At 39.1% G+C, this 72,089-nt stretch overlaps 1 long non-coding RNA gene and 1 pseudogene across 2 annotated transcripts; one reads left to right on the top strand and one right to left on the bottom strand.

The window, feature by feature from the left end:
* Nucleotides 1–11,283: 11,283 nt before the first annotated feature.
* LOC143635293 ((-)-beta-pinene synthase, chloroplastic-like) lies at nucleotides 11,284–44,066 on the bottom strand (annotated as a pseudogene). Its single transcript, XR_013154031.1, has 8 exons — nucleotides 43,836–44,066; nucleotides 34,447–34,728; nucleotides 34,244–34,310; nucleotides 14,647–14,955; nucleotides 12,250–12,462; nucleotides 12,025–12,163; nucleotides 11,703–11,951; nucleotides 11,284–11,627 (listed from the first exon to the last, which is right to left on the bottom strand). The product of XR_013154031.1 is annotated as a (-)-beta-pinene synthase, chloroplastic-like (transcript).
* LOC143635292 (uncharacterized) lies at nucleotides 39,312–42,422 on the top strand. The gene is made up of 5 exons (XR_013154030.1): nucleotides 39,312–39,617; nucleotides 40,557–40,625; nucleotides 40,778–41,056; nucleotides 41,125–41,284; nucleotides 42,244–42,422. It is a non-coding gene; the product is annotated as an uncharacterized LOC143635292 (long non-coding RNA).
* Nucleotides 44,067–72,089: the final 28,023 nt, after the last annotated feature.

Raw genomic sequence — 72,089 nt, forward strand, 5'->3', positions numbered from 1 at the left:
TGTGTTCTTTAGATTTAGGGTTTATGTTTAATCATTACTAGGTGTTTTGATTATTATGGTTGAATAGGCCTATTAGATCATAGAAGCTTATTAATTGTTGGTTAGGGTGTTAAATGCTTTGCTAAATTCCAATAGATGTAAGGTGAGTAGTTGTTCATGTGTCTTGGTCAATTGCATGCAAGGATAGTTAGTGACAATATTCTTTCTTATTGTGTTGATCCATGTTCATGATGTCATCTTAGCTTATCAAGTTATCTAGGGTTTAATGTTTCGTAAGATTGCTTGCTTTAGATACTATTAATTAACCCTAATTGATGACTTTGCAGAAATCAATAATACTGATTGCTTAATAATCTAATAATTGTTCTTTTGGGATTTCATTTGATTCAGTCAAAGGTCCTTAGGGTTTGTTAGATGAATACGTTTAGAAATCAGTTTCCATAATCATGTTATTTGTCCATTGCTTGATGATTGTTGATGCATGGGATTTTTATCTAGGTAGATTTCTTCTCTTATTGGTTTCGATCTTGTGTTTGTTTGCTCGTTTCTCGTTTACTTGCTTATTAGTTTAATATTAGTTTAAAAACCCCCTTATAACATTAATAATAAATAGTCGTGTCGTAAGTCGAGTCTAATTAGTTAATTAACGTAATTTATAGAGTCCTGTGGGTTCGATATTCCGGACTTACTTAGCTTTAATACAATCGATCGTTTCACTTGCCGGTTTTTTGTGTAGTTGAGTCATAGGTCTAGTTTTTATTACTTGTTTAATATAGTTGATATTTAATTGACTGTTATTAGCACATCAGAATGCTAAGGTGTTCTAATGCCGACTCTCCTCTCGGTCTCACCGACACACGACCCTAATGGAAACGAATACTATGCAACCAAGGATAGAGGAACAATTTGGTTTAACTTAAACTAGATCAATTAATCGCTCACAAACCCAAACCCGACAAGAACCGAACCCGCTCTCGCGCGATCCTAAATACTAACAAGTAAAAGCTATGAGACGAGTTTACTTCCTATCACCTCTAGGTCTCTAATAAGGTGCTTAACCGATGAATTATATCAATCAATATTCTCAACAAAACCCTACGGTTGTACCTATCGCAAACAAACTCAAAACACAAAGTAAAGAATTGAACATGCAACTATCAATCAAAACCAATTCAATTAATCAAAGCACGAGGTTATGAGATAAAATCAATAAAATCACAGCCACTAAACACAGCCTAATTCATCATTAAGCCAAACTTTCAATAGCAATTCAAGTCATATTGATCAAACAATCCAATAAACTCATCAAAACCTAACAATAATCATCAAACCTAGGTAGAACAAAGAGGTTTAGCCAATCATAATTAATGAACAGTAGATAAAATAAATATAAATGATAAGCATGTTCATTAGAATCTGATTACAAAAGGTTTGAATGTCTAAAACCCAAAAACGAACTCACAAACGTTAAAACAAGCAAAACCGACAACCGGGTGATAAATAGCGAACCAGTTGCTTCTCCTCTTCGTAAACTCCTATGGAACTGATGTGTGATGGCTGGAATGAAGGTTAATTCGTTCATAGGGTATTAGCCCTTTATATATATGTTAAAACACCTCCTTCCTAATATAAAATAGGTTAAAACAAGCCCACAAGGCCCACTAGAAGACAAAATAGATGGGTTAGCTGATTCTTGAACATTATTGGCAGCCTTTGGGACATGTGGGACGTCGCATAGCGCGGGAATGGATGCCTTACTTGGTCGCGTAGCGCGGCCAGGTCCTGAGTGCTCGTTTCTTTGTTTTTTGGCTCGTTTATCTTCAAACGCGCATACCGACTTCATCTGAATCCCGTTTGAGCTGATTCTTTCTTCATTAAACTCGTTTTTTCACTCTCTTCAACATGGGACCCATCATATACATAAACATTTAATTTCATGCCAGAACAAGTTATATTCGTTAACCGTTTACGAACAAAACAACACCAAAACGGGATAAAACGCTATGTGTTTGGCAACACATCAAATATCCCCACACTTGAACATTTTTCGTCCCTGAAAAAGAAATCTACACAGGATCATAACCAAGTGAAAAACAACAAACACCCAGATTCTTTAACATTACTAAAGCATAAGAAACAGCTCGACATATTGACCGCGATTGTCGGTATTGTTGTCCACTTAAACCCAGCCACTAACATATCAAGCTCCAATTGCATTAAGCTTTTTAAGTCCGAAAATCAAGGCTAAACCTACCCCATCTCATACAAAGAGAGCTAGAAAAACTAGAGTCGAAGCAAACTGGTTCAACAAATCACCATAAGCCAAAGACTCGTTGATAGTACTAATTAGATGCACTCAGTGAAATTTTGATGGATGAATGGTCAAGTGGAGGTCGTACGAGCTATTCCTAACTATTATTGGACTTTGTCCTATAAATTCCTAATTTGATATTTATTGACTAAGAACCTTCGAGCCCCAATAGCGATAACCTCAGAGTCACTATCCCCTTAGCAACGCGTAAAATCTAAGTCCCGTCTAGTATGTGCATCTTTGGCCTCTTTTACTAACTTTAAAGAATGCTTCTTTAGCATTTTACAATACATAACTTTCTTCACAAGCATTTGCTTTTCTTGAACAACTTTTCATAATACACTTTCAAAACATACTTCTCTTTTTTTTCTTTTTTTTCTTTTTTTTTTTTTTTGTTTTTTTTATATCACCCTAAAGTATATAACTATTTCTAAGCTCGTAAAAAGATGGACATGTGGTGGTGTGCTGGTGAGTGCATCTAAGTCTTAACATCTCAAAGTTTTTAGATTATGGTAATCCTCCCTAAGCATCGAAATTTGGTTTCACCGTTTTTCAAATTATATATATATATATATATATATATATATATATATATATATATATATATATATATATATATATATATATGCTAAAGAGGACTATCAAAGCTAGTTGGGCCTACCGACACATCCCAAATCAGATATGCAAACCATCTCTTCTTTTATTATTATTATTATTATTATTATTATTATTTATTTCAAAAGTTCTGAGAGTTCGTTAACAAAATGGTAATAATATCATTTCCTTCTTAACGTAGAAGAAAAACAATTTTCAAGGGACATGTTTCTTTAAATTTTTTTATTTTTTAAATATTAACTCCCAAGATTTTCAATATTCTTTTATTTTTCTTAAAAATGAAAACGTCAGTTCCCCATCCCCACACTTAAATTTCACATTGTTTTCAATGTGAGACAAGAAAAAGACAAAACTAAACATAAAGAAAAATAAAGTGGAACAGACTCCCCTGGTATATGTGATCATGAAAGTGTGCGGTGAATCATGTTCCTCGCCCTCCTATTCGAACGCAAGCTTAAAACTCCAGTGCTCTCTATCAAGCTATCACACACGAACGAAAGCGGCAATCCTTAAGCAAATTGCATCTCCACACCTGTTTAAAACTCTAGCTCATCAACCGTCATCAACCAACCAAGGAATAACCTGCAAGTAAGAGAAGAAACAACCCGGCAAAACTCGGAAATAAAAATAAAATGAAGATAAAATAATAAGGAAAGTTATTACCGGGTTGCCTCCCGGGAAGTGCTAAGTTTATTGAATAGTCTTCAGGCGGACTCGCTCCCGAAACCTCAATCAGGAGGCTTCTCCTTTATCCTCTTCCCATCGATGCTCCTCAACACTCTCCTTTTACAATTGGTCGGGAAGAAACCAATTGCACAAATCTCATGGGCCCGACCATAAGAACTAACTCGGCCCACCAACTCTTGAATTCCCCCAAAATGGTTCAATGAAGTGAAACGGGGAAGTCAATCTCTTCATCACACTACAATTTCTTCGCCCAGAAATCCTCCTAATTCTTTTAGCCAAATTTTTAAACCTTAACACGTCCCGAATGGATATTGAGTACGGTTCGTGTTTTGGTTTTTCACAATCGAGGTGAAGTGTCGGAAGGAACGAATCACTAACTACCTCATGGCTCTCCTTACAAAGCTCTTTCTCGATCCCTACACTTGGCTCGTTATATATTAAATCTTCAAGCAGCTTTAGATCACCAAGTGGGTCAAACTCGCCTTCATCCGTAATGGCAAAGTCCATCAACTCTTCACCAAACTCATCCTTAAATTCTTCCCCCAAGAGGGAACATACTCCTCTACTCTCTGCTCCTCAATTCCGGTATCTTCAATATCACTCAGGGTTTCAAACAAAGGTGGATTCAAAGGTGGAATATATGCCAAATCATTTCTAATAGCAAACAATACATCATCCATTATTTCCTCCAATTCTGGGGTGGGCTCTAATATATTCTCTGACAAATCTTTATACCCTAAGAAGTTCCCCATTTGATCATATGCAAATCGGTATGGAGGAGGCTTTTCCAAAAGTGATTCCCATGGAGCTTTCTGTGCCTCGACTTCTATATTTCTCCTCTCATAAGCATCATGCACCCAGTGATTTCCGCCACAAACTTTGCACCATGGTTCTCCAACTTGTAATCTAAACATTTTTCCTGTAAAGAACACTCAAAAGAAACGGATCACGGGCACCAGATAAAAATAGATAAACTAGTTAAGAATAACAATAATAATAATAATAAAAATAAAACTAAACTTGAACTACACTAAACTAAAATAAACTAAACAAATTAAAATAACTAATCTTATCTAAATATAAATACGAAATACTATAGGCAAGTCCCTAACTCGAGTTGTTCTCAATACGCCTCAACCGTGTCCCCGGCAACGGCGCCAAAAACTTGATGTGTGTCTAATGAATGTTTTTTCTATGGAACTCACAGGTAAGCTTTAAATTTATAAATGGAAACTCTTAATTGCACCACACACAACCGACAAGTGTACCGATCGTATGTAATATAGAACTAACAAGTCCGAGTATTGAACACAAGGACACGTGAGAACGCCTATGATCACTAAACCCTTGACAAGACCTTCCTAAATAATATATTTATTTATCTTAATTATTTAAACTAACTAAATTTAACTAATTTAACTTAACTAATAGTGAAACTTAACGGAACTAACGATAATAAGAAAACTTAACGACACTAACGGAGCTCTTAACGAATATGGAGAAACGTCTACCTAGGTAAGAATCAAATTGACGGTCTAACAAGCTAATGGATTGAATGATCTCACGACACCGGTATCTAAAGATGACACAACTAAGGTTCGCTCAAGAAAGCTAGATCACCTCTCGGTCTCACTAACAAACCCTAACTTACACTTAATTGATTTTAAGAACAAACCGGGAAACGAATGCTAAGGTGTTCTAATGCCGACTCTCCTCTCGGTCTCACCGACACACGACCCTAATGGAAACGAATACTACGCAACCAAGGATAGAGGAACAATTTGGTTTAACTTAAACTAGATCAACTAATCGCTCACAAACCCAAACCCGACAAGAACCGAACCCGCTCTCGCGCGATCCTAAATCCTAACAAGTAAAAGCTATGAGACGAGTTCACTTCCTATCACTTCTCGGTCTCTAAGAAGGTTCTTAACCGCTGAATTATATCAATCAATATTCTCAACAAAACCCTACGGTTGTACCTACCGCAAACAAACTCAAAACACAAAGTAAAGAATTGAACATGCAACTATCAATCAAAACCAATTCAATTAATCAAAGCACAAGGTTATGAGATAAAATCAATAAAATCACAGCCACTAAACACAAACTAATTCATCATTAAACCAAACTTTCAATAGAAATTCAAGTCATATTGATCAAACAATCCAATAAACTCATCAAAACCTAACAATAATCATCAAACCTAGGTAGAACAAAGAGGTTTAGCCAATCATAATCAATGAACAGTAGATAAAATAAATATAAATGATAAGCATGTTCATTAGAATCTGATTACAAAAGGTTTGAATGTCTAAAACCCGAAAACGAACTCATAAACGTTAAAACAAGCAAAACCGACAACCGGGTGATGAAATAGCGAACCAGTTGCTTCTCCTCTCCGTAAACTCCTATGGAACTGATGTGGGATGGATGGAATGAAGGTTAATTCGTTCATAGGGCATTAGCCCTTTATATATATGTTAAAACACCTCCTTCCTAATATAAAATAGGTTAAAACAAGCCCACAAGGCCCACTAGAAGACAAAATAGATGGGTTAGCTTATTCTTGAACATTCTTGGCAGCCTTTGGGACATGTGGGACATCGCATAGTGCGGGAATTGATGCCTCACTTGGTCACGTAGTGCGTCCAGGTCCTGAGTGCTCGTTTCTTCGTTTTCTGACTCGTTTATCTTCAAACGCGCATACCGGCTTCATCTGAATCCCGTTTGAGTTGATTCTTTCTTCATTAAACTCATTTTTTCGCTCTCTTCAACATGGGACCTATCATATACATAAAAATTTAATTTCACGCAAGAACAAGTTATATTCGTTAACCGTTTACAAACAAAACAACGCCAAAACGGGATAAAATGCTATGTGTTTTGCAACACATCATTACCCATTTTAAAACTCAAGCAATCATCAATAAAATGAAATCCTTTCACAGTTACCGCATCAACGAGTTGATTATGAACTAAGTAGTTCATCTTTCTGACATGAATGTGACCCATTCTCGTATGCCATAATATAGACTCCTTCTCTGATACTTTGGAAACAAAACATTGAACAGTCTTGGTATCGTGTACCCCAACTTCAAAATGATACATTCTCTATCAGTGAAGTGCGTGGAGAATCCCTTGTCACAAATTTGTGAGATGCTCAACAAATTGTTCTCCAATTTTGTGATGTAATTGACTTTATCAAACATTACTGTGCCATTTGATAGTATTCCTTCACCCACTATTTAACCTCCTTGATTACCAACAAATCCGATATAGCCTCCTCTAATTGATTTGACATATTTCAATAATTGAAGAGTACCAGTCATGTGTCTAGAAGCTCCACTATCCATTATCCAACGTGAATAATTGGATCTTGGAAGCCCCTACACACCAAGTTACTATTTAGTGAAACAAGGAAACCCAAGTCTACTTGGTCTTGGGTTGTTTGAATTTCTCATACAAAATTTCTTCACACAAATCATCACATGCACTATCCATTGATGAATTATATGAACAAACACTAGACGTATAATCAGAAATCTTACAAACAACATTAGAATTCTTAACAATATCATAATCCTTAACATCAGAATTCTTAATAGCATCATAATCCTTACACACTTTAGGCATCAAAGTAGGTTTCAAATAATCAATTTTAACCTTCGCATCCCAATTTTGACCCTTAGTGTGATTCTTGATATAGAATTTGTCTTTTTTTCACAAAACTTTCACCAATTTCAAACACCCTCTTGACCACATTTTCTTCTCTTTTAAGAATTTTGGTTGGTATACAATTACGTGTAGGTGATTTACTTACATTTGTTTTATAAACTTTGACCTCTTTCTTGTGAACATGATTGTGTTGAAATCGACTAGGACAAGCATAAAACAAGTATCCTATAACGATTCACAACTCGATCACGATGTTGTTTTAGTTTGAAAAACTCTTCAATACTTTTTTTTTCCAAAAACAACATCCTTTCCTGAATCAATCGTTCCCACCTTAACAAACACGATCGTTTTAAAAGGTTTGACTTGTGTCTTGTTATAGAAACTTGTATTAGCAAATCTTTTATTTTTAATCTCATAAGTTTTATCTTTATCAGATTTATTATATTTAAAATAGGTTATGTTGCACACTCACTTAATGAGTAATTAACCGATTTTAGTGGATGAACATCAACAATCCGTTTTACAACATTATTTATAATTCCCAATTTAAAATGGTTAATCACTACAATATTCCATTTGATCCATGCTAATATTAGGATTCACGTTTTTTCCCTAACCAAGCCCTTACAAGAATGGGATATTTCTCGACTTATCATCAAGCTCGGAATCTTGGCGGCTGTTAAAAATTTTCTTAAGTTATTCCTTAAAACCTCACAAGAGTGGCAATTCTCGGCTTATCGTCAAGTTCGGTATTTGGGGGTTGATTTTAAGGATTCTTAATTTATCAACCAAGTCCTCACAAGTATAGAGATTTCTTGACTTATCATCAAGTTCGGGATCTTGGTGTCTATTTTAAGGTTCGCCAAGACTTCGCAAGACTAGCAATTTCTCGGCTTATCGACATGCTTAACACTTGGGGTATCTTTTAAGAGTATTTTAACATTCCTTATCAAGTGATCATTGAAACATTACGAATTAATTATTAAAACCAATCACATGTTTTACCATCATTATTATACTTCAAATAAGATTCATTATAAACCAAGATGATACTTTGGAAGTTGAACTACTAATAACCGATGCTAAACATCCCGAGAAATTTCATAATGTCCCGTAATCCATAAGAGAAAAATATGTTAGTATATGTAGTGATACTTAAACTATAATTTGCTTTTATGAGCTTCATCTTATGCAAAACGTCAAGTGCCCGCAATGTTCACAAACACTCGGTTTTATATATGGACATACGCGTGATGTTGCATGTATAAACACTCTTTGCCAAGATATGACTTACAGAAAATATGCTTGTAGAGAGATATATTCTCCACCCACTTTGTGAAGCGCTGCATATGTCAAAAGATATTATATTTCCAAAGGTTTTGGTAGGCGGGTGATAGGTTTTGTTGGGTATTTTGACAAAGGCATTTGAAAGGGTACAATTAATCGATCTTCTTCTTTAATATTTTCTTCTTTTTATTTCCCTCGCTCCATTCTTCCTCCAAAGTGTGATGAATTAGCAGTTTGTTTTTTACAATCCTAATGACTCTTTGAAGGTCAGATCGTTAAGACTGATTTTATCCAGTATTTGGATCAACTCTTCCTCAATCCTATGTTGAACATAACTTCTAATTCTAATGGATCGTTCAGCTTTGAGCCTAATAGCCCTCACCCTCATTAGTTCAGTATATTTGTATTGGGATTGGTTTGACTTACTCTACATCTTCCTTCGTGGAACCAATTTCCGCAACTTAAACATCGTTCATATCTTTTTTATTGTCTTTTCATTGCGCTTTTGGAAATCCCACAAAATGGTGGCCTTTGTTCCTCTTGGCACCACTTTTTCCTCACCTCATTTCTAAAGAGAAAAATTATCTCCCTAAGTTCTGGTGGCAACCTAGGTTTTGCGAATTGTAGGCAGTAAAGTAAATTGAAATAAAAAGAATGCATTCCCGTTCTTTAGGGTCTGCCGGTAAATGACCAATGTTGAATTCTATCGGTGAAAGGGTAATTTGGTAGGATAGGTTTTTGGGTAGTTTTGGTGAAAGGTAAAGGTTTATGTGGTTGTTTGTGTTTTTGGAAATATATTACCTTTCTTTTTATGCGGCATTTCGTCTGATCTCGAATAGAATTCTTAAGACAAGTTCTAATATGCAAAAAGTACCTGACTCACTCAAAAGTATCCAATATATGAATATATTTTGAATACCTACATGAAGGCTTAATTCTCATAAACGGAAGGATTTGATGAAAACACCGTATTTTGCATAAAGTTAATCTCAATATTACAAACCATATTTTTAGTCTATCATTTTTAAAAATTTTTATCTTGCCCAATTGTTTCTCGTTATTTCTTAGTTTCTAGGGTTGTTTGAATTATTTAAAGAGCTACTGGTTTTATTGCTGTAAAAAGAGTAATTTTGAAAAAGAAAAATGTTCAAAAATTTCGCTCTTTAGACTTGGTTTGGCCAAGTGTAAACCTCTTCCCTACACTTAAATCTCACATTGTCCTCAATTTGAAAATATTTAAAATATATGGAAAACGAGGCTTAAGAGGAATTTAACTTCCCTACGAGTCGAGAAGAAATTTTTGTTGCTTGTCGTCTCCTTGCACGTATATATCCTACTCGCACAATATCTGCAAATACAACCACAAACATAAAACATAAAACAAAAAGGTGGCACATGTATAAAACCCGACCATAAGTGGACATAGTACATAAATGATGATAATAATGTCTAGCAACATTCATACAAAGAAAATAAGATAAACTATTCCGACATCACACCCAAACAACGCAACCAAGTATAAACACAATTTTGTCATAAATCAACAAAATACTTGAAGGAACTTGGATCTAGGGTTTGGATCATACCCGGATTTGTCACGAAATGGGTCGAACCGAGCCCTAGAGTCGGATTAGGTCACGAAAATTGACATACCTTTGTGATTAGGTCATGAAATTTCTGTTAGTGTGTGCATATCTTATCCCTTAAACTCAATTAAATTTCATTTCATAGAAGTCCTAGATTACAATAAATCCTAAAAACACATAAAATAAAAACACACAAAAATAAAAACAAATAGAAAAAAAACTGAGTTAAGCCCAGTTAGTCCTAAATACTCTGAAAGTTAGATACTTATTTCTTTTATGCTCTGAAAATTAGGACCAGTAGTTGGAAATTCTCACGTGACCAATCAACCCGCTTAAACAGTTAACCCGTTATCATCCTATAAATTCCAAGTGAGCTTTTTTATAACATCTTTTTATTTACTTTCAAAGGTTTGAGGTGTATCACGCTGTGTTACTTTTGTTGATCTTTTATTGATGCATATGTCAAACCAATTCATGCATTGTTATAATTGTTTTCATATTTACATACATGTTTATGAATTATCTGAACTTGCTTGCAAAGTGTTTTATCGCCTTTGGTGGAAGAGACTCATACACATACGCATACGCATACGCATACACATCCTCACAGTGGGAGGGTTCGACGGAACGTACACGTGCCGCCTAATTCTTCAACATATGTTGGAACGCATGGTGGTTCTCATTCCCATATTAATTCGGCTCCAGTTGGAAGAACGAGATGATTTTATTTATTTGTTTTCATTTACACTATTTTTTAATGTTATAGTCTAACAAGTGAATCGTGACCTAATTTATATTGTAAATACATAATCAAACTATGAAAGCTCACCATCATTTTTTATAACAAATATTATTATTTTAAATGTTGTACGGTTTAATACAATGATGTGCAAGGATAAAGACAACTAGATTGCCTGTGTGTTTATTTGAAATTAATAATGTTTGTTTTCTTGAATGTAATAATCTTTATAGATGGTCCAAGAAGCGTAGTGGTATTCTGATCTTGTTTTGGATAAGTGGTTGCAGAAGAATAAAAGCAAGTAAACGAATTTAGTCCCCTTATAAGGTTCAAGATACGAAGCATACTACAGCAAGACAATAGATTGACCATCTATATAACCATATAGATTTATTAGATTACAACTCAAATTAGAAACTTAAGCTTATGGCAACTCTTGGATTGGATTGACGAATAATGATAGTGCATAGGGCTTGAACGAGTCAGGGTTACCATGCTTGTCATCACCTGTATACATGAAATGCCCCATTCTGGCAAGGTTTATTACGCATTCAATGAACTCGTGTGGCAATTTCGAACCAATTGCCTGTCGCTCCTTATTTAGCTTCTTCCATGTCTCCAAAGTTAATCGTTTTATGTATTCTCTTGCCTCGGCTTCAGTGGCACCACTCTCGTGCGTATAACATTGGATCGACTTTGGAACATCGCCTCTTTCAAGTTCGTCCTAAAACCAACAAGATGTAAGTTTTATATGAGTATGAATAGGCATATTGATAATAAGCTAGGTTAAGAAGTTTACAGATGATGTGCCCATATCATTAGTAAGTCGCACAATAATGCATGCATGTCGAATCAAATTTTCAGCTAATCCTATTTGGTCCAATGTATCTTCGGACACAGTGGTTAAAGTTAGTAGATATGCATGCTTGATGATCGGGACAATCCCTATTGACATGTATCCGTTGTCGAGGAACTCGTTTAAGGTTGGTGTGTATCCACTATCAAACCATCTAGCTTCTATGATGTAAGAGTTGCATAAATCCTGCCACTGCAATGCAGGATTAAGAAAGTATATATTACACATTATAACAAGGAAAATGCATATTAGTTTGGATAATTACCGCTCTTTTTAAGTAAGGAACGACAAAGAATCCTTCACATGTCAGTGCGTTATATGCCATCTCATTTATCGCGTTATAAAGTGCAAGGAAGCAAATTTTCATATAATCAGGAAGTTCTTTGATCGCGTTGAGATCCCAACTAAAGAAAGGAAGTGTTTGATTTGCTCAAAACAGATGACCTACGAGAAACTACTAATATTGAAACAAATTATTTTTAGCACCAACCTGTTGACAACGTCAGTGAAATGTTCGAGTTCTTTCAAGGTACCATAGACATCATAGACGTCGTTAATAGTAGTGATCATCGCGTTAACCTTTGTGAGATCTGTCCTTCCTTTAAAGTGAGGCAAGTAATTTTCAGTAACACTCCACATAAAGTTCTCCACCACACGATCACGAGCAAAGCCGAATTTATCCCAACCAATTTCATTCCACCATCTGTAAGTGAAAATATAGAGATAAAGTTAATGATTACATTTCAGCGGAAGAAAGTTACACCATGAGTTATAAATTGTGAAATAGGTATGATAGCTATATGGTATTAGAGAAAATGTTCGAATGATACAATTGTACAAGTGATCACATTGTATTTGTACATATTTAGTGGATATACTTACAAGGAAAGAAATAACGAATCATGTGCGCAACCGATAAAAAAAAGAAGGGACACCTTAATTGTATTTTATTTTAGTATTATAGATACGTGAAATCCCAATTCCCAAGCGTCCCCATATAAAATGTTGTAACCTCACCTAATCAAATAATTCCTTATAAAATTTAGAAACCGACCCCAAAAAAAAATAAATTAATATAAACACTAATCTATCTATCTATATATGTAAATGTTTAATAAAAAAATCTTATGTTACTCTTGGTTGCTCTCCGCCCCTCTCAAGCCACCAGATTGTCTGATTTTTGGTTTGAGACTTCTCATGCGTTTGACTCAAATTTGTGGGTTTGAGTCTCACTGAACCCGGATAGTCTAAATAGGTTATAACATCTAATTTATTTGTGAAATAACATCTTAATCATTAAATAATAATTTCCTTGGGTCATGGGTCTCACCAAACCCGGATGACCCTTAAACATCTCATTTATTTGTGAAACTCTTTCATCATCAAAACCTAAATTAATTTCTCTCCTCTACATATGCTCATTCGTCGGTGTATCCTCTCTATCACCAGTTAACTTTCGATTACCACTCACCATCGTCAAGCTTCCCTTTCCTGCATCAAGCACCATCATCACCTACATCTTCCACCCTCTTTTCCATAAGACAAATATCGTGTTCATGTTTTTTCGTTTTAAAAAATCAACATGTTCACGTTCATTTATATTTGTTCGTTAATAATATGAAAAACCTACTCATGTCAACTGAAAGAGCCCAAATATTAAAAATTAAAATGAACGCAACAAACTAATATATACGTAATAAATCAAATCAAACTACGTTAAAAAAATAAACAAATCGTTACAAGATATAAAATAGCAAAACGATTCAAAAAATTTAAATAAACCCATAACACAGGGAGGGGCTCAAGCTAGGTTTCAATATAATTACCAATATCCAAATATTAAAACTGTTCTAACTTAGAGCATCCACAACGAGATACTCATCCCAATGTCCGAATGATGTGGCCCGGCAGCGGACAAGGCAAGCAAAAACTTCACCGTTGTAGCCATCAAGTCCGTTTAAGTAGTCCGTGACTGCAAACGGCTCTGCGGACGAGAAGATATGGGGCCATGCTAATATAAAATAGAAAAAGAAACAAGAAGTATGGATCGAAAAAGGCAATGGCTTGAGCTGAGGATCGTTAAAGGTCACCCCTTCAACCCAATTAAGATTTACGAGCCCTAATATTTTAACCAGAAAGAGCAAAATCTTCAAGGCAAAATTGGAGAATGAAACTCAAAGATCAAGATCAAACCTGATTCGATTAAGGAAGGATATGTTGACGGAAGAATTGCAAAGTGGAAGAGAAGATATGGTTGATGGGTGATGAACAGCTGTGAATATTTGTGGAAAAAATGTTAAAGAGGCTTCTAGATCTGTTTTTTGTATGCATCCAAATAGATATCTAGTTTCTTTTTTCTATTTCTTTAATTTAATTTTATATTATATTCTATTATTTAAATATTATATAACAAATAAAAACTATAAATAATATCATATATTATGAAAGATAATTTGTTTTATATAATTTAATTGAAGAATTAGCGGATGATGTTGCGGTTTGTAGATGTTTGTTGTTGTAGAATAAATAAGAGTTTTTGAGAAAAGTTTGGAATGTGACGTGACGCTGATATGACGGTTTGTAGAGTTTTATTGTTGTGGATGCTCTTATACCTCAAATTAGTTTAAGCTTAGTAGCCCAATAACCATAAGCTCTACTATTACCTTTTTTATTATTATCTTTAACAAAAAAACCTAGCAAGTACAATAATATTATACTATTCACAAATATAGCTTTTCATTTCGTTTGAATTCTTTCAAGCTATATAATTATATATATTATCATTTATGTATTTGAGACCCTTTTGGTATTGCAGTCATTTTCCTGGTGTCATGAATACTATCTACTCTTGCTGACATTAGGCCATTAGGGGAAAAAGATGACATACCTTGATGCGTATTTCATATCCTCTTGGTAAACTGCTTGGACCATGTTGAAGTCCAATTTGGCAAGCTCAAGCACCGTGGGATTCATGTCATGTCTTTTCTCATATACTTCAATAAACCATTTTGTTTCCACCCGTGGAAGCATCCAGTGAAGCGGAAATTCTAAGGCACGACTTACTACAGATGCGATATTTTTATCTGTGATATTCTCCACGTTTGCTTTAAGGTATTCTTCTGTGAAAATTCTAGCACTATCCAATATACTCTCATCTTCTACTGAATGATAAGTAGCCTCATACAAGTTTAACATACTGGTGTGTAAGGCCCCGAACCCGGTAGCCCTACTTTAGCGTCGGATTTTCTCATAAACACAGTTCGTACAAATCAGAGTTCAATAAAACTTTCGCGGAATATAAAAACTTTCATAAAACATTTCATAACAAAACACGTCTTGTCTTAAAACATCATTTTGTCTTTCAAAATAATCGAAACATTTAACTTAAATGTCTTGAGTCTTCCGATGCCAGCCTCTTATTCAGTGCCACGTGTCTCCTCAAGCGAGCTGCCTCATCCTACTCACCTGCGTGCATACTAAAAGTCAGCTACGTTGAGTGAGTTCTAGTTAATCGTACGCCATACAATACAACACATACATACATATCCGAAGATACATATCCATACTTCACTAGTTACCCTTCTGTTCTACATACATACTTGCTACCATACATACATACATACATATCTACAATCACTAACCTCAGTCTACCGAGAGTACGTTCATAGTCCGCCGTCTATACCTGTACTCACGATCGTGAACACGTAAAATATCCGCAGTCCTTACCTATGTTCACCATTCATGGTACGTACAAGGTCCGCGGTCCTTCCCTATACCATCATACATCCACAACACGTACAAGGTCCACAGTCCTTTCCTATGTTGCAACCTAATTCATAGCACGTACGAGGTCCGCAGTCCTCCCCTATGCTAAAGCACGTATAAGGTCCACAGTCCTTTCCTGTGCTGACGCCTATCTATATTACGTATAAGGTCCGCAGTCCTTATCTACGTTACGTATATGGTCCGCAGTCCTTATCTACGTTGGCGTCTATCTCCTATAACACGTATAAGGCCCACCGTCCCTATCTACGTTTACATCTATCATCTACATCACGTATAAGGCTCGCAGTCCTTAACTACGCCATCACCTGCCAAGTCTATGTCCAACAGAAGTTAGAGGGATTTGCCATCCTAACTTACTATGTCGAACGTAGAACTCACATACCATTCGTGTACCTGTATACACATACTTCACATATACAATAATTACATTATAGCATAAAAACACTCTAGGCGTTCTTTACATCATTCATTAACAACCATACCCCTTGTCGATACGTGCAATATCCGAAGATCGTTCACGCCCCGACAAGTATTCATTTGTAATGTTCATACATCTTCGATATATAGTATTCGTACTTTTATTTTTAACCTGACAGTACGCGCAAAATCCGAAGATCGTTCGCGTACCGACAAGCAATCATTCATATCCATCACATATATCACATATGGCATACACTTATCACTTAGGATAAATGTATTAACAACACATCGAGTATGCACACAGCCCCGAAAACATAACAAGGAATGGGGCTAGAAACTCACCTGAACTCTGCTTCTTCCTCTGATAGTTGTAAATCCCTTCTTTAACTGTGCTCGGCTGACTGTATAAGTTACACGTATCAATACTCGCCTGATCTAATCTGGTGGCCTAGTATTAGCTTACTTTTACTTATCGTTTTAATCTATTCTCTAATCGAACTTGACTTTAGGCGAAGTTAAACCTTAGGCGAACTTAGCTTTAGGCGAAGTTGTCATCAGGCGAACTTGGCTTTAGGCGAAGTTGTCATCAGGCGAACTTGGCTTGAGGCGAAGTTGTCATCAGGTGAACTTGGCTTTAGGCGAAGTTGTCATCAGGCGAACTTGGCTTTAGGCGAAGTTGTCATCAGGCGAACTTGGCTTTAGGCGAAGTTGTCATCAGGCGAACTTAGCTTGCAGGCGAAGTTCATCAGGCGAACTTAGCTTGCAGGCGAAGTTCATCAGGCGAACTTAGCTTGCAGGCGAAGTTGTCGTCTGCAGCTACTGTTCGTTCTTAAATCCCTTAATCACCTTCGTTTCTTAACCAAATAACTCGATTTAGGTACCCACGGGATCGTCTGACCAGCGCCTACAAACCCCAACCATCAAATCGACCTAACATCGATGTTTAAAGGGTGTGATTTAGGCATATAGGTTATGGGTTCTTTTTATCAATCGATTAACCCATCAAATCATAACCATTTTCAGTAAGATTAGCTTTGTTGGATTCGTTTTTACCATACAAACTCAGATCTATCATTTCTCAAATCAACCCGGACCTACACGAACGATTTCTAACTATAAACGTACCTTGAACGAGTCGAACTACGAACAAGCTCGGCTTTTAGCCTTCGGATCTTGGTTCGGGTCGTGTGTGTTTTGGGTGTGTGTGTATGGAATATGTGAGAATGAGGATTAAATGGTGGTTAATGGTATTTATATTTAGGGATCATGGGCTTAAGCCCATGGACTCTCCTTCCTTCTTTCATAACCCAAGTCCATAACCCATATCCATTACCCAACACTAGCCCGACCCATACCAACTCCTACTCTATTTATTTATTTCCCGATAACCCGAGTAATCTTTCCCTCTATTATTAAGTAATATAATTAATATCATTTTGGAAATTTCGGGATGTTACAAGTCTTCCCCCCTTAAAGAGGTTTCGTCCCCGAAACCTGTAGGTTCCCAGCCGGATCTACACGAGATATCGCGTTCTACGTAGGTGCGGAATCCCTACGTAAGGCGTTACGAGTATAGAAAACGATACGAGCTAACACACGATACGATAATCAAACACACGTTGTATTTCAACCGTAAACACGTGATACTATGATCACTGAATACAAACTCTCTGACTCGAATACACGAATGAACTGGAATTTATCAATAAGCCGTAAACAAAACAGCTTATATAGACACGACAACTTCGCCTGGCATGTTCAGGCGAAGTTGTCCCTAACTTCGCTTGTCTAACAAGTTCGCCCATATCAGCGAACTTGTTAGTAACTTCGCTTACATACAAACACAAATCTAACTAACACGATTACAGACACTCGACACTGAACTACTGTTATCATGCACCAACAGACTTCCCCTTGGCAGTAGCTTCATCTCTTTAGCTTCAAACACGTGTCTAGTAATATTCAATCTTCTATCTTCAAGCATGCACTCCTTCTCGAACACAAACCGAGACAACTCTTTGATATTTCCTCGCTTCGTCTTTCCAAGCAGGAATATAAAATATCTTCTTATCATTCAACACCTGCAAATCAGCTTGCGATAAGTTTACCAAGTGCATCGGATCATAAACTCTTAGCACCTCTTGTTCATCCTCGTCTTCCATCACTGCCTCAGCTGTCTCACAATCTACATACCACCACTTCAGGTCTTTAAGCACATCCTTGGGCATTAATTTCATCGGTACTTCTTTCAAACACCGGATCAGTTTATACTTCAATCATCCAAGGTTTTCCATCAGCTCTTAAACCTCTATCCTTGTCTTCAACAAGTTTTCCTTTTTGTGGTTTCAACAGCTCAAATTTCTTCTCTTTTATACTCTTTTTCCACACAATTTTCCCAATAACTCTAGCCATATTATCATCACTTCGGTTAATCAACCCCAATCTGGCTAAGTCTTTCACTTCACATTCTGGCAGTGTATTCAACGATCTTAACAGTTTTTTGAAATACTGAACACCGTCATATCTCTTAATCACGAAGAGCCTCAACTGCTCATCATATATCCAGCAAATAATCCATTTCTTTGCTTCAGCATAACCTTTAATGTTGTAACTCTTCTTAAACATTGTAGGAACCGCTGGTTTCTTCGTTTTGACGAACCACTGAGCATAGCCTTTTTTCCATCTAGGCTGCTCTTCCCATTCAGTCTCATCATTCCCAATCTCTTGACTCATATCTACGTTCTCGACTTGCGGTATCTCATGCTCCACATTCTCCTCTACTATCTCTCCCTCTTCAATATCATTATCAATAACTATCTGTTTACCAATCTTCTCTATCACATCACTCGGTAGTACATCATCATCACCAACCAAACCATCATCCATCTCCTCTACGTCCACTACCACCACATCATCACCACCAGCTGCAGTTGTCGACTCCCCCTGAGTTGTGGAAGTTCCAAGAGCTTGATCAGTTCTTGGAAACTCACCACCTGCACCTTTCGATGCATTGGGATCATCGTCTCTATCATTTCGTCTCTTGGTCCTCAACTCATCGCCTTTACAGCTCGTCTCCCCCTGAGATGCCAAGAACTCCTTGAAAGCATCTATGATTTTTCCATGTTCTACCAGCAGGGACGACTGCATCTGATTCTCTGCAACTAGGCGTTGAATAGCCTGGGTCTGGATAAGATTAATCCTTAACTGCTCTGCCACGACCCGTTCAAGTGCTGCTATTCGTTCAGAGTCTGATAGGGTTGCATCGAAATCGAACCTCATATGTGATATATCTTGAGTGTACTGAGGAGGGATTTCCGATGTCACCGGGACCTCAGAAGTAGAAATAGACGTAACCGCAGGTGGTATCGTCACAGATAACCATGTAGTGGCCACAACAGTCGACTCGATAAATTGTGCCACGACCTCCGATGGAGTAACAGTCGGAGGCGGCAATGAAACGATCTCAGGAGTCGAAAGTTGGAAAGTAGTGGGTGGGAGGCCAAATGTAGATGAGGTAGCCACCACGGGAACAACCGTAGCGCTTGGCCTTGTAACCTGTAGTGATGAGGGAACCATTGTCATACCGGATAGTGCTGGTGGAGTGAAACGTACCACTCTAGAGCTCTCACCGGCTCCCGATCCTGCACCTATCCGTTCCCTTCTTGATCTGCGTATTAACTGTTGTACCTCTTCCTCATAGTCTGACTCGCTGTCATCATCTGTTCTCTTTCTTTTCCCATGTAGTCTTTCTCGAGTTACCATAATCCTTCTTGCCTCTGCCACTTCATCATCAAAATCAGAACCAGCCACCGTAGCAGCTGTCCTAGTAACATTCACAGTCGACACTTGGGCTACCGAGACCTGTACGTTTTCCTCTGGATCCACCCGATCCATGTCAAAAAATCCTTGACCGCCAAACGCTGCGTCAAGGTCAACGGTCTCCTCCGGTGACACAACAGGAGCAGCAGGTATAGCTTGAGGTGCTCCTGCCTGTTGTGGTGCCGGGTCCCTAAACTCGTCCCCACGAGCAGGCACATACCCCGGGTTGATCAAGTACCCAAAAAGTGGAGTATGCCGAGGACGGAGCTCAGGTTTGCTCCTCGCACTCGAAGATCTGCATTGGGCGAAGATTCTTTTGTTCACACTCTCTACATATCTGATTGGATGGCGCTGAGGTAGCGTAGGAGCAACATGATTCAAGATCATTTGTAGGAATCTTGGATACATGATGAATCTCTCACGCGCCATCGCCCTTCTCTGACGATCAATCTCATAGAAGACCATCTGACTAAAGCTGTATCGCTTGTTGTAAGTCAGAGCAGTCATCGCCGACTGGATGGTCGCACCCATGCCATCAGTGCCCGCCTTTCTCCCTGACATGCATACAATCATGACATGCATGAGAAAGCGCCACTGGTCAAGCAAAAATCCCTTCCTTCTCTGCGTATCCCCCAAGGGACCAGAGTATCCCATCCTCAAAAACGCTCCATCACGGAAAGGAGCTACAAACTCTGTCGGGTCATCCCTTGTCTCATTTCCAAACCGTAAAGCCGCCCGGATTTGTTCAGAAGAGAACTGAACAATCTGATTGTTTACTGTTGCGCGCATCACCGGGGGTTCGACTCTACAGTCATATTCCACGGTCTGCTAAAAATCCTCAATGTTGGGCAAGGATATCGGCAGAGTTGTTGTAATCGCGTGGAATATCCGCGAGCGTAAAAGAAATGTGATGATTTCGCGGAAATCATCAACTCCGCTCGCCTCCGGGTCTAATGTTATATACATGTTGTGACCCGGGAAGAACTGTCTCTGGTTATCACCTCCGTCATCACCGCCTGCACCACCTGCTCCAGCAACAGCAGCCATATCTGCAACAAACAGGTTAAGTTAGATAAACGTCAAAGCAAGTCACAAGTCGCCTGTTACCATGAGCGAAGTTGTGATCTATTCTGTAAAGGCGAAGTTAAAGGTGGGGTGAAGTTGGGAAATAACTTCGCTTCAACTTGAACTTCGTCTGATAACTGTTAAGTAAAATGGTCCAGGCGAAGTTAATGATAACTTCGCCTAACCACAACATCGCCTCATAAACTGTTTCAAAAACTATTATCAGGTGAAGTTAAACCTCAGGCGAAGTTACGGATAACTTCGCCTAACCTGTAACTTCGCCGAATTCGAATCGGCAACAGATAGGTTTATCGAACGACGTGTAGATGATGAAATTGGAGATCGAGGACTCCGTAACACATGATTTTATGAAGATTTAGACGTTCAAGTAAATTACTATCACGTAATAACAAGTTTGAAATCGGGTGTTTAAGGTTCGAAAGAACGAGGTCGTGAATCGAGTCGAAACGACCAATGATTAACCTCAATAGACAATGATAATATGATAATCGAACCCTACACACCTTGAATTTGATTAGAATCGAAGTAAGAAAAACACAGATGATCGATGAGTTATGCTCGATAAGTTCGCCTAGGTCTCGGAGAGGATAAGTTCGCTGGTTTTGAAATAATGAAACTGTTTGACCTAAAAACTTCTTTATATAGGGTCAAAGTTAGTACAGGAAAAGTTATCGATAACTTCGCCTATTCCAGGCGAAGTTATGAACAAGTTCGCCGGTATTTACAAAACAAACCCCTATACTTTGAACAATTTTCAATAAAGTTTTAAAAACTTCCTTTAAAGCGTTAAATGATACGATCAAGACCAAGTAACCACGTATAAAATCATACAACTACATAAGTAACGAAAATTTGAAAAAATAAAGTACACGGGATCAAATTTCAGTCTCGACAGGGACTACCATGTTTTAGAAAAGATCCGAACAGGAATCATACTTATTACGTGACTGTCACACAGATCCGTGTTTAGCTGTATTATGACATAAAGAAACAGGTTGTAAGCAGGTAAATGACTTAGAATGGTTTTCATTGTTTCTGTGATACGGGTTAGGTTCAATTAAGCTCAAAACTTAAGTGGGCAACAACTCAGAGATTATGATGCCTCCTATCTATTCTCAAAGCGTATTTGGCTTTCCCCAAGTCACCCCGAGTTGACTTCGACCCGTAGTGTCTGATTAAGTAGTAATTACTCTTTGATCTTAGACTCTGCTTCCCGTTCACCTTCTTGCGTCTTGATTGATAATCATTAACATTATGAACTCTAGAATTTTTTTTTTTTTTTCGATCAAACATTTATATACACAACTTCAAGTAGAAAACAACTGCAAGTCCCGAATCTGGATCACTGTAGTGTCTTGACACGTTATCTTCACGGGAATCAGAACACTCACGGGCTCGTGTATGACTGGGTAATCGCTTTTCTGCCTATCATTCGGAAAGATATGTATGAAGACATGCACAACTCTTAAGGAGTTTCCACATAAAATCGAGTAGATTTAGTTAGTATCACTTCTACTTTTACGCACCATAAAAAGCTACCATGACATACAATGACTGTTCTAAAGTCTTTTAGGCCTAATAACTTCACTAGTTAAGCACACAGAATCAGTATATGTATCACTTTCCAAGGTTGGATCAATTTTCTGTTAACATAGTAAAGAAACTTCTTACGAAGTAGTAGACTTGAAAAATAATTTCATCTCCCTTAAAGAAGAAGAAAAAGAAAAAAAAATTTAACTTCAATCGCCCCGACCAAATCAAAGTCTTCAGGGAAACGGCTATCCCGAAGATCCAATGGATCAGCTGGACCGACCACATACTAGTATGTGTCCTTCTAACTAAGTATGATCGACTAATTTTCAGCGAAAGAATGAAAACACATCATAAACCGCCCCGGTCACTTTCAGTCATCTGGTTAATGGCTATCCTCATATTCTACAAGTAGAAATGAGGACCAAACATATCCGAAGACATGTCCTTCAAACTGAGGAAACCGACATAATTCTAAGCGATAGTGACGTTTTTTTTTTAACAAACACAAACACACGACATGGTTACTCGGGATTGATCATCCCATTCAGCTCAACAAGGTTTTGAAATCTAGTTTTGTCAAACGCTTTCATGAACAAGTCAGCGAAATTATCTAACGTGTCAACCTTTTCGAGCACAATCAGTTTCTTCTCAGCACAATCCCGTATAAAATGATGACGAATGTCAATATGTTTAGTTTTACTGTGCTTTACGGGATTGTTAGTTACTGAGATAGCAGCAGTGTTATCAATGCAAATAGGAGTAAGTGAGAAATTCAGACCATAATCGCGCAACTGTTGTTGAATCCAAAGAACCTGGGAGCAGCAGTTGGATGCTGCCATGTATTCTGCTTCACAGGTTGAAATTGCGACTGAGGTATGCTTCTTGCATTGCCATGACACTAATCTGCCACCAAGAAACTGACATCCACCTGTCGTTGACTTCCGACTCTGATTGCACCCTCCATAATCAGAATCTGTGTACGCGACTAGCTCCAAGTCTCCTCCTCTCGAGTACCACAACCCCAGCTTCGGCTTGCCTTTGAGATACCGCAGTATCCTCTTCGCACCCTTCAAATGAGATTCTTTTGGGTTTGCCTGAAAGCGTGCACAAAGACAAACAGCAAACATTATATCAGGCCTAGAAGCAGTTGAGTACATTAAAGAACCTATTATAGCCCGATATTGGGTTGGGTCCACGTCTGCATCGTTGTCTGACTCAGCACCCAATTTGTGATTGACGTAGACTGGAGTATCATATGGAGTGCTGTCCTCCATCTTGAAGCGTTTGAGAACATCATGGACATACTTCATCTGATGAATGAACATCCCATCTTTCTTCTGATCAACCTGCAATCCTAAAAAGAAGGTTAGTTCACCCATAGCACTCATTTCAAATCTCTTCTTCATGACGGCCTCAAACTCCTGACACATGGCGACCTTTGATGCAGCAAAGATAATGTCGTCCACGTAGACTTGCACCAGTAGAAAGTCGCTCCCTTTTCTCTTGAAGAACAATGTGCTATCAATCTTACCTCTTTCAAACTCATTCTCAAGCAAGTAATCGGATAACGTTGAGTACCAGGCACGAGGTGCCTGATGTAGTCCATACAGCGCTTTACTTAGCTTGTACACGTGATCGGGAAAGTCAGGGTCAGGAAAACCCGGAGGTTGCTCAACATACACAACCTCGTCGACTTTACCGTTTAGGAACGCACTCTTCACATCCAACTAAAAGACCTTCATCTCCTTATGAGCAGCAAATGCCAAAAACAGCCGAATGGCTTCCAATCTTGCCACAGGAGCAAACACCTTATTGTAATCAATCCCCTCTTGCTGATTAAAGCCTTTAACAACCAGCCTCGCCTTGTTCCTGATAACAATCCCTTTCTCATCTCTCTTGCATTTGAAGACCCATTTTGTGCCAATCGCATGCACATTCCTTGGTTTTTCAACCAAATTCCATACTTCCATTTTCTTAAACTGAGCTAACTCTTCTTGCATGGCTTCGACCCACGAGCTGTCCTTAAGAGCCATTAGATAGTTCTTTGGTTCAATCTGGCTGATGAAGCAGGTGTACAAGCATTCGTTGATAATGCCCGTGTCTTTAATGCATGTGAAAACACAGGTGTGCTCATTCAAGCTTTTTCTTGTTTGTACACCGGCGGACAGATCACCTATCACGTTCTCCAAAGGATGATCTTTGTGAATTCTCGTAGTCGGAACCGAACTGACAATCAGATTATCTTCCAAGTTCGAAGATAGCTCATCAATGGGTGATTGATGTTGAGAGTGAAACGGATTGATGAATTCCTCTTCAGTAGAGGCAGCAGGGGTATTGACAGCATTTGACGAGGAAGGCTGACATTCATCATACTGTGGTCGTTGCACCAAAGTGTCTTCCTCATCGCATATCATCTTCGTAGCAATTCTTTCCTCAACTTCTGCAAAATCCAAATAAGGCATGTTAAAAGATTTAAAAAGTCTATCATAGTCGAAAACCCCAGCGGGTCCCGTGCTTGGTTTTGGTGATTTGTAACTTGTGATATCAGTGTTACACACCACCTCAACCTTGCTGGTCGATGTATTAAAGACCCGTCTGTTGGGAGTCCCAACAACGTATCCGACTAAGATTCCTTCGTCGGCTACTTCACCAAATTTAGAATTGGTCTTTAATATCGAACACGGGGACCCGAATGGTTCAAGACCACTCAAGTTGGGCTTTCTCCCATGCATAAGTTCATAACAGGTTTTATTTAATCTTTTAATAGTTAACACTCTATTAAGGATATAACAGGCTGTTGCAACAGCTTCAGCCCAGAACACCACGGGAAGTTTCGAATCAGCCAGCATGGTTCTGGCTCCTTCAATTAAGGTTCTGTTCTTCCTCTCAGCCACTCCATTTTGTTGCGGTGTATACGGTGCGCTGTATTGGTGTTCTATCCCCTTCTGTAAGTAGAAGATCTCCATCTCATAGTTCTTGAACTCAGTTCCATTCTCACTCCTGATGAATTTAACCCGTTTCCCCATGATATTCTCAACCTTGGTAATCAAATTCTTTACCATCTGCACTGTTTCATCCTTTGACTTCAGGAAATATACCCAGGAATATCGAGAGAAATCATCAGTGATCACCAAGCAGTTAGATGTTCCTCCTAGACTTTTTACATTCACGGGACCGAAGAGATCCATGTGAAGTAATTCTAGGGTACTGACAATTGAATTGACCTTCTTGGTGAGATAGGATTTCTTGTGTTGCTTTCCCTTTTTGCATGATAAGCATTTGTCTTCAAAGTTGAAATTCTTCAAGGGAACACCCAGCACAAGCCCATTTTTGACAAGGTAGTTCATTTTCCGAAGATGAATATGCCCCATTCTCCTATGCCACAACTCGGACTCCGATTCAGTCGCTTTCGACAAAAGACACGATTCTTCTGTGGCCATCTCAGTCGACCTCATATCCATGATATACGTATTCTTCACTCTTGGAGCCTTCATAACAATCCAATTCTCTGGTATCTTGAAACCAGGATACAACACAATCGCCTCATTCTTTGTAAAATGTACGGTGTACTCTTTGTCACAGATCTGCGAAACACTCAGCAGATTGTGCCTCAGTTCTTCAACAAAATTTACTTTCTCCAAAGTCATCTTTCCATTCGACACCGTCCCTATTCCTGTAATCCTTCCACCGCTCTCTCCTGCGAAACTCACTCTTCCTCCTTGAACAGGTTTCCAGTCGTGTAACAATTTCTTGTTACCTGTCATGTGCCGGGAACAGCCGCTATCCACAACCCATTGATTGTTGGCAGCCCTGTTCAACTGTTCCTGCACGATTAAAGCAGATGATTAAAATCTGGTGACCCAAGACCGATTGGTCTTGGGTCGATACATCCCGTACCTTGGCTGTCCAAAGTTAGTATCATAATAATTTCTGTGAGTCCTAACAGGATACCTTTTTGTGGATTGTCTATGAGGCCATTCAAACCTTCGTGAATTAAAAGAATTATTACTTATGGTTTGGTTGTTAGCAGTGAAAAACTGAGATCCTTTTCTCTGAAAACCTGAATTAGACCAATTTCTGAATTTTGATGGGTTTTCAGTTTTAACATTTCCATTAGTTCTATTCTCAGTTCTCGAAGGCCTCACATCTCTGAATCTCTGCTTCAGAGGGCAATCAGCAACTAGGTGTCCCAATTGATTACATCTGAAACAACTCCTGTGTTCAACTTTCTTATCAAAAGTTGTCTTAGATGTTGAGGCTGTATTACCTCCCGTTTGTCTCACATATGGTGGGACATACGGGTTTAGTGGAGACTTCTTTTCAGGTGTTTTATTTTTCTCTCCACTTTTTGGTAACACTTCCTCTTGTTTTGTCTCACTCGACTCAGATGACTTGTCCGAGTTTGATGAGACAGGATTCGGAGCAGAAATCTTAACACTAGTAACAGGCTTACTTGTTTCGCCTTTACTAACTTCTGGTTCTTTAATCGTTACTTTAACCGGAACTGTCTGACCATAGTCAACATCGACAGATTTCTGATTACTAGGGTCATAAGTGTAATTATGATTGAAAGGTGGTGGAACTTCATGATAACCAATTCCTCCCCTTTTTGGGGAACCTTGATCACTAACGAGGTGATCAAGTATAGCGGAGGAATTTCTGAATTGCTCAAGTTTCCTGTTAAGTTCCACCACTTTCACCTGATGATCAGCTATCTGTTTATCCCTTTCAGCTATTAGTTTGGTTTTCTCTTCTAGAACTTCATAGCTAAGATCAATCACTTGAATTTTTTCAGCAAGCTTTGCTTTAAGACTTTTAATATCTTTCTCACTAGCTTTAATTTTTACCTTGTAACTATTTTCTCTAGCTTTAGTGAAATGATGATCTTCTTTTAAAGTTTTAAATTGCGCATCCAAACTAACAAACTAATCAGTTATAGTTGTCAGTTGTTCAGACAGATGTTCACACTTAGTACAAGGGAGTTCGGTACTTACCTCGGAGAGCTGGTCTGCCACATCTGCCATGTAAGCTTCATTTTCGCCAGTTCCCTTCTCACTATCTGCAGTTTGCCAAATTGGCATGTTCAAATACTTCTTCAACATGCAGATTCCAGTTGTACTCCTCATTCTGTCTGGAAATCATGGCTCTATAGTCATTACCACTACCACTCTGCTGTGTAGATCTGTTTTGACTGCGTTCTACACGTTCATTTTTGCACTCTTTTGCAAAGTGGCCATTCTGCTGACAGTTGTAACAGCGAACCTTCGACTTATCAAACCCTGGCCTCTCACCGACAAACTTCCTGCCAGTCTTCTTCATGAACCTCTTAACCCTTCTCACAATCATAGCCATCTGCCACTGCAGATCCATCTCCTCCAGATCATCAGCATCGATCTGATCATAGTCTTCATCCAAAATTGCAGGATCAACAATCTTACCCTGAATGTAATTCTCATACGAAGCAATAAAAGATGCATAGAGAGCAAACTGCTGTTCAGCAGATTTAACACTCATGGGCATCTTCGAGTAGTTGTTGTTTGAAACACTTGGGGTAAAACTACTCTTGGTCGCTTGAGGTTGAGAAGCATTTGATCCTCCAGCTACAAAGCACACATCACCGTTCATGTTGAGAGATACATGTCCTTCATGTGTTGAGCTAGCGCCTGACTCTCCCTTAGAGTAATAAGCAGATGATTCAGTTTTCGAACTTGATCCTGAGTTAACCTTTGCACCATACATACCCGGATCTTGAACCTGATCGGTAGGTATCTCCTTTCGTACCATGTTCAGTTCAAACGTTCTTAGCTTGTTAACTGCTGTCTCCAGGTCATAGTCAGCAAAGTCTTTGTCTTCTCTCATCAACACAGTATACATCTCCCATTTCGGTGGGAGAGCATCAAGAAGCTTTTCAACAATCTCATCTTCTTTGTAAACAATTGAATAGTTGCTGAGTTCAGTCATCAGATGATAATATCTAGTGATGATATCATCAAGTGATTCATTCTTCAGATACTTGAAGACCGAGAATTGGGTTTTTAGAAGTTTAATCTTCGATGCACGAATTCCCACATTGCCCTCAAACCGGTTTTCAAGCGCTCCCCAAAGCTCTCTGGCAGTTTTATACTTTCTGAAAGTGTGCAGAATCTCTTGTGGAAGAGCCATTGTAATTGCTGCATGAGCTTTGCTTTCGGCCTCATACATTTTCTTCTCTTCTTCTTCCATCTCTTTGTATTTCTTGATCTGATCACGACCCTCATACTCAGCAGTAGGTGGAATGTAACCATCTTGTATGCACACCCACATCTTAGCATCTTGGTACTTGACATATTGTTCAAAACGATCTTTCCACGCTACATAATCGGTTTTCTTAAGCATCTTCGGTGCCTTTGTAGCCGAACCCGCTTCCACTTCCATCTTAACTAGTTCCGTAATGTTTATTGAAGACATCTTTCACGAAACCCAAAGAAACTCGAAAAATAAAAAATTTTATTTTAAACAGTATTGTAGGCGAAGTTGTGGATAACTTCGCTTAAGTCTGAACTTCGCTGATTATGAACTTCGCTTCCTTTTTAAATTCGCCTGATTCGGCGAAGTTGTGGATAACTTCGCTTAAGGTAAGCGAACTTGTGAAGTAGGCGAAGTTGTGGTAACTTCGCTTGAGATAAGCGAACTTGAGAAGGTAGGCGAAGTTGTGGATAACTTCGCTTAACCTTATATCTTCGCTGAAACCCTACGAACAGTGACGGCAACTTCGCCTGATGAACACGATGAATATGCAGGTTTGATTTCTGGATTTTACGAGGTTTGTGAAGGTGTTATGGGTTGTTTATGATTGTAGGAGATGAGTATGACACAAAAACTCAGAAAACTCGTCCCGCGAATAGTCGAACGGAACGATTTCTACACCCGCGTGATAATCCCGAACCACACAATCGAGCAAATGCTCTGATACCAATTGTAGGTTCCCAGCCGGATCTACACGAGATATCGCGTTCTACGTAGGTGCGGAATCCCTACGTAAGACGTTACGAGTATAGAAAACGATACGAGCTAACACACGATACGATAATCAAACACACGTTGTATTTCAACTGTAAACACGTGATACTATGATCACTGAATACAAACTCTCTGACTCGAATACACGAATGAACTGGAATTTATCAATAAGCCGTAAACAAAACAGCTTATATAGACACGACAACTTCGCCTGGCATGTTCAGGCGAAGTTGTCCCTAACTTCGCTTGTCTAACAAGTTCGCCCATATCAGCGAACTTGTTAGTAACTTCGCTTACATACAAACACAAATCTAACTAACACGATTACAGACACTCGACACTGAACTACTGACATCATGCACCAACAAAACCAAACTTATTCCCTATAAAAGGAAAACTTCTTATATTTACACACTTTATCGAATCGCCTTTGCCTTCTGGGTTATCCTTCTTACTCCCGACTTTGCAGCCATCGAATGGTGGTCATGTGTTTTAGCTATTTAAGGTAGCTCGTCCATGAGACCCTCGATGTACCAAGACTCATCTCATCCTTCCAAGGCTTCGATTAGTACTTTTAACACTATTGTCTAAAACAACCTTTCATCATAGCATAATAATTATTCATAACCAAACTCAATATATTACACGTCACTGATAAACATAAGTTTTAAACCTTAACACAAAACAAGTCCTTAAGCAAAAGTAACTTAATAAAACCATTGCATGAGCAATTATTCCTTCATCAAGTGTTCCTCTCTGCAGTTTCCCCAAGTCTTTATCCTTTCGCACCTCCCGCCCCTGATTCCTTGCAATCCCTAGCCATGTGGTCAGCTTTTCCGCATTTGAAGCACTTTGGACGATCAGGGCATTCTCGAGAATAATGCCCACTCTTTCCACACCGATAGCACCTGTCTGTCCCAGTCTTGCATTCTCCCCGGTGCACTCGCCCACACGTCTTACATGCATCCTTGTTCCCAACCTTGGCCTTCCTCTCATCAGTTGTTGTCACCATCTCGCCAGACCGCTTAGCAGAGGTAGCCCATTTCTTCTCCTTCTTTTCCTCCACCACCACATCGTCCTCAGCCAGGTTAGCGTAAACCACTTTTGCAAGTTCAACAGCAGAGTCAAAAGTAGCAGGTTTATTTGCCCTGACTAACATGCGGACTTTTTGTGGCAATCCCCTCACATAACATTTGATTCTCTGGACCTCGGTGTCAACCATATCAGGCACCAACCTAGATAGTCGGTTGAATTCAGTAGTATACTCACGATGCGTCATCATACCGGCCTTTAAATTCAGGAACTTCATATCCGTCCTTTCAACCTCGGCATCTGCACAAAACTTCTTCATCACCAACTCTTTCAGATCGTCCCATCTCAACGCCTTGATCTCATCCCTAGTCTTTCTCTGCTCCACACTTTCCCACCAATACATAGCTTCTTCCTCAAATGACTGAGTAGCATAACCCACAGCTTGGTCGGGACGGCATTCGCTAATGCGGATAATCTTGTCCATAGTGGTTATCCATTGGAGAGTAGCGATTGCGTCTCCCAACCCAGTCAGCTTTGGCGGGTCGCATCCTTTGAAGGACTTATAGTTGCACCCATCTTGGCCTTTTTTCCTGTCATCGACCTTCACAGACTTATCTTCACTCGAGGCCTCTCTTTCTCCTCCCCCATCCTTCCCACCATCACCACCTGCCCCTTCAGCAGTTCGTTCACGGCTTCCAGCAGATCTTTCGGGATTCAGGTTCTTCACAGCAGCAACTACAGCTTGAACAATGGCTTCTTGAACTGCAGGGCTAAGTTGAACCTCTTCGTTGTTGTTCTGGTCTCCTCCAGCTGCGCTTCCTTCATCTTCGGTGTGGGAAGCTTCTTCTACCGAGGGTTGCCGGACAAGACGAGGCCTGCCACGACGTCTAGTGCGACCCCCAGTTCCAACAAATTCTCCAGCTCCAGCCATTAGTATTCTAAAAGGGAAAACACAAACATCATCACTCAAGGAACTATTTAGTACAAGGATAGCAAGGCTAACAGGTAATAACAGTGGCCAGCTGTGACTAGCTGATCACGTTGCTTTCCGTGTCCTATACACTTCCCTTTATGAGTCTATTTGTGCTGGTTCTACTTAAGCAGTTAGTCAAATCAAACAATCAATTATTCCTATCCCTGCCGTTCACGTATCTTTTCTTTCTCATTAACATATATCATTTAATCATACACTTTACCTTTACTGATCTTGCTTGAGCGACACATGGCATTCTTGAACTGGCATCTTCTTTCTTTTCTTACTTAAACCCCATTCTCTGTTCGAGTCCAAGCATGTAGGATGCTTAAATCTCTCGAACTTTGCTCTGATACCAACTTGTAAGGCCCCGAACCCGGTAGCCCTACTTTAGCGTCGGATTTACTCATAAACACAGTTCGTACAAATCAGAGTTCATTAAAACTTTCGCGGAATATAAAAACTTTCATAAAACATTTCATAACAAAACACGTCTTGTCTTAAAACATCATTTTGTCTTTCAAAATAATCGAAACATTTAACTTAAACGTCTTGAGTCTTCCGATGCCAGCCTCTTATTCAGTGCCACGTGTCTCCTCAAGCGAGCTGCCTCATCCTACTCACCTGCGTGCATACAAAAAGTCAGCTACGCTGAGTGAGTTCTAGTTAATCGTACGCCATACAATACAACACATACATACATATCCGAAGATACATATCCATACTTCACTAGTTACCCTTCTGTTCTATATACATACTTGCTACCATACATACATACATATCTACAATCACTAACCTCAGTCTACCGAGAGTACGTTCATAGTCCGCCGTCTATACCTGTACTCACGATCGTGAACACGTAAAAGGTCCGCAGTCCTTACCTATGTTCACCATTCATGGTACGTACAAGGTCCGCGGTCCTTTCCTATACCATCATACATCCACAACACGTACAAGGTCCACGGTCCTTCCCTATGTTGCAACCTAATTCATAGCACGTACGAGGTCCGCAGTCCTCCCCTATTCTAAAGCACGTATAAGGTCCACAGTCCTTTCCTGTGCTGACGCCTATCTATATTACGTATAAGGTCCGCAGTCCTTATCTACGTTACGTATAAGGTCCGCAGTCCTTATCTACGTTGGCGTCTATCTCCTATAACACGTATAAGCCCACCGTCCCTATCTACGTTTACATCTATCATCTACATCACGTATAAGGCTCGCAGTCCTTAACTACGCCATCACCTGCCAAGTCTATGTCCAACAGAAGTTAGAGGGATTTGCCATCCTAACTTACTATGTCGAACGTAGAACTCGCATACCATTCGTGTACCTGTATACACATACTTCACATATACAATAATTACATTATAGCATTAAAACACTCTAGGCGTTCTTTACATCATTCATTAACAACCATACCCCTTGTCGATACGTGCAATATCCGAAGATCGTTCACGCCCCGACAAGTATTCATTTGTAATGTTCATACATCTTCGATATATAGTATTCGTACTTTTATTTTTAACCTGACAGTACGCGCAATATCCGAAGATCGTTCGCGTACCGACAAGCAATCATTCATATCCATCACATATATCACATATGGCATACACTTATCACTTAGGATAAATGTATTAACACCACATCGAGTATGCACACAGCCCCGAAAACATAACAAGGAATGGGGCTAGAAACTCACCTGAACTCTGCTTCTTCCTCTGATAGTTGTAAATCCCTTCTTTAACTGTGCTCGGCTGACTGTATAAGTTACACGTATCAATACTCGCCTGATCTAATCTGGTGGCCTAGTATTAGCTTACTTTTACTTATCGTTTTAATCTATTCTCTAATCGAACTTGACTTTAGGCGAAGTTAAACCTTAGGCGAACTTAGCTTTAGGCGAAGTTAAACCTTAGGCGAACTTAGCTTTAGGCGAAGTTGTCATCAGGCGAACTTGGCTTTAGGCGAAGTTGTCATCAGGCGAACTTGGCTTTAGGCGAAGTTGTCATCAGGCGAACTTGGCTTTAGGCGAAGTTGTCATCATGCGAACTTGGCTTTAGGCGAAGTTGTCATCAGGCGAACTTAGCTTGCAGGTGAAGTTCATCAGGCGAACTTAGCTTGCAGGCGAAGTTGTCGTCTGCAGCTACTGTTCGTTCTTAAATCCTTTAATCACCTTCGTTTCTTAGCCAAATAACTCGATTTAGGTACCCACGGGATCATCTGACCAGCGCCTACAAACCCCAACCATCAAATCGACCTAACATCGATGTTTAAAGGGTGCGATTTAGGCATATAGGTCACGGGTTCTTTTTATCAATCGATTAACCCATCAAATCATAACCATTTTCAGTAAGATTAGCTTTGTTGGATTCGTTTTTACCATACAAACTCAGATCTATCATTTCTCAAATCAACCCGAACCTACACGAACGATTTCTAACTATAAACGTACCTTGAACGAGTCGAACTACGAACACGGTTAAGCCTTGATGTTGTTTTGGTCCGTCACAACGTTCCAGCACCGACAAGCTCGGGTTTTCGCCTTCGGATCTTGGTTCGGGTCGTGTGTGTTTTGGGTGTGTGTATGGAATATGTGAGAATGAGGATTAAATGGTGGTTAATGGTATTTATATTTAGGTATCATGGGCTTAAGCCCATGGACTCTCCTTCCTTCTTTCATAACCCAAGTCCATAACCCATATCCATTACCCAACACTAGCCCGACCCATACCAACTCCTACTCTATTTATTTATTTCCCGATAACCCGAGTAAACTTTCCCTCTATTATTAAGTAATATAATTAATATTATTTTGGAAATTTCGGGATGTTACATGGTGATATCTTCAGATAAGTGTCCTTTAACACTTCCATTCTCATCTATGTTGTCCCTGAATATCTCTACTCAATACAACTAAACATTCAGGATTGTGAATCAAATTAAAAACTGAATATCTCTACTCAATACAACTAAACATTCAGGATTGTGAATCAAATTAAAAGGAAATATAAAAACATCCACAATTTAACTATATACCTTGAGGGATATGATATCCATGTTGCCGCAAGAGTCGAAAACCAAGGGATTTAAGATTTAAATCCATCTTAGTCCAAGCTTCGTGACTTTCGTAGTTGTTCTTGTGTATATTATCCATGACATTTTTTATTTCACTCGCAAAATGATACGAAATGCCGAGTCTTTGCAATTCATCAATTAAACTCAGTATACTTAATGGATTTCGATCATTTCATTTCCTTTGTAGATCATAGTCCTCACTAGTTCCTTTAGTGATTCTGATCTTGCAATATACTTCTCTGCCTGCATACATCCACAAGCATACACGCTATTATTGTTAGTGAAGTTATAAATATATACTCAACTTTATAATATACCTATATATATATATATATAGTGCCATACACTACATGTCATTTTTTAAACGACTAACTCGCACATCCACTAAATTCTACTCCTAATTACATTTTTCCACCATGAAACTATAATCCCTAGGGTATGAGCACGTATTCTACATTCTTTCATACCAATAGGCTACAAGCCCTTGGATAAATATAAATACACAAACACAAACACACACATATATACGTGTGTGTGTGTTTGTAAGGAAATGATCATGAGAGTACCCAGCATTCACGAGAACTCTATCTAACCATTGATTTAAGTATATACTTTTTCTATGGTTTGTCGCTTAATATTTATAGTTTAGGTTTTAGCTTTAGCGTTTAGTTTTTAGCTTATAGGGTTTAGATTTTAGGGCTTAGCTTTTCGTGATTTAGTGTTTAGTAATGGTTTGATGGAGTTTTCGCGAATTCTCTAACGATGGAGTGTTCTTTCATGATCCTCCTCGTGTATTTTGCTATGTTTTTTTTAACTTTAATAAAACATTTTTCACACCATAAAATAACATTAAAGAAAATCGATTTTACAGTATAATCAAATAATATTTTTGAATAAATAAGTCATTATGATAAAAATGTGGGGGGGAATCTGAATATACTTTAAAAGTACATAAACGCTCTTGTTGATATTCTCTTAAATTAACATGAAATCGTGAATACATTCGACCATAAAACCATCACACATAAATGTCTCGCCTCTTAATTGGTTCCTACATTTTTTTAGTAATCATTTTTGAAATCTTACTCTATATTAAGAATTTATATTACATTTGTACATGATATTTTTACAAAATTAAAAATAGTAAATTTAAATTACTAAGTACTATATTATTGGAAAAACAATATTATTTATATTTTTCTATCAAAAACTGCGAAAACGAGAACGAAGCATATGCTGATAATTTTTGTTTTTATGTTTATTTATTTATTTATTGTTACTATTTTGTTTTGCAAAAACAAAAATAATAGATTGTTTAATGGTTACTACTACTACTACTACCGCTGGTTTATACCTTTTAAAATATTTACTTCTTACACCCACATGTAGGGGTGTTAATCGGGTCAATCCGATCGGGTTTCAGGTTAATCGGGTCGGGTTTATAAAAAAATATAACCCGCAACCCTACCCTATTAAGGTTCGGGTTAGTCGGGTTTGGGTTAACCGGGTTAATCAGGTTAACCAGGTTACTTTATATTTTTAAGTTGATTTTTGTGTTTGTAACTTTTGGGTTGCAATATGTTTCATTCCACTCAATTTTTAATTTCTTTCACAAGTAGTTATCTTATAATTGTATTTAGGTCTGCAAGCGAACCAAACGAACATGAACAAGGACATGTCCATTTTCTTACATTTAACTTTAAACGAATACGTACACTTAACCAAACAAATATTTGTGTTCATCTTCGTTCGCTTAAAACATAAACATGTCCGTATTCACATATTTTAGTTTATTTAAAATCTAAACGAACAGTTAACACAAAAAAATAAACATAATTAAACAAAGATAAATGAACATATCACAAACATACATAAAGGAAAATAAATGAACACGCTTATATGAACATAAACAAATATAAAACATATTAGGGTGACATAATTCTAGATGGAAATAGTATTTAATAAATTATAACTAAAAATAAATATCAAAGTTTGAAGACACATAGTTTTTTTAGGACTCTTTTAACATTTTAAGTAAATTTAATCATCCAATTAACATTTAATACTTTTGGTGATGATGGTTAAAGGTAATGTGCTTTTTTTGATGAGTTTTTTTTTTCAAAGTAGTGTTGGTGGGAAAGTATTTATCAAGATAGCAATGTTTTAAAAACCGGTATTTTATTTGTATCGGATTAAATTAAACAATAGTAAACCGGTTGAACCGGGTTATATCGGGAAGTTCAACTGGTTGAATAAGTTACCTTATAATTTTCTATAAATATTACTTTAATTCAAAAATAACCCAAAACTAAATGATTCAATAACAAAACATAATCCAAAAGTTAATCCATATTAAAAAAAACCAATGCAAAGGCACTTAATTTTAAAAAAATAGTCCTAAAGTTCACACGTTTGAATGTTAATTATTGGGTAAAAGTAATTTTGAAAAAAATATAGGCCGCAAATATCAAAAAATTCTCGGATTCTAAACCGGTTTGCCGGTAAAAACCGGTATTTTAGACAAAAACCGCTGGTACGATGCTCTAGCAAACCGGTTTAAATACCAAACTCAAAATATCGGCCTGTTGTACGAAATCCGGTTTAGCCGGTTCAACTGGCCGGTTTTAACCGATTTTTAAAATAAATATTTACTAAAGTAGTGTTTTAGTTATTTAAAGGTTTTTCACTCCTAATATTATTGGATGACTTCAATTAACTAAACAACTATTGAATTAATCATCTTATTACCTATAATTTTTTAGCCAATTAGCTTGTTATTTACGATCAAAAAGTAAATCAGATTATTATTTATATCATAAAATTCATATTATTAAATGGCTAACACTAAATGGCTAAACCTGGAACAATGAAATATTATTTTTTAAAAACAATAATATTTGTATCATATGATTCTTTTCACACGTTAAATCAAGATACATTAAATTAAATTCATATAAATGTATTCATATAAATGTATCATAAACATTATATAAGTACAAAAATTGTTATTATATTTAATTTTTTTACTTTGTAATATTCTGACAGCTTTGTATATATAAAAATTAAAAAGCACTATCAATTCTTTATATCCAACAAATTTTGAGATAAAATTCTATTATATTTTAAATTATTTACATATTACTTAACTCTTGATAAATATTTAATAAATGATATTTTTTTCTTCGATAGTAAGGTAAAAGTATTAATGTTAAATTGATAATAGTTGTATTATAAATAATTATTTACTTTTTACCTATAATTTAAAAAGATAACTGAAATGGTTAGAAGTTTATAAGTGTAGTTATAAGGATAATCAAGCCAATAATTATCTAATTAATTAATGCAATCCAAGAGTGAGAAATCAACAAGTGATTAAAACACTACTTTGATAAATATTTTAAAACTAACACTATTTTGGTAAATATTTTTCTATCAACACTAGAGAAAAAACTTCTTTTTATTGAATCCTTTGCGTGTGATCGAGTCCATATTGCATCATAGTATTTTTTCTTTTTTGGCATGTTTTTTCTCCGTGAGTTATTAGGTGGATTTGTGGTTATGTGTTAAATTTATGTTAGATTAATTACTTTTTTCTTTTAATTTTTTGTTTTACTTTTATTTTCTTTGTGTTTTAAATATGTTTGTTTTTGTTTTTGGTTTAAATATGTTTTTTGTTTACATATGTTACTTAATGAAATCACTTTTTAGGTTTAGTTTTGAAGTGTGGCAAACCTAAATTAATAAAAAGTTTGTTATTTTGTTGTATTTAAGCATTACTGAATTTGTTTTTTGGATTAGTTGTGGTGTCGTAACGTAATACCGATCAAATTTGTGTTAACTCACAACCGCAACACGCGAGTTTTACTGACCGACTACAAGTCATTTTAAATATATCTTTTTATTATAAGTTATATGAGTGTCAATAATATAATGTATGTCTACTTTTTTGGGTTTATTGTTATTACCGTTACGAACATAACTGATACCTACCAAATTTGTCTCGCTGCACCGCCACAACACGGCGGGTTAATAGCTAGTTTCTATTAATATATAAACCAACACGAACAAACATAAACAAACTTAAATAAAAGATCATAAACAAACGTTAACAAACAAGTAGAATAAATAAACCCTCTATAAAACTTCCACCATTGACTGTTTAGTATTTACTTTTGCATCAATATAACTTCCACCATTTGAAGTTAACTATCACCACTAATCGGGTTATTCAGGTTAACCTTAAACCCGATTTTTTTTTCTAAAAATAAACCCAAAACCCGACCCTATTAACAATTCGGGTTAACCCGAATAACAATTAATGCCATTGACCCACCTATTTAATCCGACCCTATTTGGCTTATTTAGGTTCGGGTCGGATTAATCGGGTTCGGGTATTTTGGATACCCTACCCACATGTATATGAAAAAACTAGTAATGCAATTTCTTGATATGTTTGTATACAATTTTAAAATGTAACCAGAATATGTTTAGTAAATATAGACATTCCTACAAGTGATTTCTACATGTGTAAAGCTATATATAAATAGAAAATGGTTCAAATAAGAATAAGGAGTTTCCTAGAAATGGTAAGAATCAATCAATTTTTGACATTTGGCATTACAAATGATGATGAAAGAATAATTCTAGGAAACTATGTCGGTTATAATGATTAAAGAGTAATTCTAGGAAACTATGTCGGTTATTGGTGATTTTAAATATCAACCATTGATTAACATGATTCAATGGCTATGATTTATTTTTAGTATTCTTAGGAAACTATCTCTTTTTATTTAACCTATCCCTATATATATATTTATATAAATCTAACTATCTATATAATTATCTACCAGAAAATCTTATGTATCACCTTCACATTGCTCCCCTGTTCACTTAAAGCCACCATATTACTTTATTTTAAAATAAAGCAACTCATGCTTTCTTTCCAAATTCGTGGGTTTATATCATATAACCGAAAAAAATAATTCTCAAAAAGTAATACTCAGACCTTCTTCACCCCAGTCTCATCTAATACCTAACACTTCCCACCATCTTCGTTCCTAAATCGATCATCCTAATACGCCTCCCGTGTATCGCGTACTATGATTTATCCTTCTGGATCATCCCAAACGAAGGTATGTTCACCCTAAATCAGTTCATATGTTTTGAATAATTCGATTTCTATCATAGATGGATCTCCTGACATTGAAATCTTTTGTCAAACTGAACCAATTAAACGGGATTACGAGGATTAATTCGATGAGATTGGTTATGATGATGTGGGTGGGGTTCGTAAATAAGTCAATCATATGAGGATTGATTAAAAACTAAACCAATCAATGTTTTTATTTCTATCAATATTATATGTCTATTTATGGAATATGGACAATATGGAAACGAAGGAACTATGGGGGTTTTTTACAACAGCAGCTGTTGATGTCAAAATTGTGGAAATTATTCATTGCATCGACTTTCCAAATAGGTGAAATCGGTAGAAGATGAAGATATAACCTCTGCCACTTGATTTAAAGTAAACAACTTTGTGAAAGAAAATGGTGAACAAAGTAGACATTGAAGACGAAATGATTTAGAGGGCGAGTTTGGTTCAACCCGCACTAAAATATACACATTTTATCATGAAGACATTTAACCCGTTTCTTAACCAATCTGGCCTGCTTATCTCGGGGTGTTTATTGTCATAATGACAGAAGTTTTTCGCTTTCCATTTTAAACATAAAAGTATTGGGTTAAAAAAAGAGCAAAAGGAAAAAATCTTAGTTGGGTCGAGTTAGTTGTTTATGTAACGGGCCAATATGAAAGATTCTTAGTGGGTCGAGTTAGGTTGATCCAAATAGTGTGCCTGCCAATCCATGGCCCCTGATAAAGAATTTGCACATGAATATCTACATTGTTTTCAGTTAATTTTTAAAGTTAAAAGGTAACTGAAACACATGTATAGCCACTGGTGACATTTCACAAACAAACATGCAAAATTTAAAGTTGCTTTTGTGATTATAACTTATATTGTTTAGAGAAATAATTGTAAGTTTAATAACAAAAATTCGGTTTTACAGACGATTGTGACAGGAGCTGGAGATGAAACACTTAGATTCTAGAACGTGTTTTCGTCGCCCAAATATCAGGTAATAAAATGTACCCAATCCTATCTACAAAGGAGTTTTACACATAATCGGGTTACTCGGTAAGCCAAAACTATTTTCACTTACATGTACTAGAGGTAACAAGATATAATTATAATCCCATATAAAGATAACGATTTTGTTTGGGTTTGAAGGATGAACGGTTGTGGGAGGCAGCCACATGGTTGTACCGAGAAACAAAGGACACGCCATACTTAAAATATGTGGTGGCTAACACTGCCTCGATGGGCGGAACCAATTGACCAGTGAAGGAATTCTCGTGGGATAACAAATACGTGGACGTCCAGATGTGTTGATGGATGCAGACGGTGGCACATACACAGCCACATTAAAACAATATCAAGCTAAGGCCGATTACTATGCATGTGCTTGACAATAGTAGAATGCCAGCAGCAACACACCTGTGACTCCTGGTCTGTTGACTTTTTGAAAGACTGTTTGACCACAAAAGTCAAAGCTGTACTAACTTTATTTAATACAGGTGGCATGCTAAACCTGCACGAGTGAAACAACATTATGCAGCCTCAGCTGCATTCTTACTGGCCATCTACTCAGACTACCTTTGAGCGGGTAAATCAGTCCTAAAATGCACAGATACTGTTGTTCAACCTCGAGAAATCCTCATGTTCGTTAAATCACAGGCATGTCTCATATATTCGTATTAATCCATGTTTTCTTTTTTTGTTTTTGTAAATTCAATCTGCTTCAGTAAAGGATTTTGTGTCTTTTAAGTTTTGATTTGTATATGTTCAGTTTTAGTAATATGTGTTTATGATTAGTTATTTGCCTGATTTTTGTTTTTATGCTAATTTATTTTCTGAAGCAGGTTAATATTTTACTTTGATGGAATTAGGTTTCAATAGCAATAGATGAAGAGTTGGTGTTGGAATATAAAAAATTTCTTATTATTATATATATTTAGCATATGCAAGTTGGATTTTGAAAGCTAAAGGATACAACTCATATGGAAATATGTCAGTACTAGCTAAACACATGTTTTCTTTCTGTTTTTTTTTTCTGTATAGATATGAGCAATGTATCTGATGTGTTTTTAGGGATAATTTGTAATTCTTTTGTATTTATATATAGTTTTGTTATGTGTAATTTTTAGAGGGACTTATGTTTTGATCATTTTTATGATTTTTGTTCTCATGCCTTTTTCTCTTTTCATCTACTCTGTTGTGTCATCTTCATGCAATGCTTCCACTGTTCCACCTGTTAGTTGTACTCAATACTGATTAGAGTGATTGTGTTGTACTCAATACTGATTAGAGGTTATGATTCCAACCTGTTAGTTGTATTAGGCTAAGATATTTTAATGAGTTTTATTGTTGTACTCAATACTGATTAGAGTGATTGTGTTGGAACTGTTTAGGGGTTAAATGGGAAATAACTTTTTTGTATTATTGTAAGTTTCTTTTCACGGAGCACATGTATGAGATGCATATGTATGTAATTTGCAAATGATTACTTTATAATAACATAATAATCTTTTGGCAATTGAAATCTATGTTACATGATGTTTACTAGGTTTTACGTTTATTGTTTACAATGTTTTGTTTCTTAAGTGATTTGTAACCTATGTTTTTGTCTGTTCAAGGTTTCAGAAACGCAGTCTCATCAAGTTGCAGCTCGCAAACATAAGCAAATGGAAGCCTTAAAAATGCTCTTGGAATTCTTCACGAAGAAGATATAAAGAAGTATGCACATGCCTTCAATGAAGAAAATGTTGAACATGTAGTTGATGGCAAACAAGAAAAAGATACTAAAGTGGGTAAAGACACCCTTTGGTGTGCTTCTACGCATATTGAGATTCTTAATTATTCTTTTACTAAATTAAGAGTTATTTTATAAGTTATATATGCATTGTTTGTGTATTGTCTAAGTACGAAAGGGAAATGTGTTCAAGATTACCCTTAATATAAATCTTATCCATCTGCGGTATAATGACCCATTTGACTTTGATCCGATAACAAACCGATCTTACCCAAATTGTTGCTTGGTCTGCTTTAAAACCATGACCAGATTTCAATCTTTTGACTCGATTAAGATTTGTTGACCAGTAATCTAAATTCAGAGAATACCCAAAATGCTATTATGACCTGTTAACAAACTGTCAAACTTTAGCTATTGAAACAAATTTTTTTTATCTCAACAACCTAACACTAGAATTTCCGATATTTATTTACGAACAACCATTTACAATTGATCATGTTAACTTTTAATTATAATTTTACCATTTTGACCGCTCTTTTGTTTCACATTTTTACATTAAATTTGTAATCATTTTAATGACCTAAGAGCATATCATTTCCATTATCTCTAAACCTAAATTATATTAAAAATCACTACATTTTCTTTTTCCTTTCAATTATATAGTACTTATTTATACATTTATCATTATATTTTATTTATTTTTCATTCACAACCAATTTTGAAAAATATTAAAAATATATAGGGTACTAGAGGAATTGAATTGTCTTTTTTCTATACTCACAACACCTTAACCACTTTCTAAATTGCAAAGACCCGACCACATAATTTGGTGGATAGGAATATAAAATGTAAATGCTCTAACACTCGTCATCTGCAAGTTGGTGGAGCAATAGTACGTCATATAAAACTTTACCCTTCTCATTTTCAAATGTTCAATGACGCCCAAAACAAATTACTGGTTTGGTGTTAAATGTTGTTCTATACGGGCTAAATTTCAACATATGAAAGATGTGATGCATGTCGTGTGTTCATCAATATGCTCACTATGAGTGAAGGTAATTTGACTAATAGTCAAATGTTAAAAAATATAATTAACATAAAAAACTTTTAAAAGATATAATTTACATAAAAAACTAATATATATGTATTAAATCAAAACAAAGTTCATTTGATAAATAAACCAAATCATTAGAAAAATAAAATAGCAAAATGGCTAAAAATAAAAACCTAAATAAATCCGCGTAACACGCGGGCTAAAAGCTAGTATATATATATATATAGAATCTTAGAAAAAATATATAATTTTTTTTAACTATTTTCTTATATTTTGAATTTTTTTCAAATAAAAAAATGAATGATTTGTTTTTTAATTGCTCTAAGAAAGAATAAGGTTGTGATATTGTCGAAGAACTTAATTCATACTTGCTGGAAAATAAAATTGCTAAATTAAATAAAATGTTGTCATAGTATACGTACTGTATATTTGCTGGAAAGTGACTGAATAAAATCATTGGACCATAATGAAGGCGCATAGTTTGCTGATCTTCTTGTATGGATTTCCATGGTAGCAGTATCATTCTTAAGACTGGATCGTGGTGAAAATATTCGCTTTTTACAGACAATAATATTATTTCTTTGTGTTACCGAACTGTTGCAAAAGAGAAATGGAGAAGAAAGCGCCCATATTGATGCCATTACTACAAGATATAGCTTTGTTAATTTGTTAATTTGGTGATGGTTTTTGATGTAGTAGATGGGACTATATATACACACACACACCAACTCAGTATCACTGTTCTAGAAAAGTCATATATCATGGGCAATATTAAGCAGGTTTAAGCTAGTTTTTATAATAAAAATTAAAAAGGATACCCTACTGAATGTGTGTTTTGTGGGCGATGGTAGTTATAAGTTTATTCATATAATTGAATAACCAAACTATGTTACTAAATTTTTTTTAAGGTGTATATTATTAGCCAGGATGGTCTAGCAGGTGACTAGCCAACCTTTTTTTTAAACAAAAAATTTTTCATTGCTAATTAATTCAAAAAAAAAATACAGTAAAATGACAGGTAAGCACACAACTAGTCCATCGAAACCACCAAAGAAACAACACAAAACACCAATATCACAGTTTGTATTTGAAGAAACACTAAGTGACCCTGGGCAGATTATGGGTAATCTGGGGGCTAAGTAATGTTTCCCTCGAAGGTTAGGTCCAGCAGAGTAAGTTGTACTTCAGGGAACCTGCAAAACAGACACCGTGAGCTCGTCACTGAGAAGGGGGGGGGTTCCTCCTTGTGACCACCCTCCGGCGTGAGAATCAGTCTATATTGCTCTTTAAATATAAAAGTATATGAATACTATTAGAGCAATTATCAAGTAAGTTATACGAGATAGTAGATGATGAAATGATAATACCATTTGCTGTCTTTTATAGCCGAAGGTGGGTTTCCAAGGGGTTTAGCCGGCCCAACACGCTACCAACTGTAACCTATGCACGTGCCCTACCTGTGAGTGGTGGATAGGTAGCGGCTGACACAGAGCAGGCGTGCCGTGCACTCTTCGTCTTCTACCAACTGCAGGCTAGGCACGTGGTCTGGCAGGAGTTGGTGGGCAGGCGGCGGCTATTGGTCACAGTGCTGTGGCGTGCTGTCTGCCACGCTGCTGTCAGTGAGCTGTCGCATTCTTGGTCAGATCTTTTGTCTTTACCTCGTCAGGTATCACGCAAAAGATCCTCCATCATACGGACTGGCCCATTTTGGCGGGAGTTTTCCCCCTCCCGCCTTTGCTCATTCTTTCAGGTGACACTGAATATTTGTAAGTGTTAAGCCTTATGCGTGTAGCTATGCTGTGCGGGTAGCCTTCCCTGATGGCTTGTATCCGCAACTGCGGGAACAGGCGGGTTACTTTACCATTGGGAGGCTTTTCCCTGCGTATGCAGCTTGCATACTGCGCGTAGGCTTCTCTGAGCATGGTGGGTCCTGCGGGAGTAGATGGTCTTTGCGCAGACATCCCTGTTCAAGGTGAGTCATGCGGGACCAACTGAGCCCTGCTGGGACCTACCTCTTCAAGTCCCCCCAGTCCAATGTTCTTCTCACGAATGTCTAATAAAGTGAGGTGAACTTTTGGACTTAAGCAAAGGGTTTTGAAAAGGGGTTTTTGTAAGGTTTTCCATGGGGGTTCTTCCCGCGGAAGTCCTTGTCACTTGCAGAAATTCCCGAGTTTCCTGCTTGGTCTTTGGGTATGATGCGGGTAGGTCTGTAACCTCCTCGCAAGTCAGGAGCATTGGGTCTTAGTTGTGCGGATTCTCCCTGTGGTTCTGGTAGTTTTTGAACATAGTGATCAATTATGTTTAAACCACCAATTCCATCTTGGAGCCTCAAACAACGTAGTACTCGATGTTCCCGCTATGCGGGGATATTATTTCCGTTTTCGCAAGCATTGCCCAGAAGATCCTTCCTGGTTTCAATTCTCAGCGGGTGCTAGGTATGTGAAGGGTTTTGCCTTTACACTGTACCTGCATCCGTCTTACGGTTACTTTACTTCCAAGGTATTCCTGGCGTCCATTCCCTGCGGGTGCTAGGTATGTGAAGGGTTTTGCCTTTACACTGTACCCGCACCCGTCTTATGGTTACTTGGTTGCCAAATATTTTGGCTTCAATTCCCTGCGGGTGTTAGGTATGTGAAGGGTTTTGCCTTTACACTGTACCCACACCCGGCTTATGGTTACTTGTTTGCCAAGGTAAGGGGTATTTTCCCGCTTACTTTTTTGAACCTTAGTCTTCAAATTTTTAAATTTTGAAATTTGAAGAGTTGGTGGATGGATAACAACCCAATACCTCAAACGTCGTGCGACGGTTTCTTCTGACTGTGTCAGGACGTGCCAGAAGTTATGGCGACATGACATTATGTGGTCATTCCAGTTGCTTTTTCAGGCGCGTGGGCACGGGATTTCGGGCGCGTGGCCGCGAAATCTCTGGCACACGTCCTTATGACAGCTGTTGCCAGCTTGCCTTTGCCACGCGTCATAGTTTCATTGCACCTTTGATTTCTCTCTCTTCCGTATTAAATTCATCGCATTAATTGCGATTACTATATAAAGGGGGAGAGGGTTATTTGCAATTCACACTTTCCACTTTCATCTCTTCTTCTCCAGTAATTTCCGGCGAATTTCTCTTTTTCGGTAAAGCATTACTCTGAAATTTCTTCTTTCTTCCACCATGTCTTCTCACGATGCTGATGATCAGAAGACTGCTGGCGAATGCCAGTGTTCTCTTCCTGTCGAGCTGTACCAGTATATCGTCAGGAAGTTCATGCTCGAGTCTCTCGAGCCTGAGTTTCCTGAGCCCCACCATACTGTGTACGATGCCCCTAGTGGCAAGATCGGGGTTTATGCTGCATTCTTTGTCTACGGAAACCTTAGGTTTCCGTTGACAAAGTTTGTGTACCGTGTCCTGGAGAGGCACGGTGTGCACCTGACAGAGGTGCACCCCATGGCCATTGCCAAGGTCCGGCACTTTGAGTGGGTGTGCCGGATACTGGGCCTTGAGCCCCTCGTTGACCGTCTGATGACCTTCTACACTTGGAGGTGCATCCAGGGGTGGTACACTCTTACAACCCGTATCAAGGGTTTAAAGATTTGTACCACCGAGCGGAGTCTTCGCTCATGGAGAAGAGAGTTCTTCTTCATATCCGCTCGCGCCATCCCCATCGCCATGAAGTTCAAGAATGGCCAGGCGCTTCCGAACCTTCCCGCCCTCAACTACGAGGAGGCGGAATGGTTCTCGAAGATATCCCGGGTCCAGTCCCCGGTTTTCCGTTTTCCGGAGTCGGCGATGGTGATGCTGGGGATGAGCCGGGTGTGGAAGGCGGCGAATGCGGATAAGGTTCCGATCGTCCTTGAATATGGTTCGAACTCTGTCCCTTATGGTACGTCTTGTTTCATTTTGCTGACTTCGATTTTTTCTAACTTTCTTGTTGATTTCAGAGGGGAACGATCTTCAGTCGCTCCTGAACCCGCGGGAGGAAGATGGTCCCGCGCGGATGGGTACTCGTGCTCTGGACGAGAACGAGTTACCCATCTTAGAGCAGACCGCGGGTCGGTTCGTGGAGGTTTACCCGCCAGGCCAAGAGATCCTGAGCCACCGACGGCCAGGTAAGCCTATCTTCTACCCTGAACCTCTCAATGCTGTGCCTGCTGCTGGAGTTGACATTTCTTCTTCTGAGGAATCCGCAGAAGGTCCTCCACTGGTGCGGAAGAAAAAGGCTGCCGTCGGGAAAGGCAAGGAGAAGGTGGCCTCTACGGCCGACCCGGTAGTCCTATCTGACTCGGAGTCAGATAGTGCAGAGGTGGCGGGGAAGCCCGGTGGTGAGGAGACCACCGCTCCGGAGGCTGTAGCTGTTACCTCCGGGGAGGCAGCGACGACGACGGTTACCGGTGTCAAGAGGCCGGCTCCATCGGGTTCGCCCCCGCTCGTCCGTACGTTCAAGCTCAAGAAACCCCGTAAGAACCCCCATAATTCTTGTCTAGATTTGTTGTTTCAAATAAATTTTTCTAACACTTTTGCTTGTGCAGGTGTGGATGTTGACGCATTCCAGGGTGGAGTTGGAGCAAGTATTCCCCCGCCAATGAGGGAAGGCTCGGTCAGCCTTCCCGAGGCGTCGACCCAGGCGTCTGCGCCTGCTTCCGTTGGTTCCAGCCTTCCTGAGGCTGTTCCAGCTGAGAAGGTGTCTCCGCCGGCCGTGAGTGCAATTTTTACAGCATCTTTCACGGAGCCGGCGGTTACTGTTGCTGAGGCGACGCCAACAATGGCTACCACAGCGGCTGCCACTATACCTGCGCCACCGGCACCGACGGCCGGACCATCAGGTACGCGCCGGGCTTCCCGCCGATCTATGCCACCTTCCCGTCTGCCTGACCTTTTGGATGGATTTCCTTTAGGTTCAGGTGATGGGTTTGGCGGCTATCGGCCTGTTATTGACCCTACAGGTACGTAGGGTTCTTTTTCCTTTGTATATTTTTGTCATCTTTTCCTAACTGCCTTTGTTTCTTTTGCAGTGTCGGATTCCAATGAAGTGTATGTTCCAAGATGGAACATACGCCGAGGAACAACCCTTCGCACCCCTGTGGAGTGCGTGGATTGGGCTCGCCACGCTGCTCCTCATGGTGCGTTGGGGGAAGCCATGGCTAGCTACCAGGAGGGTAGGCTAACCAATGAGCTTCGGGTTCTCCAAGCCCGGATGCAGCCCCGCGTCGAGCTGCTTTGTCGTGAAAACGACAAGTTAAAAGCAGCTCGCGCCAAAGAAATATCTGAGACGCGGGCTCTGCGGGAGGAGAACCGGCAGTTGGCCACTGCCGCCGCCGAGAAGGAGAGAGCATTCAAGGCCCTCGAGGTTGAAGTCCAGGCGCGACTCGAGGCCCGCTCCAAGGCTGCCCAAGCTGTGAATGAACAGCTTCGGCTGGCTAAGGAGACTGCACGAAACTCAACTGAGAGGGCTGCCAAGGCTGAAGCTGTTGCTGAGCCGCTTCGCGAAGAGAATGAGCAGCTTAAATGCAAATTAAAGGCTCTTCAGCATGCTCATGACGCCTTGGCAATGGAAGATGCCAAGAAGCTGCAGGAGATCCTTGACCAGAGGGGGGTGCTTGACCGCACTGAAAGGAAACTCAAAAGCGTCGAAGAGGCTGCCGCCAAGGAAGTTCAACTTGCCAACCTTGATAAAAGCGGAGCCGAACGTGCTTACAAAGAAAGTCAAGCTACCCTCCAATGGCTGCTTCGAGAAGCGTTGCCTCAGGTATCTTTATCTTTTTCTTTACGCTTTCCGCTCGTAATTAGAAAATGTTCTAACTTGTATTCTTTTGTAGGTTGTGCGTCGGGTCCTTTCAGAGACCTCTTACGACGATGCAATGAGCGCAACCCTCAACGCTTCTCATGAGGATGGGGAGAAGACTGGCTTCCTGCTTGGTCTAGGGTTTGCTGAGAGAGGCTTTCCGCCCTCCAACTTCCCTTTATTCAATGTTAACACTGCAGCTGCTTATGACCAAGCAGTGAACCAGTACGCTGCCTTCCCGCATCCGGTGGTGGAGAAGGTGAATGAAGCTGCTGCTGCTGATGATGGGCTAAACATCCTTAAGACTTTCCTTGGACAGCCGCGCTCTGACGGTGCTGGTCCAAGCGGAGGTGGTCCTGAAGCCTGATCCTGAAGATCCCTTCCCACTGCTAGGATAGACTTAGCTTTGTATAGATTTCTTTTAGGCGGGTAGTTACCCGGCCACTGTTGTAATATATCATTGAAATATACGATTGTTATTCCTTTCATTGGATTCTTTGCTTTATAAACTTATGACTTGCATACTTAGTTTAAATTAGCAATTTTCCAAGTGTTTAGAATAAGTTAACCTGTGAACGTGGTTGATGATGGGTTAGAGTTTTGCTTCCTCCTTCGTGATTGTGCGGGTATAACCGTCACTTGCACTTGGTAGGATGGCTGAACTTTTGCCTTCATCTGACCGCGTGTAGGTTTTTCTTATCCTTTTTTAAGTGTTCATAAGTTAACCTTTTAACTTGGTAGATGGTAAGTTAAGTTTGGCTTCCTTGTTTGTGATTGTGCGGGTAAGACCGTCACTTGCACTTACACGGATGGCTAAACTTTACCTACATCTGACCTGCGTGTAGGTTTTCCTTAGAACTTTTTAACATTTTGGCGTTGTGTTTATGCGGGTATTGCCGCCTTCCACACGCAACTACTTCTTCCCGTAAGGGAAGTTCATAGGTTACAAGCTATCAATACATCATGAAAGGAGAATCATTTCCATTAGAAGTGGCTCTAGGCCTTTTCTTTACAAGTTGGAATTGATCTACATATAACATTTGCGTAATTGAGCTCCATTCCATGTTCTAGGGATGGGAGTGCCATCGAGCCTTTCGAGCCGGTATGCGCCCTTTCCCAGAACTTCTTTGATAACGTATGGCCCTTCCCAAATCGGGGCCAACTTTCCTGGGCGTTGTTGGTTCGAAGCCTCGTTGTTACGCAGTATGTAGTCTCCTTCATTGAAATTGCAGAGTTTTACCCGCGTGTTGTAGTATTTTTGCATTTGTCGTTTGTAGTTTTCTTCACGCACGGCGGCTAAGTCTCTGCGCTCTTCGGTTAGCATAAGGTCTAACCGTCTTTCCGCATCATTGTCTTCTGGTTGGATTAAGACCCTTGGTGAGGGTAAACCGATTTCGACTGGGATCATGGCTTCAGTGCCATAAGTGAGACTGAACGGGGTTTCTCCCGTACTGGTCTTCTTCAGCGTTCTGTTTGCCCAAAGGACGTGTGGAAGCTCGTCCACCCAACCGGATCTATGTTCCAAGAGTCTTCTCTTTATGCCTTCGACGATGCTCTTATTTGCTCTTTCCACCTCACCGTTACCTTGCGGGTGTGCCACTGAGGTAAAGGTGTGGGTGATTTGAAGTTCTTTCAGCCACTGCTGTAGCTTCTTGTCAGCAAAGTTGGTGCCATTATCGCTTACCAAATTCTGTGGAAGTCCAAAACGACAAATAATAAATTCCCAAATGAATTTTTTGATATGCTTTGCGGTTGTTTGGGCTAAAGGTTTCGCTTCTATCCATTTGGTGAAGTAGTCAATGGCTACCACTAGGAACTGAACATTCCCAGCTGCTGTAGGAAATGGGCCTGTCACGTCAATGGCCCACTTCTGAAATGGCCACGAGGAAGTGACAGGAACAAGTTCATTTTTCGGGCGATGCGTGTTGGGTGCGTAAAGCTGGCAAGATCTGCATTTTCTGATGTATGCCAACGCGTCCATATGCATCCCCGGCCAGAAGTATCCCGCGTTGTTTAGCTTGGCTACCACAGCGCGGGGGCCTGCGTGTACTCCACAGATGCCTTCGTGAACCTCCCTTAGGAGGTAGTCAGCATCTTGGTTGTCCACGCATCTTAACAATGGGCCAAGAAAGTTACGTCTGTAAAGGGTGTCATTGACCAGCTGATAATTCAGTGCTTTACAGCGTAGTTTTCTTGCCTGTGACTTTGACTCTGGTAACGTTCCTGCTTCAAGGTATTTTATTATTGGGATCATCCATGTTTCTGTATCGGTTTGGATGACACAAATTTCCTTGTGCGGGACTGATGGTGTTTCGAGGAGTTCAACGCGGATGTCCTTTCCCAAGTGGGTGAAGGCCAGTGATGCAAGCTTGCTTAACGCATCCGCAGATTTGTTTTCGCTGCGCTTGACGTGTATCACTTTACAATCATTAAAATCGCGCATGATGGCTTTGGCCTGGGCAAGGTACAGGGCCATTGTGTCGTTCACAGCCGTGTACGTCCCGTTTATTTGGTTTGCCACTAGCATGGAATCTACATGGGCTTCCAAATTTTTTACACCCATTTTACGCGCAATCCTCAATCCGGCCAGGAATGCTTCATATTCAGCTTCGTTATTCGTACTTGGAAAATCCAGCCGAATAGCATAAGTATATTCCTGGCCTGCTGGATTTGTTAATTTTAACCCTGCGCCTGAACCCTCGTTACTAGCTGCTCCATCAGTGTAGAGTCGCCAGACCTCATTGATTTCGTGTGCTGGGGAGGGTTGAACCTCCTCCTGACACTCTTTCTCCCGTGAAGCGGGGACTTCTGCAATAAAATCAGCCAGGACCTGGCCTTTAATGGCTGGTCTCGGCTTGTATTGAATCGCATATTCTCCCAATTCAATTGCCCATTTGGCTAGACGTCCCGATAACTCGGGTTTGCCTAGAACATTTGAGAGTTTGAAGTTGGTGAGAATAGTGATTGGGTGACCCTGGAAATATCGTCTCAACCTGCGTGAAGCGTGTATAAGTGCCAAGACTAGTTTTTCCAGGGTAGAGTACCGGGTTTCCGCGTCTGCCAGCACGCGGCTAACATAATAGATTGGCATCTGGATGCCTTTTCGTTCTACAAGCAGGACTGCCCCGGTTGCTCTATCTGTTGCGGAGAGGTATAGGATTAACTCCTCCCCCGCTTGTGGTGCTGTGAGTGTTGGGAGTTCGATCAGGCGTGATCGAATCTCCTGAAAAGCTGCTTCCGCTTCTGGTGTCCAGCGGAAGTGCGTTTTCTTTAAACAATTTCTTAGCGTTGACACAAAAGGGAACGACCTATCCGCATGGTTTGCCAAAAAGCGGTTAAGCGCGACTAGTCGTCCATTCAGTGTTTGAGCCTGTTTTATGGTGGTAGGTGATTCCATTTTGACAATGGCTTCGACCTTTTCAGGGTTCGCTCTGAAGCCATCTTTAGTAATAATGACTCCCAAGAACTTCCCTTCTTCCACCCCAAATGAACACTTGCTCGGGTTGAGCTTCATGTTTATCTTTCTGAGCGTGTTGAAAGTTTCGTCAATGTCTTTCAACATCGCCTCTGGCTCGGGGCTTTTGATGACCAAATCATCCATATAGACTTCCAAGTTTCTCCCAATTTGGGCGTGAAACTCTTTGTCCATTAGTCGTTGGTACGTGGACCCCGCGTTCTTAAGTCCGAATGGCATCATTTTATAACAAAATGTGCCATCGGGCGTCCGAAAGGCGGTTTTGTCCTGGTCATCTACAGCCATGTGGATTTGATGGTACCCCTTATACGTATCCAAGAAGCATTTAAGGCGAAATGGTGCCACCGAATCCACCTTGAGATCAATTTCTGGCAACGGATAACAATCTTTGGGGCATGCTTTATTCAAATCTTTGAAATCTATGCACATGCGCAATTGTTTGTTATTCTTCGGTACCATTACGGGATTTGCAACCCATGTTTGATATTTGCTAACGCGCACGATGCCCGCGTCAAGGAGTTCCTTGACTTGGGTTCTGCACGCGTTGGTTTGCTCGGGCCCCATTACTCTGCGCTTTTGTACGATCGGCGTAACGGCCGGATCGCATTTGAGCTTATGCTCTGCCTTACTCCGGGGTACACCAGTCATGTCGGCTGGTGTCCACGCGAAGATGTCTGCGTTTCGCTGCAGTAAGCGCTTGAGTAAGGTGCGTGTTGGATCAACAATTGTCGGGCCAATGGTAACGGCCTGATCGGGATATTTCCCATTGAATGCCCACTTTTCAGGTTCAGTGATGGTTTGTTTGGCCATCTTCGGTTTGGGTTTAGAGGAGACAGATGCGATGCATACCTGGGGAATGCCCGTGATCATCGCTACGCCTTCAGTTGTTGGCCATCCCATCATGCCGTGGACTGAGGATACCACGGCGTTGAATCTTGCCATCCCGTCTCTCCCGAATAGGATGTCATACGTATGATGTGGTTTTTTCATTACAACAAAATCCACATCCTCCGTGCGTGAATAATTCCCATCGGTGAGAGTGACGGGGAAAGATAGGGTGCCCAAGGGAGTGTTCATGCTGCCGTCAAACCTTTCCATTGAAGCGTAGACCGTCTCCAGGCGTTCCTTGTCTTCATCGTCTAGCTTGTCGAAGAACTGCCTGTACATCACTGTCGACGATGCGCCATTGTCAACGAGGGTGCGGGAGGTGATGTAGTGCCCCAGCTGGCTTTTAATGACAATGGGGCCTTCTTTGTTTGGGCCTCCCGGCACTCGCGGGAAGCGCACTTCTGCTTCCTTCCATGCGCATGGTTCGGTCATCGGTCTCTTTCTTCCTCTGACCTTACCATGGACCATGTTGATGCTGATGTCGACGGGCTTTCGTCCGTTACCCCTGTACCTGTTGTCGTTCCTTCCTCCCTTTTTGATAGATGCCACGAGGTGTGCGAGCCTCCCATCCTTGACGAATGTCTCGACGATGTCCCTCAAGGATGTGCACTCCTCAGTGCTATGGCCCTTTGTCCCATGGAAGTCACAAGACTTGCTTTGATTCGCATTGGGTTTCTGTCGGATCGCTGGGGCTTTTGGCCATGGCAGTTTTTCCGTGGCAAATATCTCCGTGACGCTCTTGGTGAGTGGCGTCCAACGGTTTTTCCGGTTCGAAGGGTGCGTGTTGTCCCTTCCGCCAACCAGAGGGCGAGAGCTTGAGGGGGTGTCAAAGTTTATCCTTGACTGCCAAATACCTTGCCGCCTCTTTTTGTTTAGCCGGGCGGTTCTCACATTGTTCTCCCTTGTCCTCTATGTGTAGAGGTTTGTATTCTGGGGGAGATCTCTTCCCAGCTGTTTCTCCGTTTCGGCAAAGCGTTTGGCTGCCGTCATTATGGCATCCCATGTGGATGGCATGCCGTCTTTACCTGTCAGAGTGCGGATAAGTTCTGGGTACTCAGCGCCCTGAATGAAAGCGGCGCGAACGAGGTCTTCGCTGATGTTGCCCAGACTCAGCTTCTTGGAGTTGAAGCGGGTGATGAAGTCCAGTAAGGATTCATCCTCTTCTCTCACACAGTTGAGGATCGTCCACTGCTCCTCAGTGTGCTTCCTCTGTTGACTAAACTGTTGACTGAACTTGTTCTGGAAGTCTGCCCAGTCATAAATGTGGTGGACCGGTAAACGGTCGAACCATGCTCTGGCTGCTCCTACCAGAGTCATCTGGAACATGTAGCACCACGTGGGTTCCGTCCAGTTACTGACGGTTGCCCCCGCAATGAACCTGTTCAGATGGTCATCTGGGTCGGATAGGCCATCGTATGTGCCAATATTGGACATTTGTTTGGCACTCCTCGGGGCGATTGCTTCTGCAATGTCCCTTGCAAATTTTGACCTTCCTGCGTTTGTGGCAGTAGGTCTAAAGGCCTTGGAGAAGTCACGCGGGCTTTTTTCCGTGACTGGTTGGAATGCTTCCCCAAAATTCCTTTTTGGCTGGGGATCCGTTTCCTTACGCTTCCCTTTCGCCCTATGGCGAGGGTTCGCGTCGGTGTCGGAGTCTTCCCTCTCGTCGTCTGAGTACTCGTACTCACTACTCATGTTGAGGTGCTGGCGAGTACTACCGAATTCCTCAGCTTGTTGGACTGAACGCAAGCGTTCGTCCAACTCAGCCTGAAATTCTCTTTGACGTGCCTCGGCCCATGCCTTCACTTGATCAAGTGTTTGGCGAGGGGCTCGAGTTCGTTTTTCCAGCTGGGCATCAGTGAATCCCAGTGGAATATTTACTCCACTTGCCCCTACATGAGTGACTGGGGTAGTGTTCGTAAAATGTAATTCACTTGCCCCAGCTTGGGTGGCTGGGGTAGTGTTTGTAAACATTGTGTTGCCGGTGTTTACCCCAGTGGCTGGGGTTGTGGTTACCGGAATTTCTCTAGTCATCTTGGAAGTTTTGAAAAACTGGAGAAAGATGTAGTTCTAGCTTTATGCACGGATGGCGCCAATGAAGAAACACTAAGTGACCCTGGGCAGATTATGGGTAATCTGGGGGCTAAGTAATGTTTCCCTCGAAGGTTAGGTCCAGCAGAGTAAGTTGTACTTCAGGGAACCTGCAAAACAGACACCGTGAGCTCGTCACTGAGAAGGGGGGGGGGGGGTTCCTCCTTGTGACCACCCTCCGGCGTGAGAATCAGTCTATATTGCTCTTTAAATATAAAAGTATATGAATACTATTAGAGCAATTATCAAGTAAGTTATACGAGATAGTAGATGATGAAATGATAATACCATTTGCTGTCTTTTATAGCCGAAGGTGGGTTTCCAAGGGGTTTAGCCGGCCCAACACGCTACCAACTGTAACCTATGCACGTGCCCTACCTGTGAGTGGTGGATAGGTAGCGGCTGACACAGAGCAGGCGTGCCGTGCACTCTTCGTCTTCTACCAACTGCAGGCTAGGCACGTGGTCTGGCAGGAGTTGGTGGGCAGGCGGCGGCTATTGGTCACAGTGCTGTGGCGTGCTGTCTGCCACGCTGCTGTCAGTGAGCTGTCGCATTCTTGGTCAGATCTTTTGTCTTTACCTCGTCAGGTATCACGCAAAAGATCCTCCATCATACGGACTGGCCCATTTTGGCGGGAGTTTTCCCCCTCCCGCCTTTGCTCATTCTTTCAGGTGACACTGAATATTTGTAAGTGTTAAGCCTTATGCGTGTAGCTATGCTGTGCGGGTAGCCTTCCCTGATGGCTTGTATCCGCAACTGCGGGAACAGGCGGGTTACTTTACCATTGGGAGGCTTTTCCCTGCGTATGCAGCTTGCATACTGCGCGTAGGCTTCTCTGAGCATGGTGGGTCCTGCGGGAGTAGATGGTCTTTGCGCAGACATCCCTGTTCAAGGTGAGTCATGCGGGACCAACTGAGCACTGCTGGGACCTACCTCTTCAGTATTCGTGATATTTTAAAACTACACCAGTTTTAAAATTCAAAGCAATCCAAATATCTTTATCTCCTTTATTAGTTTGTTAATAGTCAGGGCCGACCCAAATGTATTAAGAAGTAAAGCAAGGGCTTTAAGCCCCCAAAATTTTGAGGCCCATTTATAAGAAAGTTTTATATAAATTATGAATATATAAAATTGTTTCGGTTTTTGAACGACAAAGTTGCTACACTACGGTGGTAATGTGCCTTGCTTTTTTAGTGGTGACCTGGGATCGATTCCCATTCCCTCACGATTTACCTCTTACAAGTGTACAGCTCAATATCTTTTAGTATTTTTAGTATTAAAATAATGAATAATACAATAACTTTTTAGTATTTCTAATGCATTTCGTTCTCATTTTTCTTAAAATAAAGATATATTCCATAAACTAAGCAAATGCAGTAGTTCTCGGTTACACTCAAAACTTATTTAGAGCTTAAAAGATTAAAGTTCAACGTTATATTATATATCACGCTCATTTTTCTTAAAACTAAGATGATATATTGGTATTAAAATTGTAAAAGCTCATGTAAAAAATAACCAATATATGTGTTGTAGTCTACAAGATATTTTTTAATATCTTCCAATCAAGTTACATTCATGACGTGTTTCAACACATTTATATTTTAGTAGGTTTCCTTTAAGAAACAATATAATAATGTCATGTGGTAGCATGTGTAAAATAGAGTGTCTAAAGAGAAATTAAACTATTTTGGTTTTATATGTAACTAATTCATTTGATTAAATGTGAAGAGATTGAGTAAAACAATTTGAAAAAGTTCGAACTCAAAAAAAATATTCATTTTTGAAAAAGCCCTGGATCTTTTATTCGCTTTAGGCCAACAAAATGGTTGAGCCACCTCTGATAAAAAGGATACCCTAGTGAATGTGTTTTGTGGGCGAGGATAGTTTATTCATATAATTGAATAACCAAACTATGTAACTAAATTTTTTTTAAGGTGTATATTATTAGCCAGGATGGTCTAGCAGCCAACCTTTTTTTTAAACCTAAAAATTTTTCATTGCTAATTAATTCAAAAAAATTATAGTAAAATGATAGGTAAGCATACAACTAGTCAATCAAAACCATCAAAGTAAAAACACAAAACACCAATATCATAGTTTGTATTCGTGATATTTTAAAACTACACCAGTTCTAAATTTCAAAGCAATCCAAATATCTTTCTCCTTTATTAGTTTGTCAATAGTCAGGGCCGGACCAAATGTATTAAGAAGTAAAGCTAGGGCTTTAAGCCCTCAAAATTTTGAGGCCCATTTATAAGAAAGTTGTATATAAATTATGAATATATAAAATTGTTTCGGTTTTTGAATGACAAAGTCGCACACTATGGTGGTAATGTGCCTTGCTTTTTTAGTGGTGACCTTGGATCGATTCCCATTCCCTCACGATTACCTCTTACAAGTGTAACAGCTCTATATCTTTTAGTATTTTTAGTATTAAAATAATGAATAATACAATAACTTTTTAGTATTTCTAATGCATTTCCTTCTCATTTTTCTTAAAATAAAGATATATTCTATAAACTAAGCAAATGCAATAGTTCTCGGTTACACTCAAAACTTATTTAGAGCTTAAAAGATTAAAGTTCAATGTTATATTATACTTGCCAGTTGCCCGCGCGATGCAGCGGTGTACGCGCAAACGCCACCGGTGATAGTACGTTTGTAATCTCGCAACGGTATCTGTGTAACCCGAAGGTGGTATGCATTTAACGTGGCATCGGACGTGTAACGGGTGCCAGTAAGCGTGCCACACAATGCCTATCGCGAGCAACCCGGTATGTATAAGCAATGCCGGTGATAGTACGTTTGTAATCTCGCAACGGTATCTGTGTAACCCGAAGGTGGTATGCATTTAACGTGGCATCGGACGTGTAACGGGTGCCAGTAAGCGCGCCACATAATGCCTATCGCGAGCAACCCGGTATGTATAAGCAATGCCGGTGATAGTACGTTTGTAATCTCGCAACGGTATCTGTGTAACCCGAAGGTGGTATGCGTTTAACGTGGCATCGGACGTGTAACCGGTGCTAGTAAGCGCGCCACACAATGCCTATACGCGAGCAACCCGGTATGTATAAGCAATGTCATTCACGTAACTGATGCTTGAACACGCGTAACCGGTGGCAACAAGCAAGAAGCAAAGATGTATACAATAATTTCAGATAAACTGCTTTTTAACCCAATCCGTTTTGACGAACATATTCCGACCCGAAAACGTTTTAACCCGAAGCCCATTTTGACATGAACCCTTTCGATCTAAACTCATCCCGACATGAACTGAAATAACCCTTTTTGTATTAACCTGTTCCAACTGTAACTTGTTCCGACAACATTAGCCAAACTTGCCCGACCCGTTTCCTGTAATAACTGGTAATCACGAAACGTGTTAGTTTTTTAAAATTAATAAACTATAGCAATATCATACTCAAATTAAAGAGAATAAAATGCTCATTTTTATGGTGTAACCTTTTAGAAAAAATATTAACGTGTGAAAAAGTTATAGCCGTTAAAAAGTCGTGGGGTAGTTGATTAATAATGAGGGGGGAATGTGTAACTATTTAATGAATTAACAAAACTTGATTGAAGTTGAAGGACTATTATTGTAAATTATTTTTGAATGAGCAAAGACTATATTACCCCTACATTTTTACAATTTTATGCATTTTTACTTGTAGATTATGCAACAAAAGAGGTACCTTTTAAAATTTAAGAGGTCCCTCACTCCTATATTATATATAGTATAGATATCACATTCATTTTTCTTAAAATTAAGATGATATATTGGTATTAAAATTGTAAAAGCTCATGTAAATAATAATCAATATGTGTGTTGTAGTCTACAAGATATTTTTTAATATCTTCCAATCAAGTTACATTCATAACGTATTTCAACACATTTATATTTTGGTAGGTTTCTTTTAAGAAACAATATAATATTGTTATGTGGTAGCATGTGTTATAAAATAGAGTGTTTAAAGAGAAATTAAATTATTTTGGTTTTATATGTAACTAATTCATTTGATTAAATGTGAAGAGAATGAGTAAAACAATTTGAAAAAGTCCGAACTCAAAAAAAATATTCATTTTTGAAAAGGCCCCAGACCTTTTATTCGCTTTAGGCCATCAAATGGTTAGGCCGCCTCTGTCAATAGTGGTATTGGCACTACTGAAGACGTTGTTGTTCCTTGCCTTCCATACGCCATATAGTGATTTAGAAGATTGCTTGAACTGTTTTTGTTGGATAGGCCTTCAGTTAGCGAGAATAAGTTTTGTACCATAGTCAAATATTGCTCCTAATCTCCATCACCCAAGGACACCTGATTGATGATGGTTGGAGTTAGTCTAAGGGGTTAATACCACAAAAATTTTTGTGTTGGGGATTTATTTGTTCAAAAGTTTCATGTTTTATATTGAGCTGAAAGGACCATGTGACGTAAAACACATGAACAAATAAAGCAATTTGTTTTATTCTTAAGTAAACTACTTTTTTTGTTTTAGGAAATTAACGTACTTATCTTTCATAAGTCTTAGTCTTTTTATTTACAAATAGTTAAATTATATTAAAAATAGTTTCAATTACAATAAAGAGGCAGGTAAGCGGGCAACAAGCTGCGCCGCCGCCCCCTTTTGAATGGCAAAACCGATCCTACTGAAAACAAAGTTATCGTTCTTCGGCGTCGATGAGTTACTGTGCACGACCCGCTGAACTCTTTTTAGAAGCACAACAATATCAGGGGCAAGAGACCCAAATGTGTCAAAAGCAAAAGGAATGAAGGCGTGTTGATTCTCCACACACGCCTTCTCGTGCTTAGCAATTTTTCCCGCTTCTACCTTTAGCACGACATGCCTAGCAACAAACCCGGTGTCCCTAAGCCCGACAAGAGGGGACACCCCATTAAGGTCCACACAAGCATGTTTCCCCCCCCCCCCCCCCCCGCCCATCCAAACACAAGAATGTTCGCTGGTCGGAGAGTAGACCTTCCTTCACGTGGATCCGACAAGAAATTCACAGGAGCCTCTTTTCTTGCCGAGATTCCCGCCCGTTTTAACACATCACAAATGACATCTCTGACCAAATCATGTCTATATTTGAACCCAGGGAGTTCTTTGCAATGAATCGCGTGCTCACCAAAAGTATCTAAACAAACCTTACGACAGACCGGGCATGGCTCATCAACTGGGAACAGTGGGATCATTAAACGATATTTAAGAATGGCTCGGTACTCCACTGCTGACATGTGCTGGCCACACCCTTCGATTGGGGTGACAGTCAAAAAGTCTTAAGCATGAGGAGCCTGAAGACATTCTAATACCGCTCTTTAAGTAAACTACTTAAAGGTTAAGATCGATCTCTCTTTTGTAACACTCCTCACGAAGTAAATTAATCTAGCCTCATAACCTGAGATTAAGATGAACTAGTGAACCCAATTAAGAACTGTAGTAATTTTGGAAACAATTAAATATTAGTATGCATTACTAATTAATTAGCTAATTAACGTGCCCAAGTTGAAGTAATGATTAATACAAAATTGATACTCTAAGTTGTATGTTTGAGAATATGAACTACGGAAAGTGGGTTTGTCCACATTGGTGATATGGAAAATGGCTTGTCTCATATTGATAGACTGATAAACTTCTGAGCTCCTTATAAAGAAGATGACTCAGAAGATTGTATTCTTGTATGACAAGACATATTCAGTGGCACTATCAAGGGCAAAACACCCAACGCGCATGGGCTCAGGTGAAGGGCCGACGTTAGGCGCAATTTAACGCTTTAATGGTGCATCGCTGAGAGCCGCCTTAGTATTTTTTGTGTGGTGGGGTCGGGTAGCGTGACAAGTGTCATAGTGTGAGCCATGTTCTCGTGATAGCTGTCAAGTGTCATCGCCTGTGGTGAGTCAAAATGTTGCATGTGTGCTGCTATGTGTTTGATGACACAAAACTCATTCCTACTATAAGTAGAAGAAGGGTGGTTGAGCAGATTTGGGGCACTCACAACACAAACACTAGATCACACACCACTCACCACATATGGTTCTGTTCGTTCGATCCCAGCATGTGCGCTCTAGTTTCAGCCTTTCAGGTATAGTTCGGGTTCTAGGTTTGTTTCGACAATACATTCTACTTTGGCGGTGGTAGCCTAGGAGACAGACAGGTTCACCCAGGTGGCCCGAAATCTGTTTTAAGGGACCCCTCTTTAACATAAATCATCAGCCAAACTCCCGTTTTATTTTGGTTTCGTTTATTTATGTATTCTTGTTTTCATGATTATTTGTTTATTTGTATTGTATCATTATTTCCTCCGCATTTGTATCGTAATTAGTTTCATAGAAACTTGATATTTATTATTGTTCTTTAATTTCGTGAACGGTGGTTCTAAAAGAGCTTTTTAAAATTAGAATTTTACATGCAAAACTAAAGTGACAATTTGTTCCAATTATTAGTTAAAAGAGCTAGCCAATTATACCCAACCCAATTGATTGAGGTTAGGTACCTACAAACTTCTTTTTATAAAAGTGAAGTCTTGTGTTCAAGTTTTACATGTGATAAAACATACGAGTTTTAAATTGAACGATGTGTTTCTTAACGAGGGCGTAGATGATCGAATGAATTATTAGCCTGGTAGTATTTCAAATAACGTTTATAAAAACTAAAATTTTCAACCACGTCACTTCATATTTAAATTATTAAATTGATGTATCATATATGTATTGTTCCAGCTTTATCACAAATTAAGCAACCTTTGCTATTAAAACAAAAATCCAGTACTATATATTTTCCACAGCCCACTAAAATTGAGAATTAAAATTGATTCCCCCTTAAGATAATAAAAACAAAAGAACCAATTTGATTCCCTTAACTTTTAATTTTTTAGTCACGTTTGAAAACAACCTTCAATTATCTAGTTATCTAGTATATATAAAATGAAAGTTTGGTGACGCTAGGCATCTTACTGAGTCAAGGGGCGGTCCGATATTGGACGAAGCTGTTTTTTTCGTATCATAACGAATGTAATTGAAACAACTTAAACTCGTGTCTACTTACTGCCACAAAACCCGAGACCAACAACACTCAAGTTTTACCAACTCACCACCGCAACGCCCGGGTTTTGCGTTGACTCAACGCTGCAATGCTCGGGACCGACAACGCTCGGTTTTACCAATTTTCGGGTTTTATTGACCGAATAAACTTCGTTTTAAATACATATTTTTTAAATGTTAGTTTTTTATATGTTAATTTGAAGAATTTATTTTTAAGGATTACTCTATAAAATAGTAATCAAGTTTGAAAGTTATTCAAATCAGGTCAGTGATTTTTCAGATAATCTAGGTTTTTTTTATTTTTTAAAAAATAATAAAATAATTATATCTTTGAAATACAGAACGTCGATTCATGCTCACGGTTACAACTTCCATCTCCAAACCCTATTAGCCCTACCTCCTTCTCCTTCTCCTTCTCCTTCTCCTTCTCCTTCTTACGAATCAAGAACATATCGTAATCCTATAAGCCCTAGTGACCTACCTCCTTCTTGTTCAATCAACCCTTTGTTGGATTTCAACGGTGGTTCGTGACGAAAACGGTTAAAACTATTTTAACCCGTTTTAGTAATTATTTCGTTTCGATAAATATTAATCAATATTAATATACATATATATATAAACGAACTAAAAAACACAGCGGATAGATAAACGAGTAAACGAACCATCGAACCAAAACCCGAACTCGGATCCGATTACAACATATACGAGTAACATGTATAAATCACAACCATAGATAAAGTTTTAGGCTTTTATACCTCGGTTATCGAAACCGGGAAGAACACCGAGATATAACAAAATAAGCTAGAAAGCGACACACAACACGAGATCCGAGTTATACCAGCAACTGCGGCAGTTGGCGGCGGCGGCTGTGAATTCCGGCTACAAAAACGGCGGAGCAGCGGCAGCTCTTGGCAGCAGAGGGTGGCGACTGGTGGAATAAGAGGTGGACAGCAACAGCGGACCAGAAACTTTTGTACAGCAGCAGCAGGGACTGCCGAAGTGACAGTTGGTCGGAAAAACGGCTCACCGGAAAAACGCGGCGGCCGGAGGCTGCGATTCTTGGAGGTGGCTGGTGATGGATAAAGGTGGTACAACAACAGCAGCGGCCACACGACAGTGGCAGCGAACAACATCTACCGCTGCCGGAAATACGCGATAGCCGGAAAACCGGGTCGCCGGAAAACGGCGCCGGAGTAAGTGGTTGGTGGTGGTTGTAGATTCTTAGTAGGATAGTGTTTTATCTTCTTATATATGATACTATATATAGAAGGTTAATTAGGGTTTAACCAATTTAAACCAATTGGGCTTAAAGCCCAATTACCAAATCAAAGCCTAATCCATCATCATTTATTGTGTCGGCCTAGTTAACGATTAAGTGGGTTTTAAATTCGTTACCCTTGGTGTAACTTATACCGGGTCATATTCGGGTCGGTCCACGTTGACTTGACCCGAACCGACCATATATTCCAACACCCTCTACTGCGAATCAAGAACATGTCGTAATCAAGACTGATGTCAAATCATGAACCCGATTCAGCAAACAGTGTTGAGCAAGAACTCGACGAATCCAACGACGACGACAACATGGCTTCAATATCAATCGGACAACAAATGGTGTGTTTATCTTATCTTTTCTTCTTAATGTGTGCACGTCAACTTTTCGATAAAATGCCATGAGCCAACCGTAACTAACGGCTTTTGATTATTGAAAACAAAAACCAAACCATTAGAAATTAAACCGGCCTGTTACGGTTTGGTTTGGTTTCGTGGTTTTCCTCCCAACTAGCTGGGTTCTGGTTGTAAAGCGTTTATACATAATACAATATGTTGACCAGCACCCCACTGCCACGTTCACTCATATCATATTTGAATCACATTCGTGTAGGTGTTAACACAAAAATAATATTAAATGGTAAGTGTTACTAAAAGTGTACATTGTTGATACATAAAAGATAATTTACAAGATATCAATTTCTAATATGATTATATTATTTAAAATTCTCCCAGTACCTTTTTGGTTAAATTTCTGTAACCAAGTTTGTCAACAATATTGTAACTTACTTTTTTTCCGATTATGAAAAAAATATCGAAATAATGAAATAGAGTCAAAACTTGAATGGTTCTACAAAATAGTATATTGATCATGTATGATGAATACATGTATATTACAAAATAGTATATTGACCATCTCTTTAATTATTGATAATTTAACTTCATTGTATTTTATCACTAACGATCCCTCATTATACTTACTTTGTCAGGTAAACCTAGAAGATATCATATGTGATAACGATGACTTGAGTGTTAACGATCCTTTCTTAAATGCACTTTGTTTTGACAACAATGATGAAGATGAATTTGGTCGTAGTTATTTTGAAGATTGGAGTGGAAGTGAACAAGTTTATGACAATGATGTTGTGGATGTAGATGGTAGCATCCCAAAAATTTCGATCCAAATTTGACAACTTAGTAAAGTTGAAAGATCAAAAATATTCTCAAAGATAAGTGGATAAGGAAATAAAAGCATTCAATGTTAAGAAAATAAGGAAGTTCATCCCACATGGAAAGAAGAAAGAAATTGGAATCATTTCACATGAGTATAAATAGGAAAGATAAATTCATCCCACATAGAAAGTAAAAAAAACTTGGAAGCTATTTATAAGGAGATTCCAAAGTAATATTCTTATATGCCAATATGCAGCCAGTGGTCCTAGCGGAGGTGCGAAGCACCCGATGCGCACACGCACGAGTTCAGGCAATGGGTGTAATGTGGTGCTTTGCTGGCGCACTTTACACGCTCGCATCGCCACGAGCCGCCTTAGCATTTTTGGAAAATGAAAGTAAGACCAAGACATGGCAAGTTACCAAAGACAAGGGACTAAAAGTGAAAAACCTGAAATCTTGATTCTTCACGTAGCTAGGATAAAACCAAGGTTCGGACGGCTTCGCGATACGCAAAGAAACACCTCAGGGCTAGTTCGCGCTACGCGAGGTGACCCTTATGCATGTTTGACACGTGTCAGACCACGTGGTGATACGTGGAAAACCCGGAGATGACTCATCGACATAAGGTCGGTTCGGGCGATGTGAATGACCAGAACATTGTTCCTTCGCACGACTCGAAGTAACACATAATTTCCTATAAATAGGTGGGTTCACGACACATGCATCTCACACCAAAACACACTTGCTCACACACACTTTGCATAGTATTGCGTGTCGAGCATTAGGGGTGTTCTTCGGGTTATTAATTCGGGTTTCGGTTTGTTCGGGTCGGGATGTTCGGGTTTGAGCTCAAAACAAATTGACCCAAGAACCGACCCAAATAATTTCGGTTTGTTCGGGTTTCGGGTTAAACGGGTCGGGTTAATTCGGGTCGGGTTTCGGGTTTAACAAATTAAAAAAAATTGTCCACCTTTAACAATATAAAAAAAAACATATCTAAAGTCGTTATAAAACCGTAATATACAACCATATTTAATAATGAATTATAATATTTAGCAAAACTTGAAATTTATCATACAAACTTGCATTAGACGGGATGGAGTGTTGTAGTATGTGGATCGATACTTGTGTAGATTGAAGAAGCATGCCCAATACATATTGGTTAAATACTATACTATTTAAGTTTTTGAATTGAAGATACATTCTCAACATGCTTTATGGTAATTAATACATTGGGATTCAATGTGATAGATCCAAATATTAATTGGAGTATTGAGAACAACCGAACAAGAATACATATGGTCACTTTGTTACTTCAACGCTAAACTACCCTATAAAAATTAGGATACATACATCGACGTATCATACTTCGGGTTATTCGGGTCAACCCGAATAAGGGTATTTCAACCCAAATACCGACCCGAATATTTTATCTCGGGTTCGGGTTAAGAGTTTAATCGGTTCGGGTGAATTCGGATCGGGTTATTCGGGTCTCGGGCCGCTTCGGTTTGGGTTCCTTATTCGGGTACGGATAAAAGACACACCCCTATAGAGCATCGTAGTGTGTGCCAAGCCTCAAGGATCTGACGGTATAGACTCTCGTACGTGATATAGAGTAGAAGTCCTGCTCGTACATGCTTAGGCATATAACTCCGAATGGCGAATACCCGTGTAAGGTAGGGGTTCCGCCTAAGTTATTATTTTATTATTATATTACAAGGCTTAGACTCTATTCGGGGGGTATAGCATAGACCTTGATCAAATTTTTAAATACGAAGGTTATAGTTAAAATAATTTTTCTTTATAATTAAGAAACATAGAAGTTTATATATATGATGATATAGCTAAAATATTGTTTCTTCAAGATTAAGAAACATAAGCTTTTACATGCAAGTGGTATAGTCAAATAGTGTTACTTCATGATTAAGAAACATAAGATTTTATATACAAAGGTTATTGGAAAACGATATCATAGATATTTTTTCATGAAGAAAAAACTTAACACATGACTGGTAAACAAACTTCAGGTCTAAATATTTTATTCAAACAAATGATCAATCAATGTTTAAAGCTATCAAAACCAGACTAAAGGTCTGTAGCCGGATCAAAAGACGATCCGGATATTTATAGAAACCTATTTTATTATAGGTTAATCATCATTCATTCACAAAGGGTTTCAAACGAGATCACCACATCATTCAGAACAGACAATCACAGGTGAATATGTTAAACCTTTTACAACCAGTCATTAACATAAATGTGTTGTTTATCTTAACAAAGTCAGTCAAATATTTATATGCGATTACGTGATCTCTGACGTAATGATTTAAGAGATTACGTGATCCCTATTATATACAAGATAGAAAATAAAAGAAACTTAGACCGAGTACACATGTGTCTGGACCCAAATATATTTGTTTAGTCTGTCATCAAGGCTACGTGGCCGCATATTATCAATCATAACAAAGTTCTCCAATTGGCATTAGTTCCCGGAGAATCATAATTGAGTATGTATGGCAAGTGGTACAAATCCCAAAAATAAGAGACGTTTATGCTAATCTTGTACAGAAAACTATTTTGTCAGTTAGTTAACGATTCACCATCATATCGCTGACGTATATTCCTCCACATTTCAGGGAAACAAGTTAGCACATGTAGCAAGGAATTAGAGTCACTCATGGAGTTAGATGCTCGCTATATGAAGATGGCTAAGTTTATAATTATTAAAATTTTGAAAACAAGATTAAACAAGATTTGTAAATTAAACACTTGGGTATTTATTATCCGAGAAAGTTTTTAAAATAAAATAATATTTTATTATAACCAAATACTTCCGCCAAATAACCCGTAACTCTGATATATTTACAAAACAGGTACCAACTATTGGTCACGCTTCTAATCCCTAAGTTGGAATGTGATAGTTGTGTATCAATGTTATGTTCCTAATATCGATTGGAAATTGGCGAAGCCCGTAGTATTAATGAATTTGAGAGTCCCACGCAACTGAAATACATGTTGACTGTTTATAGCGTTGCAAATGGTCACCCATTAGTTGTGACATCCCACATCGATTGGGAAGGAGAACTATGCCTTCATTATAAGGAGGTGGATACCTTCCCCATCATAACGCGTTTTGGGCGCTTAATGGTAGTGGATGAGAGGAGAATTCCACAGTTAAGTGTAACATCCCGAAATTTCAAGTAATAATATTTTACATTGATTTGTTATGGCGGAAAAGTTTACTTGAGATATGAGATAGTAAATAAATAATAAAATAACAAATAAGAAGGAAAGATAAGTAGGCAAATTAGATGGGATTAATGATGGACTAAAAAAGGATAGATGGGCCTTAGGTTCATGGGCTTAAGGGAGTATAAATACCCCCTTAAACCCTAAATCTTTCAATTTCCATCCATCTTATTCTCTACACACCTTAAAACACACACTTAAGCCTAATACACCTCCCATAGCCGCCTGCCACCATCCAACCTTAAACCGATCATAGCAACGTTAGACCTTCGATCATACGAGCAAGATAGCAAGTCCAAGACCACGTATCATGCTAGCCGTGACCTTACAAACGGCTAAAGGTATGTTCTTGATCTTAAAGGTTACGTTTTTATGAACGAATAATCATGAAACTCAAACCTAGAATAGATCGGGTCTAGATAAATCATAAAGTTGCAAACTTGACGCTTAGAATGGACTTAACAAACTTATAGTTAAGAACGGTTCATCAAGAAAACCCTAGATTTAGCTTAATGGACGTTTTTATGCTTAAAGGTTCAAGCTTTATGCTAGAAACGGGTTAGATCTTGGCAATGGGGTGATAACGAAGTTAAACGGTTAAGGAGGTTGGGATTTAGGCGATTAAAAGTGTAATCATGGACCATAAACCGTTATTTGAGCTTATAATGGATTTTTATAATAAGAAATCTGAGCTGAAAGCATCAGACAAACGGTTCTCGGACCTGAGCCTCCATATGGGTTCTCGGTCAATGCGAGAACTCGGTCAACGAGGGTTCTCGGTGACCGAAGGTTCTCGGTCAACCCACGTTCTCGGCCAAATAGGGGATTTCGGTCAACACGAGATCTCGGTCAAACCTGAGTTCTCGGTCAGACCATAGTTCTCGGTCAGGATGGGTTCTCGGTCATGAGCTGGGTTCTCTGCCAAGAGTTCTCGGCTGGCCAGTTCTCTGTTGGGTTTTGGGCCTAAATCCAGTTGGGCCCTGGTACCATAATGGACAGTTGGGCTAAGCCCATATCTAATATAAAGCAAACAGGCCCATTATCTTAGGCTTAGCAAACAAGCCCAACTTAGAAAATAATTTAAAATGTTATTGGAAAATGTGTTACGACAGTTATGAAAATAAAATTTTTCCAAGCTGACATGGCAACTTAACCCCAGCCAGGGGCTCTGCCCCTTGGACCCTGCTAGGGGCTACCGCCCCTAGAACCCCGCTGCCAGGGGCGCTGCCCCCGGACCCCCGTTCGTTGAGGGCAATAATTAAACTAGAAACGCAATATGGGTAGTGATAGTTAAATTGATACGTGTAATTGTTATACAGTTAGTCGTGCACAACTCAAGAAAGGGATAACCATAAACGGTGAACGTAACCGCATGCAGGTGAGTTTCTAGCCCCATTTCCTTGTTATGTTTTTGGGGCTGTGTGCATACTCGATGTGATAGTTAATACACTTACCTTAACTGGTAAGTGTATGCCTTGCATGGTTTATATGTTATGTATGTATATCTAAAATGTGAATAAAAGCTTGTCGGTACGTGAACGATCTTCAGATATTGCACGTGCTATCAAGGGAGGTAGTTATATAATAGATGAATGCGTATGATAGATATATGTACAATATACAAATATGTATGAATGATTAAAGAAAGTATGTATCTTATGGGTATGTAAAGACAGTATGCACGAAGATGAAGAAAGATGGATCAGACCCTAACAATATCTGAGATAGAGAGAAAGAGATCAGACCCTAATAATATCTGAGATAGAGAAGTAAAAAGGGATCAGACCCTAATAATATCTGAGATAGACAAGTAAGGGATCAGACCCTAATAATATCTGAGATAGACAAAGAAAAGAGGGATCAGACCCTAATAATATCTGAAATAGAAAAGGAAGGGATCGGACCCTATTAATATCCGAGATAGAAAAGAACAGTAATGTATATAGTATGAAAGTAATAAAGTATGAACGTATGCATGAACTTATGTAATGAAAGTAAATTAGTAAAGTAATTATTATGTATCTTCGGATGCATAATGGAAGGTAAGAGTATGTATTGTATATTTTGTGATTAACTAGAACTCACTCAGCGTTGCTGACTTTTAGTATACACGCAGGTGAGTAGAATGAGGCAATTCGATTGATGAGGACACATGGCATCGAATTGAAAACACTGGCGTCTCAAGGAAATGTTATGATTTTTTAAAGACTATGTTTTGTTTTTAAACGACTATGAATGTTTGATAAGACCAGATTTGAAAGTTATGTAGTGTTTTATGGTTGAAGTTTTATATTCCGCGTAAAGTTTTAATTAACTCTGATATTTAGAACTGTGTTCATGAGTAAATCCAACACCAAATGTAGGGCACCGGTAACGGGGCCTTACATTAAGCGACCTCAGGTGGGAGTAGTATGAGGATGGGTGACCACCTGGGCAACCAAAAGCAAATCCGTGAGGCGATGGTGGTATGTCCCGGCCAAAGCGGACAACATTATGGTGTGCTGGTAGCTGGGCTGTTACATTAGTGTTCACGGTAAACGTCCATAATAGGTTGTTAGTAAGATGTGGGACCGAATAAATTGAAGACGACGGGAAGGGGGGAGAAAGAAAGTGTGGATGTGTCCATTTAGTCTTTGGGCCTCTAGGATTAGTGGGGAGATTCTTTTCAAATAAAAATACTAAATGATAAGCATACATGCTAAAGGAAGTTTGTTTTGGGTTCGCTTGTTCCATATACTTGGATCGCAAAACGATATTCCAAGCAAATAATTAAAAATCTCGAAATCAGTTATAGGAAAATACAAGAAGATATCATGAAAAAAATACCAATGCAAAGTGAGCCCCGACCAATGTGGTAGAGCAAAAGACAAATATTGGATATGCAAGACTTTCATATTATCAAGCTAAGATATTAGAAACAAACCCGAGGAGTACTGTGAGGATGGTCGTGGAAACGATGCCAAATGGAGGTATTTATTTTAGTAGTTACTTTAGTTGTTTTAAATTTGTTAAAGATGGTTGGATCAATGGTTGTAGGAAAGTTATATGTTTAGATGGATGTTTTCTGAAAAATCATGGTCAATTATCTCGGCTGTTGGAGGAGACGCCAATAATCATATGTTTCCTTTAGATTGAAGACGACGGAAAACTTTAATTTTTCCTTTTGTGGAGAACAAGGAAAATTGGAAACAGTTTCTTAATTTATTGCGGGATGACATTGAAATGGAAGGTGGACTTGGACTAACTTTAATTTCCGATCAACATAAGGTATTTTGTAATTATCACACACCTATCTATTTGTTGTTATTTATAACTTATATGTTATGTTTTTGTTATTGATTAGGTAATTATAGAAGCTGTAAAGGATGCATTTCCAAGTGCTGAGCACATGTAATGTACAAGACACATTTATGTTAACTTTATAAATAAATTTTATGGCCTTCAATCTACAAATTTGTTTGGGGCTGCTTCAAAGTCTACTAGTATGGTTTGAAATTCATATTGAAGAGGTGAAAACCAGTAGCAAAGGTGTGTATGATCATCTTATGGAAATAAATCCGATTATATGGTCAAGAGCATATATTGAAGTTGGTAGGGCATGTGATACATTCGAGAATGGAATGAGTGAAAGCTTTAATTCACGCATACGAATCGCATGAAGGAAGCCCATTATCAGAATGTTAGAAGATATTAGAAGATTTGTGATGCGTAGAA

The sequence above is a fragment of the Bidens hawaiensis genome, unplaced genomic scaffold, assembly GCF_021521415.1.
Source record: "Bidens hawaiensis isolate Kalapana, Puna unplaced genomic scaffold, B.hawaiensis_p1.1 tig00007427_1, whole genome shotgun sequence".
Lineage (NCBI taxonomy): Eukaryota > Viridiplantae > Streptophyta > Magnoliopsida > Asterales > Asteraceae > Bidens > Bidens hawaiensis.